A 71,564-nucleotide genomic window follows, 5' to 3' on the forward strand; every position below is an offset into this window, starting at 1 on the left:
AATGGACGTCCCCATTAATTTAATTTTTTTCTCCATCTACTATCGAGCATACCTACATATATTTTCACTATGGATGATGCTGAAGTAACATTAAAATGTACATCGTGGGAGACATTTCTGATGTGGTTGTGTGTTAAAACCATAAATGCTTTCATCGAGATCTCACTTGTATCTCGATGAAAAGCATCTATGTTTTTGACACGCATCCACATCACAAATGTCCCCCACGATGTACATTTCAATGCTACTCTAACACGACTTTTTCACTATAGAGCAAAGGGAAAAATAAGAATAATGATCCCATGATACGATATATCTTCAAACCAAAAATCAACTTGCACATGTGAATTCTATTTGATGGATTCAAGATTTTTAGTCATGGATTTTAAACTATTAACATCTATGTCAAGAAAACCCATTTTATTAAAGAGTTTGCAAATTTCACAAATTCAGTTAATCGATTTCTAATGAGAAATATTTTTCAAGGAAATGGATTTCTCGTTAGAAATCATTTTGGAGGGATAGGAAAACTTTATGATGGTCAATGTTCCATCTTCTTTTCCGTCTCTTTGACTACTTTGTTAAGGCAAATCAATGTTAATTATTCTTTAAATTATAAAAATGCCCTTGAATTACATTACCTTTAATATTACATTAAGCGTAAGGGTTGTTGATAAAAATCTATATTAGTCAATTTTACAATTATTAAATGAAATAATACATTATAAAACTAGATTAATTATTTAAAATTTCTAAAACAATCACTTAAACTAAACATAAAGACAATTCTAACATTACAAACAAGGTTGGGATCAGTAAACTATTAAAAAAGAGTTGTGTTGGAGTGACCTCAAGATTAGACCTCATATCCTAAATCTTGACGTGAAAGTGGATAAGAACCATAGATGCTTTTTTACTCGTATCTCGAGAAAACATCTATGGTTCCCATACACTTTCACATTAAGGTGTACGATGGGAGATCCAATCTTGAGGTCACTTCAACATTATTCATTAAAAAAACACTCATAAATAATACTTAAAGACGAACTCCAATGGTGGGGATAAAATATACATCTTGACTTGAGGATATGTCACATATTCTTAAAATAAATTGATTGTTGAATTTCTTGTTTTAAGGGTTGGGATTATTCACTTTGGATTTTTTTCACGAGTTTATGGACTTGAGCCCTTATGTAAATAGTAATTTTTGTACCTTAAGAGTGAAAAAAGACAGAGTAGATCAAAAGAAAAAAAAAAAAAATAGAACATTTTTTAACTTGATCATTCTAGATCAAATCAAAAGTAAAACAAAATTCACCTATCAAGATTAGCTGAGATGGTAAGAAGGTGACTGGGTTTATTCCTCAGGCCGTGACTTCAAATATTTATATACCCCTCCATAGTAAATGTGACTATTTACCCATCGTAAGCAGTGATGGGTGGGAAGGTACGTGCGGCCTCAAGAAGTATCCCCACCTCCCTGGGTTTTCAAAAAAGAATAAATGTAAAAATTCAAAAAAAAAAAAAGGGAAACTCCCAAATTTAAATGAATTAATTTTGTTACCTTATCCATGTGACACTCTCTCAATCTCGAAAAATGTTACATGGAAAAAACAATAGCTAGAGGATCCACTCCCCTGAAAAGCATATGCTAACCCACTAACCTACATATAAAATCATATCTTTTTTTTCTTAAATTAATGTTTATTATCCATGAATATCCCTTACTATAAAAAAAATATTTTAATCTATTGGAGTACAAAAATAAATTATAATCTATTGTTAAAAAATCACAGATCACAAATAGGTCCATTCCAACGTGCCCAGCAATATAGAAAGTGACTGAACCGGGTCGAACAATCTTAAAAACAGTGAACCGGGTTGTTGGAAAAGAAAGGTAGCGGGAACTGGTCACTTACGCGTTACGTCTCGGGTAACACCTTCAAACTCGGCTTCTTAGCTCCATAGATTTCTTCTCCACCTATAAATACTCGCCCCTTCTCTTTGCAGCCCATCTCTCTCTCTCTCTCTCTCTCGAAATTCTGAAAATTACTTTCTTCTCAAAGTCTCAAATCTGCGAATCCAAAGCTGAAAATTTCTTGTTTTAGATCACGAAAAGAATTTCTCATACGTATTCTTTTCGTACGTATCTCCTCTTTCATTGTTCAGATCGGATAGGTATGAGCTCTCTGTTTTTTTTTTTTTGTATAAATTTTTTAATGTATTTTTATACTCTTTTTTTTTTTTTTTTCATGAAATCTAAGATTCAAGCTCTGATTTTGTGTTTTTGTTATTACATTTAAAAAAATTATTGATTGATCCGTGTTACAGATCTGTTGTAAATAGTTGAATTTCTAGTATTCTGAGAGCTTTAATTGAGTCTTCGTTCTTTAGTTGATCTTTAGAAATTATAGACTGAACTTTGTTCTAGATCTGTATATGATTTGATTGTTACCTTTTCTCTTACGAATCATCTGTAGAATTATGATCTTTGAAAATAAATAAAAGCTTAGATCTTGGTTCTTGGCAAAATTTCAATTTCAGATGTTTGATCTGTAGTTCATTTTTTGAGATTCTAGGTTTCTATTTGAGATTGATACAAGAATTAGGGTTTATTCTTTTTTTTTTTTTTTTTTATATTTAAAAATCTTGGTGTTTCAGATCTGTTCATATGTGGATTAAGGGTTAAATTTTCACGTATAGATCTGACTTTAAAATGTGCTTCGATTGATAGGCTTGGATATTATCTCCAAAACTAGGACCCAAACGATTCCATAGATTGATCTTTATCTGTTTATTTAAATTTTATGAGTTTGTAGATATTTAATTGTTAATGCCAAAGTGCAGGGGCTTTATCTTTGTATTTCCAACCATGTGGAGATTCAAGCCTTTTATGCCGAAGGAACATGCTGGGCTCGAGGGCCGCACAATTGACATTGGAAATCTGAAGGTTCATGTTCGAAATGCAATTGCCGAAGGAGGTTTCTCTTGTGTGTACCTTGCACGTGACGCTCTTCATGCATCGAAGCAATATGCTTTGAAGCATATTATATGTAATGATGAGGAATCTCTTGAGCTGGTGATGAAAGAAATCTCGGTGATGAAATTGCTTAGAGGACACCCGAATGTTGTTCCTCTTCTTGCTCATACTATTTTGGATATGGGTCGGACAAAGGAAGCTCTCCTTGTGATGGAATTTTGCGAGAAGTCTCTTGTTAATGTGTTGGAGAGCAGAGGAGTTGGGTTTTTTGAGGAGAAACAAATTCTTTTAATTTTCAGGGATGTATGCAACGCGGTCTTTGCGATGCATTGTCAGTCCCCACCTATCGCTCACAGGTAAATTTTTTCATTTTTTATTTATTTTGTTTTTGGTTCCATATAAAAGTTTAAGAGAACAAAAACCTGATTATATACAATGCACAGTGACAAAGTCGGGGTTTGGGAATATATATTGGAAAACACTGGCAAAAGTTGATAATGTTGGATAAATTAAAAAAAAAACAAATATATATGTTGTTACTTATGGACAATATGAAAATGTATATTTCTTATATTAAACATTACATTAAATAAAATTACAAAATTTTATAGTATAAAAACATATTATTAAACAAAAAAATGTATTTTTCAAAATTTTGCTAGTAATTCATAATTAAATCTTTGATTGAAAGAATCGTGACATTTTAAAAAATAGGAGAATTTTATATGCAATGCAGTCTTTGTGATGCATTGTCAGTCCCCACCTATTGCTCACAGGTATTATTTTTAGGTTCTTCATCTGTATGTCGTTCTAGTTGCATATAAAAAGCTTAATAGAACAAAAATCTGATTATACACCATGCATAGTGACATGGTCGTGATTCGAGAAGGGAAAAATTCGGAAAAAACTGGGCAAAAGTTGTACTGTTGGGAAATAATTGTAAAAAAATAAAAATACATATTGTTACTTATGGACAATGTAGAAATACATTTCTCATATATTAAAGCATAATATTAAACAAAAGCACAAAATTTCATTTTATAAAAATGTATTATTTAACAAAATTTTATATTAAACATAATATAAAAAATGTATTTTTCAAAATTTTGCATATAAGTCGGGATTAAATCGTCCATTGAAAGAATCGCGAATTAATCCTGAATTTTAAAAAAATAGGAGAATTTGTTGCTATTCTACAGTGGGCTTCTATAGTTCATCATTTCTTGGTTTAACTTGCTTTCTTGTGACTGTTATTCTCTGTTCTGTTCTCCAGAGACTTGAAAGCTGAGAATCTTCTATTGGGGCCCGATGGAGTATGGAAGTTGTGTGATTTTGGGAGCACTTCAACCAATCATCAACGCTTTGAAAGGCCCGAAGAGATGGGGATTGAAGAAGACAATATCAGAAAGCACACAACACCTGCGTATAGAGCTCCCGAGGTTGAAATTGAATTACAAACTACTCTGCTTTCAGTTACTTAAATACTAATCTAAAGTGATAACACAATGACTCTTTAACTTTCTCTTCTTGCATCTCCTCAGATGTGGGATCTGTTTCGAAGAGAACTTATAAACGAGAAAGTAGACATCTGGGTAAGTTGATTGATCTACATTTTGGTCTACGGTGAATCCATTTCTCATTATCTCCTCCTCTCCTAAAAACAAAGGGAATTTAACCGTTGAAATTGAAGCTCTTTTTACACAATTAGGAGCTAACGTTGAATTCCTGTCTGCAGGCTCTTGGGTGCCTCCTCTTCCGGATATGCTACTTCAAATCTGCGTTTGATGGGGAATCAAAGCTGCAAATCTTAAACGGAAACTACCGCATCCCAGACTTACCAAAATACAGTACTGCCATAACAGATCTAATCAAAGACTTGCTTCAATCTTCCCCAGATTCCAGACCAGACATCACGCAGGCAAGGGCTTTGCTTGATTGGACATTCTTCTCCATGAATCTAGGTTAGTTCTAGATTGTCCGTGTCCATAATAGTCCTAGCTAGGTAGCAAGAGATATTTTTGCTTATTGATACCAATTTCTTTTTGTTCTTTGTGCAGGTATGGTTTCGTGTTAATGAGCAATTACCCGCAGAATCGCAGAAATCGTTACCTGACAGATCAGCTAGCATGCATTCGCCCACTGATGATGTACATAATGAAGGTGAGAACATTGTTCCATAAATCCTGGGGCTCTATAATCTAGATCATAGTCACCAAAGTCTCCGGACTTATTGAAAAAAATTGTGATTTAAATCGTGACTTTTTTCCTTCACTGATTTAATCATGACTTTTTTTTTTAGACGTGACATTTACAAACTTCACGACTAAATCATGAATAATACGTAAAGCTACGAGGATGCAAATGAGGATGACATTGATTTGAAGTTTTTGATCTGTTAACGAATCCTAATTTGAACTCATGATTGTGATTTTTTATATATTTTGAATAGTATAATCTTGAATATGTTGTGGATTTGTGGTTACTTGTTGTGGATGCATAAGTGATATCAACATGGGAATTGGTGATTTATCATTCTACTTTTAATATGGAACTTGATGATATAATATGATAACACCTGCTAGTAGGAACAATACATAGCCTTAACCTAGCTCAAAATTTTCCCGATGTTTCCCAATTTTACTGAATTTTCCCCTTGCTGACTTATTTCCGAACCCCAACTTGGTGACTATGCTCTAGAATCTAGATGATGGGATGTGAGCTGTAATTTGTTTTCAATTTGAGTAATTGTTGATACGTTAACTATTATCTTAACAGGTATTTCAAATCCTTCAAGAAAGTCCCCTCCTATGCCTCGTAGAAGTCCTCCTCCCCCACCATCATCCAAAGAACAAGTTCGGAATTTATCTCCACCACCCGTCACTTCGAAGGAGGGTGCCGGGGGAGGCTCATTGGGTTTGTTCTGGTCTACCCAACATGCGAAGAACTCACAATTGACAGAGGACAAAGGTGAACCCGCATTTGATGAAGAATCTATCAACCGTAGTGCATTGAAGCATGATCAAAGGAGCCAAGAGAACCGTCACCATCCTGAGAACGCCAGCCTTTCAAAGGAGCAAAATGTTCGAGCCCGACCTGCCAAGAGTGTACGTGTGAACTCTCAAAGGAGGGTTGACGATGCTCCTTCTGGTGACTTCGAAATAAGATTTTTTTCTGAAGACCCAGATCGTGGTTCTGCAAAAACAAAAGTTTCTCAATCAGAGGAATCAGTAATTTCCCAAAATGAGGTGTTCAACACTTTTGTTGCCGAATTTGATTCTAGTAGACTTAACTCTAGAAATGATAATAAGAAACCAACAAAGGAAGAAACTGTAGAGGCTGAAGTGGATAGGCTGAAGGAGCAACTGAAACAAGCCAACTTGGAGAAGGCCGAAATAACCTCCAAATACGAAAAACTTTCAGCCATTTGCCGTTCCCAGAGGCAGGAGATTCAGGAGCTAAAGCAAGCCCTTTCTGTTAGAACTCCATCACCAAATAAAGATGCTTCGAAGAGCCAAAAATTTGGAAGTCAACCATCTATCTCTCCACCGGTATTTCTTTCCGTTATTCTTGTTATATCTTTTCTACATTTTGGTCCTGAACGGTTAAATCATCTCGAATGGATGAGTCGAACCCTTCCATGGTTCAAATGGCTGGAAATAATATTGTTTTCGAGAGCTTCTATTAGCATCCCAACTTTTACTTATTGCACCCCAATTAAAAATGAAGAAAATAACTAAGTTGTTGACAATAAGTAAAAATTGCGGTCCCAATAGTAGCTCTCTTTCATTTTTCCCCTAGATTTCTAATTTTAGGGTTTAAGATTTTATATGAGCCTAATCACAGTTGTGAACAACTGTTGAAATTGTTTGAATGAGTGTTTTAATGTTTTGTAATGCTTAGATAATAATTTGAGGCAAACCTTTCTAACGTTTGAATGGTGTGTTTTTATCTTTAATTGGGGTGATAAATAATTTAAGAAATTAGGGTGTAATAAGCAAAAGTTGGGGTGCCAATAGCAGCCCATCTTCTTGTTGTTTTTTTTTTTTCTGTCGTTAACTAGATTAATGGATGCTACAATCAAAATCTCATAGGTCAGAAACATTTAAATTCTGAAATGTTGATTAAAAATTTATATGAAATTAACAACATTGAGAGAGAACTATAGGATCTTGGATGGGAATAAGAACTCTCTTCAAGAAGTCATCATTATTATTCTTACTTATTATTTTTATTTATTTATTTTAGTGGTGTAAAGTTTTGAAGGACTTTAAAGAGGGTATTCTTAAAGGATTTCTTGTTTAGGTGGGATTCAGTTTATAGTTAGGATAATTAAGTCTAGAATTTTTCCATTTTGTTATTGGTAGGCCTTCTCAACCTACTTTCTCTTTTTAATAAATCTTTCACTTCTAATTGTTAAATTCTTCTATAGTGGTATAGTTTATGTGGTAATACACTAATTCCACATACATGGGACCAAAACCTCTCCTTCACACTAAAACCAATTACAAAAAAAAAAAAAAAAAATCAATGAGGTGGCTAAAGTATTCAAAAATGGATTAGTTTTTCAAAATCGCAGACAAGATGACTCTGGTTTTGAATGTGGTACTTAGGTGGCTAATTCACCCTGTCCAAGTCATCTTGGTCTTGTCCAAGATTTAATTCAAAATTGTGTTCTAACAGTGTGGATATTTGTATTCCTTGTCACAGCCAAGGGCGAAGAATGAAGGGACCATAGGGGAACTCCAGCAGGGAATATTCGGAAACATTTCCCCAAACCCGGACTCCAAGCCATGGCAGGCATTCATGGTAGAACCCAAACCACAACCACCTTTATCGAAGAACAACTCCAAAGAGTCATCGGTTCAGACAATGAATGGGCAGCAGAACAAGTCCACAGTTGGCTTTAGTTCTGGAACTACTGACATATGGGGTTTCGAGTCAGATAGTTTCACAGCAGTCCCTTCTAGCTCTCAGATATCGAAAACTCCAGTTCAAGGGAATAACTCTCAGCGATTTGGCGACCCAAAAAGCGAAGGAAACAAACAAGCTTCTCAGCCTGCTGGATGGGCTGGTTTCTAATTTAAGCCATATTTACCACTTAAGTTTTTAATTTTGTTGCAAATACTATGATAGTGTTTCTGTTGCTTCTTGTTTAGAAGAGATGAAATATGCATGGTTTTGTGGACTTATTTTGTGCTTGGGCACTTTTGTTCTGGCTATAAGTAATACAATGGAACATTTACAGAGGTTCTTCGTGATGTCTTGGACAATCAGAGACACAGTACAGTAATTGCACGTGTCGGGGGGGGGGGGGGGGGGGGCAGTTTCTTCCCTTGTCATTAGTTTTACCTGAGTTCATAAAAACCAGGAAAAACTAGTTTGAATGCATACCATCGCTTTAAAATTCTTCTTATGAAAAGATTTGGTGGTTCTTAATTGTTTCCTAAACAAAAATGGTCGTCCTTGAGGTTTTGGTTCTGGTTCTTATTCTCTCACTTTCTGTTACATTTATTTATTTATGAGTTTATGCCATATTCTCTGTTTTTTTGTAGGTGGTGGGTTGTTTATGCTATATTCTTATTTGATTTTTATTTATTATGTGTTGAGGAATATTTAGATTTACAATGGTTTATAGATGGAGATGGTTGAAGTTCTCTTATGTAAGATTAAAATACTTGGCTCTTGGTCTGGTGATAGAAGAGGAATCATTTTTCTTTTCTCGTCTCTCTAATCTATAAGAACCTTGATCCCCTTTGACAATTGCCCATCACAGAACTGCAGATCAAATGCCTTTAAGGATATACAAGAAAAAGATTTATGGTTTTGCATATCCCAAGGTAAATGATCAACTGTTCTGTGATGGAGGGCGTTTGTAAGGGGGCGTTCATATTATCATGACTCAATGTAGAATGTGTTTGATTAAACTGGGATTTCCAAACAATCTGATCATACAAGAATTAGCTTCAACCATCCAAAATGTTTTGATGGCAATTGAATTGCCTGAAAGAAGGCGATACAGAAAATTTTATGCCATTAACATATTAGATTGGAATAAAATATTAAGTTTCTGGGATTGTCGTGGATTGCTTCTAGTTGATGTTGGTGGCCTCGTATTGAAAAAAGAAATTATCAACCACATGAATTGAGTTGTGATTTTGAGAAGAATCCTTAGGAATCATTGGAAGATGACGTCATCCATCTTTGAAGATAACTTCTTATACAAGAGTATGGTAATTCAATGGGGATGGTCATTTAGGAATGTAAAGTGGCTTTCTTTTTTCATGGCAATAGAGTGGAGAAATTCCTCAAACAAATACTAGAAAGAATAGGCTTCATGCGCCAATTCTTCCTTGATAGTCATGTGGCATATAATTATCATCATTGTCATCATGTATTTCTAATTTTATATTTGTATTCTTTCGGGGCTTTCTTCTTACTCTTCTCTTTTAGAATCTTCAGCTTCTATATTCCCTCTAATTGGGGTTGTAATGGGATTTTGTTGTTCATGCCCTAACCAACTCAATCGGCTTTCTCTTAATTTGTCTCTCTTTAGAGCTACTTCTATATTCTCGAATGCACTTGTTCTTTTGTCTTCCCTATGATCTCCATTCACCCATTTAAACATCCTCTTCTGTGTTGCATGCAATTTAATTAGTGACGTGATTCTTTTCAATTGTCCAAACATTCACTCTATAAAACATAATTAGCCTTACTCCCTATCTTATAAAATTTTCATTTTAATTTGATTGTTGAATCGTTGGTCACATAACACTTGATAAGTGCACATCTCTTAATAATCAAACTCTGATTTTATGAGTAACAACTTCGTTCATTCTCTCCATCAAATTTTTTTTTTTTTTTTGCATGATAGACTAAAGAGAAAGAAAATGATTGTTTTGGAGTATTTGTAGAACATCAATTTTTATTAGACATTTCTCTTATTGGATTTTGATTCTAAATTTACACTCTATGTACTCAATCTTTATTATACTTAATCTCCAATGACACATCTATAAAAAGAAAATAGTTTTATTTTGACTGCCTCACTAGTTTCATCTAGGGTTGTCAATGGATCAGGTTCAGATCGGATTAGGGTCCATTTGGTACCAATCTGATAAGGATTTGGCCAAAAATATCAGATCCGACTCTTAACAGGTTTTTATCGGATTTCAATATTAAGATCCAATCCCTATTTGATGTACGAAACAAAATCAATTCTATGTATTTAAGCAAAGGGTTTGGATTTGTTGACTCATGAGAAAACACATGATCCTAACCATTTAGATACAAAATCCAACAATTGAGATTTATGTGTATCTTGATAACAAAAGTCTAGGATATATGTATCCCGAGGATAAATCTATTTTCCTATTGTTTGAGTATATATTGGTTTGGCAGATAATCATTGTGCCATTAGTCATTATTGACCATATTATGAAGTAAAGGCTAATAGACTATTTGCATGTCACACTAAAACAACATGACTAGATCAAAATTAATAGGGAAATTATTTATTTGGCATCACATTTTGATAATAGGGTAAAAGATGTATGAAAAAACCCTATTCCATATTTTGAGTCTCTCTTGTCTTTAAGCATGCCGAGGTGTTCTCTAGGAGTTTTATTAGTACCCTTGCACTTCTATAATATATATCATTAAGAAATGAGCTAAATTTCATTATTTTCAACCTGTAATAAAAAACCCCTTGAATTTTTCTTCCCAAAATCAATCATGTTCAATCTCTTATATGTAAAATCTTTCATTGTATAACCTTTTTAAGGTTGAAGTGGATAGACTCTTAAGGTTAAAGAGTAGGATTAGCAATGATCTGAAATATACCCGACGTTTAAACTAGCTTGAACCCGATCCAAAAACATGAAAAATTAAAATTTTGGGTTGAATTGAAATCTTAGATCCGAAACAATTTCGGATCGGATTCGAATGTACCTCAATCCGTTTCGAACATGTTTTTAATAATTTTTTATTATTGTTAATTTCATATAAAAGCATATAGATGAAATGTTTTAGTCTTTTTGGTTTCCTTTTATATTTGTAGTTGGAAAGTAGATTTTTTTTAAAATTTTTATGAACATTGATAATTTTAAAATTAAAATAAGGCATGTATTCTGATCGGTTTCGAATTAAGGATGGAATGAAACAGATCGGATTCGGTTCACATATTCATTAATTTGATCGGATCGGATACATGTTTTAAAAATTGGATTAACATTGTAGTGGTCTTCTCTCAAACGTTAACATCTTTTCAAAATTCGATCTTAAATCTGGATTCTAGCAAATACAAATTCAAGAAAACGACAAATACAAAACTGCCTTTACTATATCGTTGGGATATTATGAATGAAATACAATGCCCTTTGGTCTAAAAAATGCCCCTAGCGAATTTCAAAATATGATGAATGGTATATTCAATTCTCACAAAAACTTCTCTTTAATCTATATAGATGATATTTTAATATTTTCAAATTCAATAGACCAACATTGGAACACTTACATATACTTAAAAATACAATCATAAAAAATGGCCTTCTTATTTTTTAAACAAAAATCAAAAATTTCCAAACTTAAATCCAATTTTTAGGCTTTAATATAGAAAACCAAACGAATACTCCCACTAATAGAGTCATAGAATTTGCTGATAAATTCCCAAATAAGATTACTGACAAAAAATAATTACAAAGATTTTTAGGATGTTTAAACTATATTCCAAATTTCATCAAAGACTTAATCCCAGAACGAAAATTATTGTTCTCAAGACTGAAAAAATCAAACACGATAAAAACGAAGAGTTTATGGAATATCCCAGTTTTCAGACTTCGGAAATGTTACCAAACATTTCTATCTTGTTTTTGTGATTTTTACCAACATTGAATAACTAATAAGATAGATAATTATTTTTAAGTAAAAAGATTATAATTCCTTACCTAATGGTTGATACCAAGAATTTCAAATATTTTTATTGTAATTTTCTATATATGTTTTTTTGCTAAAAAACACTTAATAATACTTAATAGGGAGGATTGCTAATTAGGGCAGCTAGCATTTTGAGCAGTGTATACTTGAATCAAACATAAGGAGTTGTAACATTGGTGTCTATATCAAATAAGGGCTCGCCACATCTCTCCAAATATCTCAAATCCAAATAATACGCGTTTTCAAACATGACCATTTCTATCATGTTTAGAAACACTTTTAAATCAGCCAATTTCTTCTCACTCATATTTTCTACACAATATATGTGTCGATATCCGATATGAGCATTAATTCCTTAAGGGCCACTCGCGAGGACACACCCTTACTTACCTGGTGCGTGTGATGTACGGGCGTTGCACGTGCCCTGGGACTAGTCCTTGGACAAGACCATAACCTATGAAATGGGCAAAGCCTAGATGCAAGCCTAGTCTTTTGTCTACAGCGATATCTAGTTTTCAAAAAAAGAACTTGTTAAAAAATTAAATAAATTTAATTGTAGATGTGCGTGATTCAAACGCTAAAAGCTAGGAAAAGTGAATTAATGAGTTCAAATTTCAAATGTTAAAAGTCTAGATAAGCCCGCTGGAGTCGTGATAATCTGATTACCTCATGTGGCGCACTCAATCAACTCTCCAACATGACAAGTTCGGGAATCGTAGATCTGTACGCCTCAGGATACACGTTTCCCTCGGGATACACATTTTTATGGTGAAGTGCAGTTTTATATCTCAAGACGTATAGAACTATGGTTCCCAAACTTTTCATGTCAGGAGAGTTGATTGAGTGTGCCATGTGGGGTAGTCAGACTATCACGATTCCTCTAAAAAGGACTTTGTTATGCAACTCACATGGGGGTCCAGTCAACTGGAGACTTAAAAGTCTTGACGTGTTAAGCAGGCCAAAGACTTTGAATGTGGCGCCCCGCCAAACGCTAACACAAATTCCAAGGCCAAATCCCAAGGTACTAGGTGGCTGTAGACACCTCATTTTTGCACTCGCCTGATTAATCAACTCGTCAATCCGATTGCAATGATTCCCAATGATGGATGTGTATTCCGTTACTTTATTTTGTTACCAGATGTGTTTCAGAAATTCGGATGAGGTATCTCGAATTGACAAAACCTTAGAAACCACGTTACGCTAGGAAAATACGACCCCAGAAACATAGAAATCATTATCTTGCAGATCAAAAAGAAACTTCACGATAAAAATCACTAAAAAATTATCAAATTACCAAATACACCCCTAACCTCAAAACAACCCTAGAGCCTACGTTACGCTTAGGAAAACTCTCTCGAACACATAAAATAACAAATCGGAACCAAATAAATCATTTCACCAATTTTAACAGAATTTGACAAAATTACGAAAATGCCCCTCATAAAGTTCACAATCATTTCACACAAAAAATTTCATAAATAACACAAAATAATATTTCCATTGAATTCCTTACGAAAAATGATTCTAAAACATCCTAGAACATTAAAAACCGACTTAAAACGTGAAAAGTCCTCTCCGGGGGTAAAACGGTAATTTCACAATTTTCATAATTAAAAAATTTGAAATTAATAAATAAAATATTAAATAATTAAAGTGAAACATTGATGAAATTAATTTAAAATTTTGAATTAAAAAATCGATCAATCGGACTTTCGGGTAAAATTGTTGAGGGTTCGTGGGATATTTCTTTAAGGACCCCTCCATTTGGGGGTCCAAAGAATTAAAGAAATAATGGAAGGGGGTTCTCCAAAATTTAAAGTCAATCAAGCAAGACTGTAGTCAAAGTATTAAAGTCAATCAAGTGAGACTAAAGTCAAAATTAAAGTCAATTAAGCAAGACTGAAGTCAAAATATTAAAAGTCAATCAATTAAGACTAAAGTCAAAACATTAAAAGTCAATCAAATAAGACCAAAAGTCATAATAGAATTCTAATTAAATAATAACTCTATCTAATAGAGTTCTAACTTAAAAACAATTCTACCTAAAATAATTCTAATTAAAACACAATTCTACCTAAAACAATTTTAACTAAAACACAACTTAATTAAAAGATCTCTAATTAAACACTAACTCTATCCAAATCAACCTTAAAAAAAGTCTATAAATAGAGATGCTCACACCCTATTTTCGTATCAAATCATAAACCCTAAGAGAAGTAGGTCTAGAAGCTCACCTAGCCCTCAATAAACCCTAGTTTTGGATCCCCAACTCCTTACCTAACATCCCGCCTTCAATTTTAGTCTAGAAAATACCTAAAATCCCTCCAAAAACACCCCCAAATCCGTAATAAACTTGAAGAGTTCAGATCCAAAAACAAGGAGATACCTTGATCTAGGAGATCCGGAGACAGAACGAAGCAAGGGAGTACAGTACAAGGAGCTCTTTTTGTCAGATCTGAGGGAACAAAATCCTTGCTATCGGAAAGGTATGTAATTTTTTTATTTTTATCTAGATTTTTAGCAATGTGATATATTTGGGAAGTTAGTAGAGACCGACTTTGGCCGGGCGGGGTTGGTGCCTAACACCTTCCAACCCCGTAACATGATCCCCGAATTCAGATTTTTTGTGGTAGATTAGTTCTTTTTATCCATGTTAGAGTCAGTTTGGTTCCTAGACCACAATAACTAGGTGGCGACTCCCAAACTCAAGGGTCAAAAGCGGATCCGCGCACCCCGCGGATCGAGGGCGCTTTCAGTGGCGACTCCACTGGGGACTATTGAGGATCAAACTTGAAAAACCCCAAGTATGGGAGCATTGCCAAGATGACCTAGATTTTTTTTATTATTTAGTTGGATTTATTTTATTTATTTTTTCTGTTTATTTATTTTTTGTCTTGATTGTAGATGATTTTGGGCATTGCATTTTTTTTTCCAATTAAGGATCACTTTTTGATGACCCCTAAATAATGAAAGATTCAAATTGACCTATGAAAATGATGGAATGATGAAGGTTGGACATAAATATTAAAATATTTTTAGAGAATATTCTAGTGAGAATTAAGTCTAGGAGCCTCTTAATAAAACATAGTTCTCGTCGAGTAGATTAATTTAGAATCTGAGTTCACTCAATTTCGTTATCGGAAGCCTTAGATATCATCGATGCAAGTTCAATCTGTAAATCTGGAATTATTTCTGAATGAAAGTTGGGACAGCAATGTTAAAACTTTTTTAGAGAATATTCTAGTGAGAATTAAGTCTGGGAGCCTATTAATAAAACATAAATCTCGTCGAGTAGATTAATTTAGAATCTGAGTTCACTCAATTTCGTTATCGGAAGCCTTAGATATCATCGATGCAAGTTCAATCTGTAAATCTGGAATTATTTCTGAATGAAAGTTGGGACAGCAACGTTAAAACGTTTTTACAGAACATTCTGTGAGAACTAAGTCTGGACACCTATTAATAAAATGTAGATCTCATCGAGTAGATTAATTTAGAACTTGAGTTCACTCGATTTCGTTATCAGGAGCCTTAGATATCATCGATGCAAGTTCAGATTGTATTTTCCTAATTCACAGAAAATCTGAATTTATCTAATGTTGGCACAATTAATGTTCTTGAGAGTGAGCTCATCTCAACCATTGTCATTCTATCATCAATGTAACACCTATTGGAATCTCGATTTATTTTGGATCACCCAAAAGTGATCATTGATTGGACCTTAAAAATTATAAAAATTATGCCTATTGCAATGTTTGTTTGATCATTATCATATGCCATATTTATTGATTAATTTACCATGATCTTGCTTGAAATACATGATTGATGTTGATCGTAATGTTAATGTGCTTATGTGATGGGAATAATGTGATCTTAATTGAATATTCATATGATTTGAATGATTTTGGTTTTGATTAAATGTATGATTGGTTTGATTGGATCCATGGCCCATTTGTTTGAAAAAGGTCCCGGGCACACCCCACCCTGTTTTGCACACACCACATGCACGTTTACTGTTTTACTCACTTACACGTCCCATTTAGCCAACGTGACACTAGTGCGTGGCCCAGTCTCTTCGGAGATGCGACGTCATTCATGAAACCCACAACTTCAGTCACGTACCTTAGGGTATATCAAACTGGGGGCATCAATACCATCTGATCAGGTGATTCTGAGAAGTATGTTGATGCACCCAGGCTGGAGCGACCTGAACCTTTGACCTATTGTAAGCCACACAGTCACATGTCCCGATTGCCAACGTAGTACTAGTACGTGGTCGGTCCCCTCGTGGGATGCTAAACCATTTATGAAAGCTACAACTCTTGACTCGTACCCGTAGGTATAAAAGATAGTCTAAGTATATCAATTGCACTTCTTGGTCAAAATCGGTGCCTAAGCAAGATCTTGCCCCGTTGTACCCTACTGTACGAGGGGGATAGACTACGTCTATTCTAGACGAGAGGTATTTAAGTGGGCCCTTGCTCAGCATTGTGCGCCACCTCTCAACTGGAGATCAAACTGGCTGTTTTTGGCTTCAGAGAAGTGAATTGAGATTTTAGATTATCACCTATACGGTATATCAAACCAAGTCACCACGTATCGAAAGGTATATAGGTGTGCTTGGGCAAGGGTGGCCAGATAAAAATGCATTGCACGTAGTAAGCTTAGAGTCTAGAAACCTTCCCAGTAGGTCACGACTCGAACTTATCGTGGGTGTTCCCGGGTTGTTTATTGAATGAATGCATGTGATTGATGAATGTATGTGAGTGATGTGAATGATGATATCAAGAATGTATGGTTGTCCTCAAGGATAAAAAATTTTCTTTTTGAAAATTAAAATGGGTGCACCGACCCAATAAAGAATCAATTTTTTGCAATAATTTATAATGACCCAGTCCATCTCGATCCAATAATCATGATGGGTCGGCCCATTTAGATCAAAATGGAAATCAAATTCTTTTATAAATTCGGGTTTCAACTCATTTTTAAAGAAGAGAAATGGTTTACAAAAGGAAAGTATTTTCTAGAAGAAATGTTCTCTAAAAAATATATATATATTTTCCAAAAAAAGTGTTGTTTTCTAAGAAAAAGTATTTTCCAGAAAATGTTTTCCATAAGAACAAGATTTTCCAAGAGAAAATGCTTTCCAAATAACAAACTATTTTTCAGAGAAAAAATATTTTTCAGAAGAAAATGTTTTCCGAAAGAAAAGAAAATGAAGGAAAAATGATTTACAAAAGATCTATTTTTACATGAAAAATTTTTGAAATATGTTTTTCACCAAAAACCTATTTTTTTTCATGGATCTTGTAAAATTATCAAAATATGTTTTTCTAAAAAGAAAATGACTTGCAAAAAAATAATCAGATTTGTGAAAGTTTTATTCAATGAAAACATTATTTCCAATAATTTTCAAGAGTGCAATAAAATTATTTCCTTCTAAATAATCATTGAGCGGATGAATTGTTTAATGGATTGGTGCACAAAATTCAATAAAATCTCAGGGTTCATTTAAAATGTTATCAAGGGGTTGACACTGAAATTGGTTAAATTCACCTTCAAAGAGGTTTAAGGGTTATCATTGTACCTAAGCTCAATCGTCCACCGTCTAGCTAGGGTTACTAGTCCAGTCAGTTGGAATGAACGTCAACGCCAAATCAATCCTTTAGAATTTCTTAACATCGCCCAGTTATTCCCTGAAGATCATAGTATTTTAGTCTTGTCGGTTATAAGCAATGTCTCAGTCCTTAGTCCTAATCAAGCCCGTTGTGGGTAGTTGTATTGAGTTTTCATGAGTTATTTGAGTTAGCTCGAGTCCAATTTTTCAATGTCATATTTTCTTTAGATCGAGTCTACTATTTTTCTGTCGAGTCGAGTTAGTTTGTCGAGTCATAGAGGTGTCTGTCGCCCCTTTTGAATTTGATTGGCTAAAGGAAATATTTGAATATCTCGAGCGCATTAACGAATTAACTACTAACCTGGCTTTAAGGATAGATTTCTTTCTTGAGCAAGAAGATAAGAGTCAGGCCCAACGTTTAATCAAGAAAACAAAGGTTATTGACCTCGGAACAGAAAATATTTCCTAAAGAGATTCAAATAGAAACCCTCCTATCCCTAAAGGAACACGAGGGGATAATGAATTTACTCAGAAATTTCAAAAGACTTGTTCCTGTGATCTGATGAGGATGTGTTAGGTGCAAGCTTGGGTGTTGTTTAACACAGAATAGATACTCGTCTATATCGATGGAATTAAAGAAGATGTTATTAAATGTATCAACACTATCCTTACTACATCTTGAGTTTCAAATCACATATTATCAGTCGATATGGGGGTACCTTTTGAACTGATCTCTGATAATGGGTCGTACTTCAAAGCATAAATCATTACTCTATGTTTAAAGTTGAAGATCCGGAAGCACAAATCATCCCCCTACCGTCCTCAGATCAATGGAACGGTTGAAGCAGTTAGTAAGAGTGTCAAGACTATCATCAGGAAAATGTGTCAATCACATCGAGATTGGTTCAGAAAAATTATCATTCACGCTATGGACATATCGAACTTCAATTCAATCCTCTACTGGAGCTACTCCCTACTCCTTAGTGTATGGCATGGAAGCAGTCTTGCCAATTGAAATGGAAATTTCGTCTCTTAGGGTCTTGTTGGAAAATCATTTGCTAGAAACAGATTGGGTTCGTCAGCAGTATGAAGAATTAAACTTGATCGAAGAAAACGAGTTAAAGCCCTGTACCATGTGCAAGTTTATCTAAGAAGAGTCACCCGTGCATTTGACAAAAAGGTCAAAGCTCATCATTTACAGGTCAAGGATTTAACTATCAGACTTCAAATAAAATTGAACACTCCTCCTCGATTATAGGAGAAAGTCTGAATCCAATTGGAGAAATTCATTCATTAAGGAAATACTGTCTGGAAAAGTCGTCAGACTTCAAGATCATGATGAAAGTGAACTACCAGAGTCAACCAACCTTGACCGGATCAAATGGTACTACATTTAAGGAGGCCATCTTTGGCCGAATCAATTTTCCTGCTACCCAGTTCATTATCTCCTTTCTCAGCCCTTTGCAGCCTTTAAAAAAAAATAAAAATTGTGCCTTTTATTTCTTAGCCTGATCACCTAACCTAGGGGAGGGAATATTCGAACTACGTTTTGGTCTGATCCCAAAATTCTGGGGTACGTAGGCAACCTGAGAAGTTACTTCAGGCCCGACTACATCAAAAAAATAAAAATAGATTCCCCGACAAAGAAAAAATCTAAAAAAAAAAATTCAAAAGAAAAAAATTATCAAAGTGGGGAAGAAAATTCAAGGAAAAAGAAAATAATTTAAAAGGAAATGTCACATAAGGGGCATTTGGGTTTTTGAGCCTCAAAATCCCTTTCTTTTTATACCTAGTCCTAAGTTTACCCATGAAAGTCCTCCTAAGTACCGTGCGAGAAGTCAAGGAAGATAGCAAAGCATGATCAGACAGCAACTCCAGAAGTTCAGAAGGGAAGAAGAAGAAAAAAATCTGCTAAGTTGAAAACCCAAAAAGGGCGGCTTAGGCAAAAATTAAGGTAAGCTCGCAAGGTTGAAGATCTGAAAGGATGACCTTGGCAACAATCAAAGCAAGGAAAAAAGAAAAAATTGTAAGCTCGCTAGATCGAAAACCTGAAAAGGCGATCTAGGCAAAAGTTAGAGCAAGCTCGCTAGATTGAAAACCTGAAAAGGCGATCTAGGCAAAACTTAGAGCTATCAAAAAATAAAAGAAAATCTTCGTTGAGTTGAGAAGTTGAAAAGGTAGCCCAAGCCGAAATATCAGAAGTCCGAATGATCAAGTTTCAATACCCAGTTTGAACCAAATATAGACTCAGTGGATACAAGTATCTCGTCTATGATTGATCTGAAGAGTTTCATGTCCCTAAGTGAACCGACGGGGAGAAAGAACAAATTCTATGATGAATTTCAGAAAGGAATATTTTGTTCCAATTTCTTTGAGCTTGACTCAAAATCTTCAATATAAAAAGTCAAAATTAAAAGTTAAACCTTTATTGCGCTTGCGGTAATCAAGGATTTCAAACTTTCATAACAAGGGCACTTCCTTTTTCTAAAGAGTACAGTTTCCCCCCTTACACTAAGGGCATTTATTTTCAAATTATATTCGATTATCCCCAGTGCAATGTTCCTTGTCAAACTAGGGGCATTTTTGTTCTGATGCCTGGTCAATTTCAACCCCAAAGGATAAGGTTAACTTTGAATTAAAGGTTACCCTCTTGATAGCAATTTTGAAAACTCCTCAGATTCAAAGAGAGTTAAAATGTTTACCGGACCTTCATAAAATCCAACTTTTTATTAAAAAAAATTTCAAATGCGAGGTTAATCTCCTGTTCGTTCCTAAAAAGCTTAGTTCATTACTCTTTCACTCCGAGTAGGTAGAGTAGAACTTCCCAAAATAATTAATTCATTACTCTTTCACCCTGGGCAGGTAGAGTAGGATTCCCAAAACAATTAGTTCATTACTCTTTCACTCCGAGTAGGTAGAGTAGAACTTCCCAAAATAATTAGTTCATTACTCTTTCACCCTGGGCAGGTAGAGTAGGACTCTCAAAAATCTTGGTTCATTACTCTTTCACTCCGAGTAGGTAGAGTAGAACTTTCCAAAAAAAAAATTAGTTCATTACTCTTTCACCCTGGGCAGGTAGAGTAGGACTCCTAAAAAATTAGTTCATTACTCTTTCACTCCGAGTAGGTAGAGTAGAACTTCCCAAAAAAATTAGTTCATTACTCTTTCACCCTGGGCAGGTAGAGTAGGACTTCTAAAAAGCTTAGTTCATTACTCTTTCACTCCGGGTAGGTAGAGTAGAACTTCCCAAAAAAAATTTAGTTCATTACTCTTTCACTCCGAGTAGGTAGAGTAGAGTAGAACTTTCCAAAAAAAAAATTAGTTCATTACTCTTTCACCCTGGGCAGGTAGAGTAGGACTCCTAAAAAATTAGTTCATTACTCTTTCACCCTGGGCAGGTAGAGTAGGACTTCTAAAAAACTTAGTTCATTACTCTTTCACTCCGAGTAGGTAGAGTAGAACTTCCAAAAAAAAAAAACAAAAATAGTTCATTACTCTTTCACTCCAGGTAGGTAGAGTAGAACTTCCCAAAAAAATTTTAGTGCATTACTCTTTCACTCTGAGTAGGTAGAATAAAACTCTCAAAAAAATATAAATTTATTACTCTTCCACCTAGAGTAGGTAGAGTAGGACATTTAACTTTCTCCCAACTTTTGCTCAGATTTGTCTCAAATATCATTCAAATTTTCTCGAGTTTTGTGTTACTAAGATTTTACTCAATTTCACACAGTGCACACACTTGCACTTTTTAGTCAGGGAGAATTCTCTAAAATTCAAGGATCTGACACTGTTAGTGAGAGCTCTCGCTCAAGGACCTGACAATCTTTTAATTCGGGGAGAGCTTTACCCTCAAGAATCCGAACACCCCGACGAATTGCTAAATCAGGCTGCAAAATGAACTGTCACTAGCTTTGGCATTCAGATATCGCACTATCTACCAAAATAGATTTGCTATCTAGTTTGCTTCAACCCTCTGCCAAAGAGGGGCATCTGTAGACACCTCATTTTTGCACTCGCCTGATTAATCAACTCGTCAATCCGATTGCAATGATTCCCAATGAAGGATGTGTATTCCGTTGCTTTATTTTGTTACCAGATGTGTTTCAGAAATCCGGATGAGGTATCTCGAATTGACAAAACCTTAGAAACCACGCTACGCTAGGAAAATACGACCCCAGAAACATAGAAATCATCATCTTGCAGATCAAAAAGAAACTTCACGATAAAAATCACTAAAAAATTACCAAAATACCCCTAACCTCAAAACAACCCTAGAGCCTACGTTACGCTTAGGAAAACTCTCTCGAACACATAAAATAACAAATCGGAACCAAATAAAATGATTTCACCAATTTTAACAGAATTTGACAAAATTACGAAAATGCCCCTCATAAAGTTCACAATCATTTCACACAAAAAATTTCATAAATAACACAAAATAATATTTCCATTGAATTCCTTACGAAAAATCAATTCTAAAACATCCTAGAACATTAAAAACCGACTTAAAACGTGAAAAGTCCTCTCCGGGGGTAAAACGGTAATTTCACAATTTTCGTAATTAAAAAATTTTGAAATTAATAAATAAAATATTAAATAATTAAAGTGAAACATTGATGAAATTAATTTAAAATTTTGAATTAAAAAATCGATCAATCGGACTTTCGGGTAAAATTGTTGAGGGTTCGTAGGATATTTCTTTAAGGACCCCTCCATTTGGGGGTCCAAAGAATTAAAGAAATAATGGAAGGGGGTTCTCCAAAATTTAAAGTCAATCAAGCAAGACTGTAGTCAAAGTATTAAAGTCAATCAAGTGAGACTAAAGTCAAAATTAAAGTCAATTAAGCAAGACTGAAGTCAAAATATTAAAAGTCAATCAATTAAGACTAAAGTCAAAACATTAAAAGTCAATCAGATAAGACCAAAAGTCATAATAGAATTCTAATTAAATAATAACTCTATCTAATAGAGTTCTAACTTAAAAACAATTCTACCTAAAACAATTCTAATTAAAACACAATTCTACCTAAAACAATTTTAACTAAAACACAACTCTAATTAAAAGATCTCTAATTAAACACTAACTCTATCCAAATCAACCTTAAAAAAAGTCTATAAATAGAGATGCTCACACCCTATTTTCGTATCAAATCATAAACCCTAAGAGAAGTAGGTCTAGAAGCTCCCCTAGCCCTAGTTTTGGAGCCCCAACTCCTTAACTAACATCCCGCCTTCAATTTTAGTCTAGAAAACACCTAAAATCCCTCCAAAAACACCCCCAAATCCGTAATAAACTTGAAGAGTTCAGATCCAAAAACAAGGAGATACCTTGATCTAGGAGATCTGAAGTCAAATCCGGAGACAGAACGAAGCAATGGAGTACAGTACAAGGAGCTCTTTTTGTCAGATCTGAGGGAACAAAATCCTTGCTATCGGAAAGGTATGTAATTTTTTTATTTTTATCTAGGTTTTTAGCAATGTGATATATTTGGGAAGTTAGTAGAGACCGGCTTTGGCCGGGCGGGGTTGGTGCCTAACACTTTCCAACCCCGTAACATGATCCCCGAATTCAGATTTTTTGTGGTAGATTAGTTCTTTTTATCCATGTTAGAGTCAGTTTGGTTCCTAGACCAGAATAACTAGGTGGTGACTCCCAAACCTCAAGGGTCAAAAGCGGATCCGCGCACCCCGCGGATCGAGGGCGCTTTCAGTGGCACCTCGAAATTTCGGCATGGTCTCCTCTGTTTATGTTAGCGTTTCGCAGAACTCAAACCTGATAAACCAATTTATAACAAAACCTGTATATAAAAATGTAGATGCAGGAAAATAACAGCGGAAGACTAATTACATCAAACATGTAAGTAGATCAGAGTGTAGAAGATTTATCAATATATAGGCTTCCCAAAACACTCTCACTCTGAAATCGCCTCGACCCCCGCGGCCGGTCCGCTAAATAGCGGATTAGGGGTCCGATCTACATATCTCGGGGATTTTTAAAAGAATAGGGAGTCGCCACCTAGTTTAGGTCTAGGAACCAAAATTAACTCCAAATGGATATGGGTCAGTCCGTGGATCAGAGAGATAGGTAAGGGGTCAGGTTACGGATTTCGGAAGGTGTTAGGCACCGAACCCGCCTGATCAAGATGATCAGTCTCTACTGCGATCCAAAAAAAAATCCTACGGTCAACATTCAAAGACTAAAAGTCAAATTAAGGTCCAATCATCATCAAATTGCATCGGATTTATTAAACAAATCCTACGGTTAAAATAATTACATGATTTAATGAGGCATACATGACACCAAAAATTAATGGATCAATTCGATCATACTTTGAATAATACGAAATCGATTTTCAATGTCGCGTATATAAGATTAGTGAATTGGCTCATTGACGATATTTTATCGAAGAAATTCGATCATTACGTGCATTAAATTCAGTGGGTTAACTCACAAATTTTGAGTTGCCACGTGCATTAAATCGGTGAGTTAACCACGTGCCTAATTTTAAAATAAAATCGATTCAAATTTTCAATGTTTTAAAAATCAGCGAGTCGACTCGCAATTTGTTAACCAAAAGAATCCTAATTTTTTGGAATCGCCACGTGTATTAAATTGGTGATTTAATCCACGTGCCTAATTTTTAAAAATTCCATTTTTGAAATGTCACGTGTATTAAAATCGACGAGTTGACTCACAATTTTTGAAGTGCCACATATATTAAATCGGTAAGTTAACCCACATGCTAAAAAAAAATCAATTCAAACTTCCAATGTCCCTAAAATCAGTGAGTTGACTCACAATTTGTTAATCCAAAGAATCTTGATTTTTTTTTGAAATTCGCCACGTGTATTAAATCGGTGATTTAACCCACGTGCTTAATTTGAAAATAAAATCAATTCAAATTTTCGATGTCCCCCAAAATCAGCGAGTTGACTCACAATTTTTATTGTGGAAATCGATTTTTTATTTTTGTGTTTAGTGTATACCATTAATTTTCATTGAGTCGAATAAAATCAACATTAATGAGCCGGTCCATCAACTTGGTATACGTGAATTGATTCAGTCGATCTCTTAATCAAAAAAATATGGGTGAATTGATACACTAATATTTCGGAAACTCGAACATTGTCATTAATGCCATGTATACCCCAAAAATCAATGAATTAGTTCGGAGGCATTTAAAAAATAAAATCAAGAATAAATGAATAGAAAATAAAAATAAATAAACAAAACAGAGGCATAAAAAATACTCCTAACCTATTAATATGCAAAAGGATAAAATACAAATGAATCAACAATATATATATATATATATATATATTGTCCTACCCTATTGATATGTAAAAATAAATAAGAAAAGAAAGAGAAAAAAATTTTTTCAAACAAAAGAGATGTCTGAACATGTTCCCTAATATTACCGATATGCAAAAAGAATAAATAAAGCATAGAAAAAGATACATAAAAAAAATCCTAATCTTATTAACATAAAAAACACAAAAAAAACTACATAAAATAAAAGAAAACTCTCTTAGTCCTACCGTTATAAAAATATAAAAAAAAAATTATCTAATCCTATTCAATGTGTAAGGATGAACAAAAATCACATAAACAACGTTTCTCTTAATCCTACATAAAAAAAATGTCGTAAAGACGAAAACAACAAAATTTAAAAAAAAAATGATAAAAGAAAAATTCAACAGTGAACTCACCTATAAGGAGAATTATCGGGAGTCGGTTCCTTCAGGTACGACTTGGAGGCTTGCAAGTATTTGCTGTTGAGAAATAGGACAGAGGAGTGGCTGCACTGCGAAGAGGATGATGGCTGAGAGTGAGGTGACTGTGTTGGGTAGTGAAGAATACGATGACTATGATGGCTGGTCGGTGATGTGAATGCGGCAAGGCTGTTGAAGGTATTGTAATGGAATCAATGAAATATGAGATAGGCCATTGAAGGAAATGATTTAATAGCAGAAAGGTTGGCTGTTGGAGGTGTTTAATGACAGCAACATTAGCTATTAGAGAGGAAGGAGAATGGCTAAAAAAAAAACATTGGGGCAGCAACTAACAAGGAAGATAAGGGGCTGAGAAGATGGGTATTGTTGCAAATGAGTTGGAAAGGAGACTGAGTAATAAGATTGCAGCTTTAATGGAAGAAGGAAAAGATTTTTTTTTTTTATGGCAGCCCAAAAAAAACGTCTCTATTTTTTTTAATGGTTGCTGATTTTTTTTGTTTGATGATGGTTGTATCATCAAATATCAGAGAGAGAAATGAGAGAGATCAAAGGGATGAAGGAGGAGAGTTGCTGGTTTTTTGTGCAGCAAAGGGGCTGCAATCGGTCCTCTAAAATGTGAGGGAAAGTTGGCTATCTTATGAAGATGTGGGCTGTAGTTGCAGGTTTAAGGTTGCTGTTTTTTTTTGTTTTAATGGCTGCCTCTCCCAAAATCGTCCTCCCTTTTGTTCTCCTTCCCCGCTTTTATAATGGTTTATCTATGAAACGTGGGTGTGGGTGTGTGTGTGTGAGAGAGAGAGAGAGAGAGAGAGAGAGAGAGAGAGAGAGAGAGAGAGAGAGAGAGTGAGAGAAGATGGAGCATGGTTGCTGTCCAACGTGGGAGCATGGCAGCAGTTGGAGAAGGGAGGTTATGGACTGGAGAGTGATGGAGAGAGTTGGAGAAGGAGTGGGGAAGAAAGTGGGTGTTGTGTGGGTGGTCCAAAACGTGGTTGGAGAAGATGGAGAAGGAGGAGTTGAAGACGTGGGGGGGGGAGAAGGCGTTGGGGAAGAAGAGGAAAAATGTGTTTTTTTTCTTTTTTTAATTTTTAATTTTTATTATTTATTTATTTTTTAAAAGAATGAGAGAGGGGGTTCCTACGCTACTCGTACTACGGTAATTCTCCACCAATGAGTCGTGATTGGTTAATAAATTGATTTTGTTTCCAATTAGTTGATTTCGAATTTTTTTTATATTTTAGTCGATGTTTTGATTTGAAATTTAATTTGATGTTTTAAATTACATTTGAATTTGTATTTGATTTTAAATTTTGAATTTCGATTAGAATTTAATTTGAATAATTTAGTTGTTGGTTGATTTAATTTTGATTTTTGATTGGTTGATCGTTCGATTTTATTTTTACATTTTAATTGGTTAGGTGATTCGATTTTTAATTTTAATTTAAATTTTGAACGGATTGATTAATTTGCGTTTTAATTTGAAATTTAAATTGATTTCAATTTTTAATTGGTCGGTTGATTGGATTTCGATTTAAATGTGATCGAATGGATTTTGATTTGTTAATTACATTTTTGGTTGATTTGGTTGATTGATTTAAAATTTTAATTCAATTTTGCATTTTAATTGGTTGAGTGATTTTTAAATTGATTTTCAATTTGATTTTGATTTTGATTTTGTATTTTAATCGGTTTCTTGAAAATGTAATTTTTATTTTGGTATTGAATTTTAATTTGATTTTACGATTTTAAATTAATTTTAGATTTTGGATTTTATTTTAATTTTCAATTTTAATTTGATTTTAGTTTAATTTTTTTATTTGAATTTTATTTTCCTAGGGATCAAAGTCTCTATGTTAGAGTTAGATGTTAAGGGGCGTTTTGGTCATTTTTACGATTTTTGACGATTTTTCTTGAATTTCTCTGTTTTCTTCGATTTGAGTTCCGTTAGACTCGAAATCACGTTCTGAGTGCAATGGGGGTACTTTTGAGACTTTTCGGACATCAAAAATTTATGAAGGGTATTTTCGTCATTTTGATGATTTTTACAGATTTTTAAGAATTTCTGCGTGAGATTTCTTTCAGTCCCTGTGTGTTTGTTTCTAAATCTCAAATCCATATTTTCCTAGCGTAGCGAGGTCTCTAAATTATCGAAATGTGTAGCGAACCTATGCGTACGTGCTTGTTAAGTCGGGTGTAAGATGTAGCGATCCTAAGCGTGCGTAAATTTCTAGGTCAAGTCGTGACGAGTAGGGAGGATGAAAAGAAACTAAAAACAGAAGGAACCAAGCAGTACTCACAAGCCTTCGAGTTCTTTTATATTCATCATTAGGAATCCACCAAAATCGGGTGACGAATTGTCGAATTAGGCAGATGCAATAATTGGGTGTCTACACACTCTAACATAGGCCTAAACTCTCAATCCAAAAACTGCATACATCCTGGATGAAACTAACAACACTAAGGGATGTGGCCCTAGTGCTCACCAGGCAATGAACTCTGATCGTCGATCTGATCGATCAGATACTCCTTAATTACTGACTCTACGCCTGTCTCTATAGCTGCAAGTGCTGAAACTAAAAAAAATAGGAAGGAAAGGGTGAGTAACAATGGTTACCCAGTAAGTCCACAGCCAATTCCTACTAATAACCTTTCCTAAGCATGATCGAATAAAGCATACTGAACATTTTAATACATGCAAGGTTTTACAAGATAAAATACGATCAACTGGTACATATAGCTAGGGATGAGCAACTAAACAGTTTTAGAAATTACACATAACATCAATCATTAGTACTCATTATACATTTTTCATTTTGTGCAAATAATGTTGACAACATTGAAATAATAGACATGCTTCTCAGTTTATGATTCGAAATATAACAACAGATACATACTACAAATGGTGGAGTATTGGAATTAAAGAGTTGGGATTCACGACTGGATCGCTCCCAGTCAGGACATGATATTCCTCAATAACATCGTAGTTCCTGATTTTGTAGCTGGTCGTGTCTACCACCCTTGCGGGACCATTTATCCGGCTCAAGCTGGCCGTTTGACGTGACCGTAAGCATTGGGTCTCTTTTCGATGCGTCAGAACGTTCGACTACTACTAGATTGTTAGTGATCACTGACTAATCATCTTCGTCTATGCCTATCAGGCGTGCATGTGATTCCCAAATGACACTCCACTCGTATACGACCACCTTTACAATACTCGTTCACTGGTAAAGATAAGAAAGGAATGGACCCGGATTCCAGTTGTGACTCTACTCTCATACGCGTTCCATACCACGTATGAGTTTGGTGGTCTCTACCGTATATCCCAGGATAGTGTATCCCTCCGGATGATTTGACACACTATCCCTTCAGGCATTCATAAACCCTTTAACAGCTCACAAAATAGCTACGTACATATATGATTTTTCATTTAAAACAAAAGAGAGAAATTAACAGAACAGGGTTGAGAACGGATATCCAGTTCCTACCATGCAACCGTGGCCACCCGGCCTAAAATAAATAACAGTACTCAGCGCATGCGCTAACATAATCGGAAATAAACATGCAACCCTTTCATTAATAACCTGGAGATCCTTTCACCAACCTACACACAACATACAATGTAAAAGGCAGACATCACCCCTCGGGTGTGATTCTGACAATTTACCGTTTCATCCTTTTTCCATTCTTTCAACATTCTCATTTTTCGTCTTTTCAAATCAACCATCCATTTCCAATCTTTCAAGGTCATTATTTCGGTCTTTCCATTGAAAACCTTCAAAGTTTATTCACAAACAAGGTCCCGATGATGCACGGGGCAAAAGCTGTTAAAAATAATGAAAGCTGGTGAAAATTTGGCTAAGTGTCGGAAACTCAATTTTTCAAAGTTCTCGAAATTGAAAATGGGTTTTTCGAAATGAAAGTCTCGCTTACGAGATTCGACACCATATAGTTTTTGTAATCTAATTCAAAGTAATGTGAAAATTATTATATTTTGAAAACTTGTCGAAAACGTCAAAATTTACGTTTTGTTCTTAAAACCAAAATTTGGATTTTGATCCTTTGAGATTTGGATCTTAAAACCATTCCCATTGTTCCGAAATGGGGGGGTAAAACCTTAATTTCATTAAAGAACTTAAAGTAAATGGAAAGTAAAAATTAAAGAGGACATTTACTTAAATGTTCTTAATGAAATAAAGGATGAGAAATAGTGTCGGTGGCAGAATCAATATGCTGTCGGTGGAACCGACAGAATACACATCGGCAGGTGTCGGTGGGACCGACGGTCCTGCCGACAGAACAAAGTTTTCGGCGGCTTCTTGATTTCGTCGGTGGCAGAAGCAACATTCTGTCGGTGGGACCGACAGAATGCCTTCGGTAGGTGCCGGTGGCACCGACCCTTCCCACCTACAGCCTGAACCTTACTTGCGATTTTTGGGTTTTTCGATCCCTTTTTTGATTTCTTCTTCCATTCTTCGAACCATTCGACCCACCCACGATTTTGTTATCAAAATTCGATAAAGCATAAACAAAACACCTACTTCTACCATGAATTTGAAATCAAACACCAATTTCTACGATTTAAATGCAAACAATAAGTTTTGTTTCAAAACCCCAAATGCACATTTCGGAAATCTAAAGCTACCAATAAGAATTGGAAGTCCCTTACTTGTTTGTGGACGCCAATGGTGATGAATCAACACTAAGGATCAATGTTAGGCGGCTCGAACTTCTGAAAGTGGTTGAACTCGGGTGCCAACGGAGTGGTTGGTTGTGAAACCCTCTTTGAAGGTGTTCTCCCCGCTTCCTAATGACCAACAACGACTCTCCTATGATTTGGATGAGGTTCCAAGTGATTATACAAAAGTCCACTTGCTGATTCTTGTGGGAGACCAAGAGAAAAGAAGAGGAAATGGAGGTTGGATGGGGTGAGGACGTAGAGCTCGACAACGCCGACGACTTTGCCTTCTTCGTCGAGGTTCAACTCGGACTCGTTCGCTCTAGAACATGGTGAGAATGGGTTGAAACCCTAGGTCTAGAAAATGGCTGAGTTGAGTTCTTTGGAGAAGAATGAAGAAGTGAAATGAAATAAAAGAAAGTGAGTTTTCTTTTATAAAAGGGCTGAGGGTATACTTGTAATTTCCCCATCATTTCTAGTTTCGATCATAACTTAACTATTCGGGCTCGGAAAGTGACAAACGAATATACCATTTCAAATAATTTTTCGTTGTGGTTCTAATGGTGTAGTCGAATTTTCTTGATTCTCCGTCTAACGAAAATTTTCTATTTTGGGTCCCACTTAACACGAAATTCGAGGATTTTATAACTTTTTCCTCCGAACTCAAATTCAAACTTGCTTACAGGCTAATGTATATATTTCGATCCTTTTGAATCTAATGACGAAGTTGATTTTTCTCAAAATTAATCATAGTAATATTCGAGTATTTTACTCTAAGTCTTTCATTTGATATTTCCCTCCAAATCTCACCATTTACTTTCCTCGAGATATGAGTTGAAAATCTGGGGTGTTACATTGAATGTTGTAGAGTCTTTCTCCCTTTGTTTCTCTAAAAAAAAGGACTTTGTTATGCAACTCACATGGGGGTCTAGTCAACTGGAGACTTAAAAGTCTTGACGTTGTTAAGTCTGTTGTAGATGCTGAAATTAGCTCTACACTTTTCCTCTCTCTTTGCTCGGTCGGACCTACAAATCAGCCCACTCCGACGATCAAGTTAGATTCTAAGAGAATTGATCAATCTTAATTTAGTTTTAGAGAGAAGAATAATTCCAACCTCTCTTACCCATGGTCCTCTTCCTTTTATAAGCATCCTATTTGATTGTTTTCTGTGCCATTCTTTGAAATGACCCGGAGCAGTTAGCTTCCTCTCAGGGTGATTAGCTCACTCTCTAACACGTCAGCTGCAATGGTAGTTGTAACTGCTCTGTCAATCCTGGCATAATCAGAGCTGATCTGATGTGGTATGGGTTGTCAGTGCTGTCAATCAATGGCACATCTGTCAGACTCGTCTTGCCGACCTATACTGTCATGGTCCATGCTAATTAATTGATTGATGGTGCAGGTCTGAGCTGGACATTCGTGTATCCGAAGAGTTTAGTCAACTGGGCCCATATAACAGTCCTTCCGAGCTTCGAGTCCATATTTCCGAGCTTTATTCAAGCCACGTGTCCATGCTTGAGAATTTCCCCCACAATACCCCCTCTCGAGGGCTCGGGCAAATTGCTCGGGTGCTCAAGAAATTAATCTAAAAAATTGGAAAATTGACACATGGCAGCCTCTCAGTGGCCCGCAGCTATGATTAATGATTTTTCTGTGACGAATCGTTACCTGGCCCGTTCGTTTTTCGAGGGCGACGGTCGGTGGGGCTGTTCTCGTAAGGTGCAATTTGCATGTTGGTTTATACGGTGCAATTATGTTTAGTGTACACGTGGCGCCCTGCAGTTAGCTTGATTCGCCTGCGAAGGTCGAACGGTAATATCGGATCTCCCAGCAATTAATGCCCCATCATTATTAGCTGATGAGATCCCAGCCGTTGATTACAAGCACGCATCCCAAGGCCTCTCATGCCTATATATACCCCATTCATTTCTTATTTTTACTTTCACTTTCACTCACCTTGTCGTTACTCTGCCCATTTGCTCTCTCGTGACTCCTCTGCTTTTGTTTGTGCCACCTCTGTGCCTCTCAGTGCCTTCGCGCCACCAGCTACTCAGGCGTCCAAGGTTCCCGGATTCAGTGAGGAAGAGAACAAGGTAACCAGATCAAGGTCCTTCTCCTCTCCTCTGTCCCTTTTTTCTCTTTAGAATGGCCAGGGGGAAATCTTCTTCTCCCGTTCTCCCTCCATTGGACACCGTTCGGGATGCCTTTGGTGTCCCTAGCAGTGTGGGTTTGTCCTATGTGGACGAGACCCTTGTCCAGTGCGAATGCTCCCCAGGTGCCACGGTGGTATACTGGGGACAAATGAAGGCGGGCCTCCGAGTTCCCCTTAGCAGGCTGACTCGAGAGGTCCTGAACTTCTACAGGAGGGCTCCCGGCCAACTGAGCGGGAACTTCTTCCGTCTAATTCATGCTCTCGAGCTAATGAATGACAGACTGAAAGAAGGTCTGCAACTTGGCCTGCCGGACATTAGGGCTCAATTTTCCCTTAAGAAATGTCCTAACAGGCCAGGTTTTTTCTATTTTTCTAAGAAGAGAGGGAAGCCGTCCTTGATCGAGCTTCCTGACTTGGACAAGGAATGGTTTTTATTTCCTATCCAATTGTCCGGTCAGTGGGAAAATGATCTCGGGGACGAGTTTCCCCCCTTGACGCATCATTCCTTCAACCCTCACGGTGAATCCTATTTTTACTTCTCGTCTATTTTCCTGTAGTCTATATTTCTTTGTCTTCTGGAGTTCGTTACTTACTGTTTTAACGTGCTTGCAGGTTCGAGCAAGGATAAGTTCCCAGGAGAATCGGTGGTAATCACCCATCTCCTTGCGAACCCCGGCCTCTACGACCAGGTCACCGCCCTTCTACCACCAACCATCCGCCCTTCCGACATGGCGATCCAGTCCAAACATCCTCCGTCGATCCTGGGCTCCGACTCTGAAGAGGATGTCGCAGAAGTCCCCCCCACCCTGCCCACTGTACCCTCGGGGTGGGGCGTGCTGTCGTGGAGGAGGAGGAAGAGGAGGAAGACCATCAACCTCTTCTTAAGAGGTTAAGGAGAGGGCCACACTCCCCGGTCCCTGCGCCGCCAGTGCTGCAGCTGCCTCCCCCTCATACTGCCGAGGGGACAAGCCAACCAGCCGAGTTATCTCAGGCGTCCTCGGTTGGTTCGGTGCAGAGGGGAAATCTGCCCCCTCTTTCCCCCTGGGTGGTATAACCCATGGTCGGGGGAAGGCCGGTGTCGGATAGGGACTCAGCCTTATCTAATCCGACGGTAGCTAGGGCGATCTTTGATGAGTCTACTCTTCTGAGGGACGTGGAGAAGGTTCGTCAAAGTTTTGCCACTGATTCGACAAAATTTTCGACTGATGCATTCCGAGCTTTGGTCGTGGTAAGTTTCTTTCTTCTTTTTATTTTTATTTTTTATTTACACTTGCCACTTTCTAACTCCTTTTTTTTTTTATACCAGGCACAACATGCCGTGGCCAAGCTCATCGAAGCTCGCGACGCTTCCACGGATAACCTTCAAGCCGCGGAAGGTCGCATTCTTCAGCTTCAGGCTGAAAGGGACGCGGCTGCGGCCAACTCCTAGAAACTCCAATCAAGCTTGGATAGCGCACTATCCGAGCTGGAGCTGAATAAAGATCGACTGGCCCTCGCAGAGGGGAAGATTTCTTCCTTGGAGGAGCTAGTGAAAGCTAAAGAAGTGGAGCAAGAAAGAGCCTTGCAAGATCAGTTCAACTCCCTTCAGGCCCAGTTAGACTCTTTGGAAAAGGCCTAGGAGAAAGCCTACAACAGGCTTAAAGCAAAGTTAAAGAAGGCGGAGGCTGCGGCGAAGAAATCGGAAACCACTTCTGACGTTATTCCCGAGCCTATCCCTGTCATTACTCCCGAGCTGATTCCTCAAGTTCTGGTAGCACCGGCCAAAGTTCAATCTCCCAATGATGCATATGCCGAAGTCGATGCGAATGCCTGAGTCTTCTTTTTGTTTACCTTGTTTTGTAATTTCTGTGATTTTTCTAAGGTTACTCTTGAATGTAACTTCTTTAGATATTAATGAAAGTGTTTTATTTCTGTAATCCTTGTACATTTCATTTTTTTCTTCTGTTTTTGCTTGTATGTTGGGATTTGCTATTTAACTATCCCGAAATAATTTACTTTGCTCTTTTCTAACTAACTCTTTATGCTCGGCACTCGTTGTTTGTCGTGGCCTTAATTTGGAACAAACCTCTCAGTTGGGCTCGACTCTTGTTGAGGGGCCGAGGCTTTGCCTTAGTCCAACTCCTCAGTTGGGCTTGGCTCCTGTGAGGGGCCAAGGCTTTATCTTCGAACCAACTCCTCAGTTGGGCTCGGCTCCTGTCGAGGGGCCTAGGCTTTACCTTAGACCAACTCCCCAGTTGGGTTTGGCTCCTGTGAGGGGCCAATGCTTTATCTTCGAACCAACTCCTCAGTTGGGCTTGGCTCCTATGAGAGGCTAAGGCTTTATCTTCGAACCAACTCCTCAGTTGGGCTCGGCTCCTGTCGAGGGGTCGAGGCTTTACCTTAGACCAACTCCTCAGTTGGGCTTGGCTCCCGTGGAGGGGCGAAGGCTTTAACTTCGAACAAACTCCTCAGTTGGGCTCGGCTCCTGTCGAGGGGCCGAGGCTTTACCTTAGACCAACTCCCCAGTTGGGCTTGGCTTCCATGGAGGGGCCAAGACTTTATCTTCGAACCAACTCCTCAATTGGGCTCGGCTCCTGCCGATGGGCCAAGGCTTTACCTTAGACCAACTCCTCAGTTGGGCTTGGTTCCCGTGGAGGGGACCAAGGCTTTAACTTCGAACCAACTCCTCAGTTGGTCTCAGCTCCTGTCGAGGGGTCGAGGCTTTACCTTAGACCAACTCCTCAGTTGGGCTTGGCTCATGTGGAGGGGCCAAGTCTTTAACTTCGAACCAACTCCTCAGTTGGGCTCGACTCCTGTCGAGGGGCCGAGGCTTTACCTTAGACCAACTCCCAGTTGGGCTTGGCTCCCGTGGAGGGTCCAAGGCTTTAACTTTGAACCAACTCCACAGTTGGGCTCGGCTCCCGCCGAGGGGCCGAGGCTTTACTTGAGTAGTAGGCTTAAATGCAAAGATAACTGTTTATTGATAGTATTTCTTCAGGTTGAATACATTCTATGGTGATTGAACTACATCCCCCGTTGATGTTTCTAAGTAGTAAGTGTCAGATTCCCCAACTTTGCTAACGATGTAGGGTCCTTCCCAGTTAGAGCCGAGCTTTCCACTGTTGACTTCCTTTGTGTTGGAGAATACCTTTCGAAGCACCAGATCACCGACTTGGAATTCCCTATGACAGACCTTTCGATCATAAGACCTCTTTAACACTTGTTGTTATCGTGCCAATCTTTTTATGACCTTCTCTCGCGTCTCATCCAACCAATCCAAATTCTGAGCCACCATTGCATCATTCAGTTCTGTTTCGGCCACTTGTGTTCTAGTAGTGGGGACCTGAATTTCTATCGGGATGACGGCTTCGGTCCCATAGGCCAGCGCGAATGGAGTGAAACCTGTAGCCCTTCTTGCTGTAGTCCGGTAAGCCCATAGGACACTGTGTAACTCGTCCACCCATCTCCCTTTATGCTCCGTTAATTTCTTTTTTAGGTTTCCGAGGATTGTCTTGTTGAATGCTTCCGCCTACCCGTTGCCTTGTGGATACCTCGGTGACGACTGGAGTGATCCGATCCCGTACTCCTTGAAGTACGATTGCACACGGTTACCCTTGAATTGTGTTCCATTATCGGAGATCAATGCATAAGGGATTCTGAAACGTGTTATGATGTGCTCCCAAGTGAATTTGATAACTTCTTCTTCCCTAATCCGAGTGAGAAGAACATCTTTGACCCATTTAGTAAAGTAATCTGTAGCTACTAGGATGAAGAACTTACCCCTTTTTCCCCGAGGTAGAGGTCCAACGATGTCCATCCCCCATATAGAGAACGGTCACGGTGACTTCATAGGGTGGAGCTCACTGGCTGGCTGTAGATGCATGGGGGCATGTTTTTGGCATTTATCGCATGTCTTTACGTACTTCTTGCATTCTTCCTACATCCTTAGCCAAAAATAGTCCTGGTTGATTACTTTATTGGCGAGTGATCGTCCTCTCGAATGGTTGCCGCAGATCCCCTCATGGATTTCCGCCATTATGAGCTTGGATTCCACCTTATTAAGGCATTTCAGAAGTAGTCCCCCGAAAGACATCCTGTAGAGTTGCCCTTCAATGAGTGTGTGTTTACCGGCCTGCCGTAGCAATTTTCTTGCTTCCTTCTTGTCCTGTGGCAGCATTCCAGAATGCAGAAACTCCGTGTATATTTCCATCCATCCCGAGGCTCGGTTTACCTGTGCGCACTCTCCTTCGCCGTAATCAATGCTTGCTTTAGGTAAGTATTCCACCGATAAAGTCCGACTTTCTGTTTCCTCTAGCATCGAAGCGATGTATGCCAATGAATCCGCATGCCTGTTTTCATCCCTTGGTATCTGACATATTTTTACTTGGTCGAATTTTTCAATTTTCCGACTTACCGCGACTAGATATTTCGCTATACGCTCGTCCTTTGCTTCGAATTTACCATTGCACTGATTCGCTATGAGTTGCGAATCAGTACATAACCTTATTCAGTCAACTTTAAGCTCGCTTGCCATTCTTAGCCCATTGATAACTGCCTCGTACTCAGCCTCATTGTTTGACGCCCCATATCCAAGCTTGATTATCTTCTCAAGTCTGTCATTGCTCGGTGTTACAAGCACTATTCCAACCCCCGAGCCAAAATAATTTGATGACTCGTCGACGAACATCCTCCAACCTGCGTGCTTGTCCCACAATTCTGCTTCTTCTACCACTTCGTCCTCGTCCTCCAACTCTTCCCAGTTTGGATCTTCGACTGGAAAATCAGCGAGGAAGGCTGCTAGCACTTGCCCTTTTAGTACCGTTCGTGACTCGAACTGTAAGTCGTATTCTCCGAGAATCACCGCCCATCTTGCCATCCTCCGGGATTTTTCCGTCCTGTGCATCATTTCTTTTAAAGGGCTATCCGTTACTACTCAGATACGGTGTAAGAGGAAGTAAGGCTTGAGCTTGTGTGCTGAGTAGACGAATGATAATCCCACTTTCTCTATCTTCATGTACCTCGCCTCTGATGGACCCAGTGTCTTGTTGACGTAGTAAATAGGGTACTCCAGTCCCAAGTCGACTTTGAAAAGAACCGAGCTTACCGATGACGAGCTGACTGCCAGATAAATCCTTCGCTCCAAGAGAAATTCTTTTCTTTTGTAATAACTTGAACAACGGACGGAATCTGTCGGATACTCGGGAAATAAACCTATTCAGTGCTGCTATCCTTCCTACAAGTTTCTGAACTTGCTTTTGGTTACGTGGACTCGGCATTTCCATCAAGGCATGGATTTGGTCTGGGTTGGCCTCAATGCCTCTCCTGGTGATGATGTGTCCGAGGAATTTTCCAGAAGAAACTGCGAACACGCATTTCTTCGGATTCAGCTTCATTTGGAAACTCCTCAGTCAGTCGAAAGTCTGCTTGAGGTCCGCCAAGTGGTCTTCCACTTTCCTGCTTTTCACCAGCAAGTCATCGATGTACACCTCCACGGTTTTCCCAATTAATCCCTCGAACACCTTGGTCACTAGCATCTGGTAAGTGGCCCCAGCATTCCTTAAGCTGAACGGCATAACCTTGAAGCAGAACAGCCCCTGCTCGGTGATGAATGACGTTCTTTCCTGATCCTCCGCTGCTAGGGGGATTTGGTTATACCCCGAGTATCCGTCCATGAACGACATTCTTTCATGCCCGACCGTAGCATCTACCAGTCTGTCGTTCCTCGACAGAGAAAAACTGTCCTTTGGGCACGCTTATTGAGATTTGTAAAGTCGATGCACACTCTCACCCTTCCGTCCTTCTTTGGCACTGCCACTATATTGGTTATCCATTCTGGGTAATCTACTTCCCTGATGAATCCAGCCTTTAATAGTTTCTCGATTTCCTCATTTACCTCCTGCCTTAGACGGGGTGACAGCCTCCTCGGCTTCTGTCGAACAGGTCGGAAGTCTTCATCAATGTTTAGTCTATGGCACACTACCAAGAGGTCAATTTCGGGCATATCCTCCAACGACCATGCGAACACGTCCTTGTTTGCCTTTAGAAGTTGGACCAATGCTGTTTTCTCCTCCTGCAACATTGTGGTGCCAATACTAACCATCTGTCCTCCACCATCGCCGAGGTCTACTATCTCAACTGTTGCCAGCTGCTCCTGTTGTGGCTCCTCCTGTAACTGTTATAATGTTTCTCCTTCCACAGGTGACTCCTTCCTCTTCTTCTGAGGAACGACCTCGGCGCCCCATCCTTGCTTTAAGGTCAGGTGGAAACACCGCTGCGCCATCTCCTGGTCACCTCTGATTCTCTACTACTCCTTCCTAGCTTGGGAATCGAATTACCTGGTGATACGTTGAGGGGACTGCCTTCATTTCGTGTATCCATCTTCGCCCGAGGATTGCGTTATAGGCTGAGTCCGCTTCTATCACCACAAATCTTGTCATCACCACTTTTGATCCCGCTGTGCCCGGGAGTGTGATTTCTCCCCGAGCTACTGGAAGCCCCATTGAACCCGTAAACTAGGGTCTGGGTTGGTTCCAAACTATCTGAAATCCCCATCCTTTTTGCCGCACTCAAGAAAAGAATATCCACTGCACTTCCCGAGTCCACTAGTATTCTACGGAGCTCGATGTTCCCAACTGGGAGTGCGATCACGAGTGTGTCCTAATGGGGCATCACCGTCCCCCTCAGGTCATCCTCCGTAAAAGCTATCACCCCTTAATCCCTTCCCCTGCCAGTTGTCTCCATAACCCGTGCCCCCGATGTTACTTGGCTGATACCAACCATATGTCGGATCTTTTTACTTTTTCCTCAAATGACCTGCCTAGATGGCTTTCCAACCCCTATCACACCCGTGATGGTATGTACTATCCTGTGTTCCTCTGGCTCGCGACGTCCCCCTTATTTCGGCCACCTAGGCCTGGGCTTTCGTTCACCTCCCTCTAGGCTCTCTCTCTTCTTCCTTTTTCCTGAAGAGACATACCTCTTGAGTTTCCCTACTTCGACCATATCCTGGATGATATGGCGCAACCTGTAACAGTCTTCGGTTGGGTGATCCTCTGCCTCATGATACTCACAATACGGTTTCCCGGGTTTCCCCCTATACCCCCGTGGTGGCTGAACGAAACTGGGGTCGCTTTTAATATGTCTCAGTATCACAGACAGTTTTTCATTGAGTGGTGTATACACCCGACCTCTCTTCCACCCCGACTGCTCGTTCGGTTCTCTCTGCCTTTTCTTGCTTCCTTCCCCTCCGAGCTGGGTTGGTGCTTTTGGTACTTCATTTTCTCCCTCGCTATTGGCCACTATTTGAGCGCTCCGCCTCCTGCCCTTCACAGATTCCTCCACGAGGATGTACTTCTCCACCTTTGAATACAAGTCTTCCAAACGGGTTGGGTCGGATTTGATCAACGACTCGTGCAACCGAGTCCTCCGGAATGACTGCCGCGATGTACGCCGCGCAAGCAGTCACCTCGTCCATGCCGTCTATATCTAACACCTTCGTTCGGAAGCGGGTTATGAAAGATCGGATACTTTCCCCGACCTCTTGTTGGAGATTGAACAAAGTATTGACACCAACCTTCTTCTTTCGTAGATGCACGAACTGGCCGACGAATGCCTCCTCTAGTTCAAAAAAATTAATGATCGATTCCGCTGGCAACGCCTGGAACCACGTCATGGCCCCGTGCCTTAACATTGAGGGGAATAGCTTGCAGAGCAACGAGTCATCGTTCTGGTACAGCACCATCTGGCTCCTGTAGTGAAGGATGTGGTCCATGGGGTCCCTTGTCCCGTCATAGGTTTCGAACTTAGGTGCATTGAACGCTCTTGGGGGTTCCGAATTCATTATCATTGGTGAAAACAGTGTCCCCTTGAGTTCCCGGATTGCATTCCTCACCTTCTGAGCGGGGTTCCTCCCACGTGCAAGTTCCTCGTCCCTCCGCCATAACATTTCCTCCACTTCCCCTTGTCATCAAGTCCTTAACTTCTGAATTTTCCTGTTGCGTTTTTACTGCTGCTGAATCTTCGGTCTAATCTACCTCTGTCCGCGCTATTCGGACAATATGATCCCTGCTTTGCTCTATACTTGAGCCTTCTTTGATTTTCGCGCGCTCGCCTAGTCTTTGCCTGAGTTCCTCATTCTCCCTCCTTATATTTATTATCTCATCATTCTGTTTCTCCAAACCCCTGCGCATTTCCTCCCTCATCTTTGTGAGTAAGTTGTACATTGCAAACATAGGGTCCTGCTCGTTTGGAGGTGAACCCGCTGGTAAGGGATTTGATGGTTCTCCGCGTGTTTCGCCCCTAGCTCTTCCCATTTTGGTCGTTTTTCTCCTTGTAAGTTTCTTACGGACGACGCCAAATCGTAGATGCTGAAATTAGCTCTACACTTTTCCTCTCTCTTTGCTCGGGCGGACCTACAAATCAGCCCACTCCGATGATCAAGTTAGATTCTAAGAGAATTGATCAATCTTAATTTAGTTTTAGAGAGAAGAAGAATTCCAACCTCTATTACCCATGGTCCTCTTCCTTTTATAAGCATCCTACTTGATTGTTTTCTGTGCCATTCTTTGAAGTGACCCGGAGCAGTTAGCTTCCTCTCAGGGTGCTTAGCTCACTCTCTGACACGTTAACTGCAAGGGTAGTTGTAACTGCTCTTTCAATCCTGGCATAATCAGAGCTGATCTGATGTGGTATGGGTTGTCAGTGCTGTCAATCAATGGCACATCTGTCAGACTCGTCTTGCCGACCTATACTGTCATGATCCGTGCTACTTAATTGATTGATGGTGCAGGTCCGAGCTGGACATCCGTGTATCCGAAGAGTTTAGTCAACTGGGCCCATATAACAGTCCATCCGAGCTTCGAGTCCATATTTCCGAGCTTTATTCGAGCCACGTGTCCATGCTTGAGAATTTCCCCCACACCTGCCAAAGACTTTGAATGTTGCAGAGTCTTTCTCCCTTTGTTTTTCTCTAAAAAAGGACTTTGTTATGCAACTCACATGGGGGTCCAGTCAACTGGAGACTTAAAAGTCTTGATCTGTCAAGCCTGCCAAAGACTTTGAATGTTGTAGAGTCTTTCTCCCATTGTTTCTCTCTAAAAAAGACTTTGTTACGCCCCTAACATGGGGTGGGGGGGGGGGGGTGGTCAAGTGATGTGTAATTTCCGTTAACTTTAGTGGGTTATGAAAGGAGTATGGGGAGTCGGTAGGGGTGAAGATGTATGTATGGGGTTCTTTCTAATTAAAAATATCCTATTTTCTTTTTTTCTTATTATTTTCTTTTTAGGGTAAATTACACTTTTACCCCTTGTTGCTTGGCATAATTTTATGTTTACTCCTAACGACCTCACTTATACTTAGGGAAAGGGTTCATTTACCCCCACTTGTACCTACTTGCCGTCAACCAAATAGTTCAAAATGATTGGTATTTTTAATCATCGTTTTTTTCTAATAAAAATTAAATGAAAGGGTTAGATAGTAAAATAACATCTGAATTTTAGTGAAAGAGGAGGTAAGTGCAATTATCAAAATAAATATTAAGGGATCTGACATGAAATCTTCTTTATGTTTGCCTCTCATCTACTAGTGAGATTCAAATCCAAGTTTCATGCCTATAAAAGAAAGTTTTGTTTCTCCTACTCTTGATAGTTCAAACATATAGTTTACTCAAAATGGTTTCCGCAATTCATCGTATACTCCACTTGTTGTTTCTCTTTCTTCTTCACCTACCACTATTTACCGTATCTCAGACTTACCAAAACATTAGCTTGGGCTCATCTCTATCTGCTTTAAATGAGAACTCTTATTGGACATCACCTTCAAGTGATTTTGCTTTTGGGTTCCAACCCATAGGGATCAAAGGTTTCTTGCTTGCAATCTGGTTCAACAAAGTACCTGACAAGACCATAGTTTGGTCTGCAAATGGAGCAAATTTGGTACAGAGAGGATCAAAAGTTGAGCTAACTACTGATGGTCAACTCGTTTTGAACGACCCTCAAGGCAGAGAGATTTGGAAAGCAGAATTCAAAGGAAGCAAAGCCGCTTATGCAGCTATGCTTGACACGGGGAATTTAGTAATCGTGAGCGAAAACAATAATAATATATGGGAAAGCTTTGATGTTCCCACTGACACCATATTGCCTACACAGATATTGAATCGAGGAAGCAGACTTGTTTCTCGTCAGACAGAAAGCGATGATTACTCGAGTGGAAGGTTTCATCTTCGGTTTCAAACCGATGGTAATCTCGTGCTTTACACAACTGCTTTCCCAACTGATGATGTTTACTATGCTTACTGGTCAAGCGCGATTCAACAAGTGGGCGCTCAAATGGTCTTCAATGAGTCCGGCTATATTTACCTTACGACAACAAATGGAACGCTATTTAACCTCACAACATCTGGCGCAACTCCAACAAACGATTTCTACCAAAGAGGAACATTTGATTATGATGGAGTTTTTAGGCAATATGTCTACCCAAAAGCACGTCGCGCAAGTAATGGAGGATGGCCACTGTCGTGGTCCACCGTGTTGTACATACCTTCAAATATTTGTACGAGCCTTTTGTGGGCTGTTAGGAAGCGGGGCTTGTGGGTATAACAGCTATTGCAGATTAGACGAGAAACAGAGACATAGTTGTGAATGTCCACCCGGGTATACCTACTTGGATCATAATAACAAGTTAAAAGGATGCAAACAAAATTTCATTTCGCAAAGCTGTGAGGAGGGATGGCAAGAATCATCTCTATTTGACATGAAGGAAATGATGAACACCGATTGGCCACCTTCCCACTTTGAAGCGTATTTATCAGTAAAGGAGAATTGGTGCAGAGAAGCTTGTTTGAGTGATTGTTTCTGCGCGGTAGCCACTTTTAGAGATGGAAACTGTTGGAAGTTGAAGCTCCCACTCTCAAACGGGAGGATTGATTCTGTTCTTGGAGGAAAAGCTCTAATCAAAGTAAGGGAAGATAATTCTTCGGTATCTCTAGTTATAAATTTAATGAAGAAAGATCATTCGACTTTGATCCTTATTGGGTCACTTCTTTTAGGAGGCTCCATGTTCCTGAACTTCGTGATGCTGTCATTGATTTTCTCTCTTCGTTTTCTTCACCTACCATAAGAAATCAAAGAAAATTCACCCGGGCCAAATCACTTCAGGGATGAATCTGCCAAGTTTTACATACGAAGAGCTTGAAAAAGCTACGGATGGCTTTAAAGAAGAATTAGGTAGTGGTGCTTTCGCAACAGTTTATAAAGGGGTGATGGCATCAGATGGTGGAAACTTGGTGGCGGTTAAGAAGTTAGACGAGGTTAAAGAAGGTGAGCAAGAATTTAAAGCTGAAGTAACTGCGATCGGCAGGACCAATCACAAGAATCTAGTCCAATTATTAGGATTCTGCAATGACGGACCACACCGGCTTCTGGTATACGAATTCATGAGCAACGACTCTTTGGCGAGCTTCCTCTTTGGAAGTTCAAGGCCTAAGTGGTACCAAAGAATGCAGATTGCGTTTGGAATCGCAAAAGGGCTCACGTACTTACATGAAGAGTGTAGCACCCAAATCATTCATTGTGACATTAAGCCTCAAAACATACTTCTTGACGACTGTTTTACTGCAAGGATTTCTGATTTTGGATTAGCAAAGCTTTTGAAATCTGATCAGTCTCGTACTAATACGGGTATTAGGGGGACTAAAGGGTATGTTGCCCCTGAATGGTTCAAAAAAATGGCTATCACGGTGAAAGTGGATGTTTACAGCTTCGGAATCTTGTTATTGGAAATCATTTGTTGTCGGAAGAACATTGCAATAGATCTCGAAGATGAAGACAAGGTGACATTGATGGATTGGGCTTATGATTGCTTTAAAGAAGGAAGATTGGATATGTTAGTGGAGAGTGAAGATGAGGCAATGGACAACATGAAGAGGTTGGAAAAGCTTGTGATGATAGCAATTTGGTGCATTCAGGAAGAGCCATCCACTACGTGAAAACCACAAAATTTGACAAAAAAAATTGTTAGCCATGGCCCGACGAATTTTAGAACCCAAATTCTACAGTCACTGGACCACAAATTTCATGGTTTTTCCCCCGTTAAACCCATTATGCTGCGATTGCAACTCTCACTTACTTATGCGATTGCGAGTTTGCGACTCTTTCTCTCTCATACTTTGTGTGTTGCTCTCAATCGATCTTTCTCGATCTCATCTCTCTGTCTCCATTGATCTCATCTCACCTTCAATTTCTCTCTATCTGATCACTCTATCTCTCTCTATCTTTCATCCGTCGAAGTGATCTCTCGATTTCTCAACATTGGAACGATGGAGTGAAGAAGAAGCCATTAACCTCTTGAAATTTCTCTATTGATTTTTAAGGTGAGTCTATCTCTCTTCTCTCTCTCTCTCTGGTTGGTAGATCCATAACACTGTTCAAATTATTGAAGATGAAATCTAGGGTTTCTGATTCCACAAAATATACTAATTTTGATTTTTTATTTTCCAAATGTGTTAATTTTGCTTCATGAAGAAAAATCTAAGAACAGATGAACATTTAATTATAGATCCCAATGACTTTATAGATTTGAGTGTTTTTATATTGTTAGGAGCTTTATTCTTCCATTAATCCACTTAAGATTGAAGTAGTTTGTTTCCAGTCTTTCTTGATGAGATTGAAGAGAACTATCTTATTTAGAATTAGATTAAAATATCTCAACTTGATTACGATGATTTGTTTCTTTGAAAAGTAAGTATTAGGTTCTGGTTACAATTTTTTTGATTTTTAAGCTTTGTGGTTTGTTTTGGTAACTATATTTCTTTGAAGAGTAAGGCAATTCAATGTTTCTGGTCGGTTTGAAAAAGCTCACTATGAAATTAGAAAGTCTAAGGCCTAGGGCACATGGATTAGATGTATGAAATTTTTATTTCTATGCAATAATTTCTGATAATTGTTTGAAGTGTTGCAGATCACATGATACCATTTGATTAAGGAGTGGTGAAGTTTTTGTCCATTGGTTTGCTATTACTTCTTGTTTTGTTTAGTTATTTTCTTTGTCTGAAAATAGGTTTGATGTGATTTAGCAATGCTAATTTTTTTGATCAAAAGCTTAAAGTAACATAATTATATTCAACATGAAAATCGTAGAGACCCAATAAACAAGACCACAAATAACTAAACTAAGTTCTGTCTGTGGTTTATTTTGCTACATTTTTGTTCTACATCATCATTGCTACTCATCATGTATACAATTGAAAACCTCCCAAGACCCATTGAACTGTTCTTATTAGTCATGTTCTTAGTCAGTTCGTTCTCAATCCCACTATAATTTGGTAGAACCATCAAAATATGTCCCATTCTTTGGTAAATCTATATTTCTTTATGTTGGATTTTATTGAATTTAAATCAAAAGAAAGTATAAAACCCTAGCGTTCTTTTTTTCCTGTTTTCGTAGTTGTCTTAGCTCTATTTGGAATTTTTTTTTTGCTAGGTGATTTGGAATTAATTGATACATTAATTTAAGAATAGATTATTGTCAAATGAGGTTTTGAATAATTAATTTTATTTTGCTAGTTTGACTCCATCCTTGACATAGGTATATTTTCTTTTATTATATCTAGTTTCGCCAATTTAATCTTGATTTTCTAATAGTGTGTTGGACATTTGAGTTGCTAATATCACTGCACTATGTGTGTATGTGCGTGCGCGTGTAGACCCTATTGAAGCAATTTTCACTTTTTCTAGTTTAAACGTGTCACAATCCCCTTCCATACCCCTCTCACATAGGTGGAGAACAAAAATGTCAAATACAATCCATGGCCACTAAAATTAAATTTGCAATTAAGCATTCTCTTCTATAGGCTTTCTTTTTTCTCTTCACTATATTTTTTCAGCCATTTTCCAAGAAGTGCACTATTAATTTTCTTAAAAAGTGCCTCAAGTTGAGTGCACCACCCTATTTTGGGTAATAGATCTTGTCCCCTAAACCAAATGAAGTTATTGTTTTCGTCATTTCCCCATAAATAGATGTGTAGGCTCGAGAAAATACTTTTTATGAGTACAATTTTGCCACTTTTAGATAAATACTTCTGTTTTATTTTATTTTATTTTAAAGAAGCCATTCTTATCAAAAACTCAATAAGAAGCCATTCCAAGATCACTCTTGCAGCAGATCCCATCCTATCCTTACTTTCATATCTTCGAATGGTCGACCAACACCATTTGTCTCTTTATCGCATATTTCCTTTTTATTTTTAATCTAAATATGAAATTACCAATAAAAAAATGACTTCCATGATGTTAAGTTCAAATATGTTTGTTATTAGGTCTTGTAACCTTATTTGAAAATGAGGAGTTTGTGACTATTATGTCATTGTTTGGTTCTTGTGCTAATGAAATGACTATATTAATCATTCAGATGGATTATATGAACACTTCACATCCAAATTTTATTGGTGGAAGCAAAGCTGTGGAGGTTGCGATAGAGCAATTGAGATCTTCAGAGGTATTTGCAACTATTTCATTGAAGCCAAAGGTGTAATGGTAATTGTAACTCTTAAAATGGTTTAGTGTAGTCACATTTGAATAACATTATATTTTAGAACAGGGATTTTGTAACCTCAGCCATTGAAAGCATGGTGTGGATGTTGAAAAGCTGACCACATCTGAAAGAGTCAAAAATCTCAAGCAAATCTTGCCAAGTCTGTTGAAAATGGAGTGATGTCTGACAAAGGTATATTTGTTCATGCTATTATTGTCTATCTTCTCCAATTCTGTATTTTGTTTAATATATGGGTTTCTACTTATGGAGAGAGTGGAGAAAAATCTCTAGCTTGGTTGCATATGTTTAACAATTAGTTGGCTGCTTTTTTGTTATATTGACAATTTAATTTTCTAAATACAATGAGTTTTGGTTGAACATATATCTTAAAAGTCCCAAGTACACTTTATATAATTTTTTGTTCCTCATGTGATAGGGAATCCAACCTCCTTCAACTAATGACAAATCAGTATCATCCTGTAAACCCCTGTTCCTTATTCTCTACATTCATGCTACCTCCTTCAACAAATTCATAAAAATAGTTTCTTAATATTGCTAAAAAAATTTGTTGGATACTGGACTTACATGTATGTGCATTAAGGGTTTTGCATGGCACTTATACTATTGTCCTTTTCATTTGATGGTTTATGTTGAACTATTGAACATTCTCTTTATAGCATCATTATTTCCCCCAGTTGGCAAGCTGTCACTAAAGTAGTATGATATTAATTTACATGGGGTTTATGTGATCAATGCACAAAACTATGTTCCTGGTAGGGTGTTGGTTGGACAATGAGTATTCATTCTTTACTTAACCGTTGCAAATATATGAGCATAACCCCTAAGTTGGAAACTAGATTCCCTATGATTTCTTTTGAAGAGTTGGAGTTAAAATTAGTTTACTTGAGTTGTTTGAAGAAATGAACCTTGCCAAAGCACATTTTTAGGTGTTCTTGCTGTTTTTCGTGAGAAAAATTCAAAATTCAAAAAGAGCTTGTTGGTTTGCATTTCTCTTCAGGCTTTTCAATCATAGTTGTTCTAAATGTATTCATTTAAATAGTATATGTCAATCATTGTCCAGCATTGTTAAACTCATTTTTATTTAAAATCTTTGATTTGAGTTTCAACCATTTAAATTAAAATTTCCTTCAGTAAAATCTGTGATCGCAACCTTATGATTAGAATGGTTTGCTGCTAGCTACTAATATAATAAAGTAAAAGGTGAAAAAACCACTTGAATGTTTGGTCTCATTGAGAATGAGGGCCGAAAGTCTATAAAATATAAATAGGCATGTTTAAGCATGTTATAGGTACTTAATTATTTGTTCAATTTCAAAATTAGAAATCATAATTCCACTTCTTGACTTGAGCATTAGTACTGAAGTTTCTTTGGCAGCTACTCTGCCCTTTATTGTCATTCATGAATTAAATGAATTGTCTCAAATCTGATTCATGGTTTGAGTTATTTCTAAAGGAGTACAACTACTTTATTTTTAAAATGCTTGTACTACTTATCAACATAAAGAAATAAAAGGAAAAAACTCTGACTAATATTGAGCAATTTTGGAAGGAAAATGTTGAAGTACATTAAAATTGACATCGATTCTCACATTGCTGACATAGATGTATGTATGGAACCATAGATGCTTTTCATTGAGATATATGAGTGAAAAGCTTCTATGGCTATGTGTGCACCTACACATCAGCAATGTGAGAATCGATGTCAATTTTAGTGTTATTGCAGCAAGACTCATTTTAAAATTATAGGTGATTGCCCTCCCTGTGCAATGGGTTTGTCACTGATAAGGAGAATTAATCTTAGGTGGTCCAATCCCCCTGTAAATATGCGGAAAAAATCCATGTAAACATGTCTGCCACTAAATTTAAAATTATAGTTATGTTATTTCTTCACTCTATGAACATGGATTAAAATGTTATCGCATCTTCTATACCCTGTACAAAGTGTCATACTTGATAAAGTGTAGTACTATAATACTAACATTTTCATGTTTGTGTGTGAGGCTACATTGGAATTGGAGTTGGACGATAATAGTGGTGTACTTCTTCTTCCTCGTACTCTGGGATGCATTCAAGAATAGCATCACTACTGAAATCTAGGGTAATTCCTTCAATCTCTAATGATGGAATAACCACTCCTACGAAAAGATAACTGTTTTCTTAAGTTAAAGAAAACTTGAATAATAGTTAAACTTATTTTATCTTTCCTTGATGACCGTTACAGATTCTCATTGCATGTTGTGCTAATTCCAAAGAGTATATTTAAATGGTTTGGTGTCTTATACTTGTAATGTTGATTTAGTTTTGTTTATTATATATTGAGGGTAAACTTTTGTGGCATAGCTTTGTTATAATAGTACTTGCAATGGCAATCTTATGTGGCATAGCTTTGTTATGGTAAGAGTTTCAAAGTCATTGGTACACTCACATGCACTCATGTCCAAAGGAGACAAGATTTATGGTGTCAATTGAGTAGTTAATCAAAATAACGCATAAGGAGTACACGTAGTGTACAAGCTAAGTTAGGGAGTTAAATCTACCACTCGACGGGTGCCAAAAATATATCCTAGGCTGAAAATGACCCTTCCAAGTATGCCACACTCTATATAACAGAAGTATGAGTATGAAGTTTGTGAATGTTGACATAATAAACTTGTGTTTAAAACCCACCTCACCTTCAAGTTACCGATTCCATTAAAAACAGCCATGCCCAGAAGCACATAATACATTTTATAATTGTTACATTAACATAGATGTCCAATAAAATGAACTATTTGCCAAAGAAATTTGACCATATTCGGAAGACACCAAGCTGCTTGTTGAACTTTGGATCTACTGTTTTTAGTTATCAATTTGTATTGAATTTGTTTTAAACTTGAGATCTACAACATTAGTTTCAATGTAGAGGAAATTTAATTAATCTTGTCTTGACATCTGGATTTTAGTTTCTAGTTTTTAATTCAAGTCTATATTTGTTTGTGTTGGCAAAAGATATTTATTTTTTGATGATCTCTCCAAGCTAGATCTGGAGAGAATCAAGCCTCTGAAATAATTTTTCTGAAAGTCTTGTATTGCGGCAAAGATGGCGGCGACATTGCCTTGGAGTTATACTACCAGCAATGGTGGTAGCCATTGAGCTAATGATCTGGTATTACTTTGACTCTGTCACTTGCATTGTTTTATTTTGATCCATTGTAGCACTTTAGGCCACTCCCAACATAGAACTGACCATGTTCTCTTATCAATCATTAAAATATAACTAAAATGGAGGCCTTGAAGAACACCATCTCTCTCATTGTTTGAAAGATATTGTTTCTTTGGAATTTCGTTTCATTTCCTTATTCCCTTCTTAATAACAACTTTCAAGAGCCATCAGTTCCTTTTGTTTTTATTGACATCGAGATGCAGAGAGAGGCTTATAACTCTCCATATGTAGGAGTTGGAGTTGCGGCTGGAGCTGCAGTTCAAGAAGAGGAGCCACAGTATAATGTGAAGAAATAAGGAGAGATTATAATGGTATGTTCTTATCAAGCTTCCATTTCTCTTCTCGGTATCTACTTCCAAAATGGACTACATCATGGTGACATTCCTCTGTCTTTCTATTTTCTCTCTTTAACCCTTTCACTTGCCTTTTTTTGCTTCTTTGATAGAGATGTTTTTAGAACACAAATTAAGATTTCTTTCCAAATTCCTCCAACAAATAGGCAGAGTGTTTGGAGGACTTACTTTCTTAATTTCAGTATTAATGACCCTTTCTCCAATTATCATCAAATGGGTATGTGTTTTTGGGATCATTACATGTGCCATCTCTTTGCTTTGGTTTCTCATTTACTAGAGAAGACTACCGCCACCAACACCACAAGTGATCAACTGGTTGGTTGCTACTGATGATATTAATGCAAGAATTATTGATCAACCCATGATTAGGATGGGGATGGGAATGGAGCTGCAGCCAGTCCATATTGATGAATCGCTTATCGTTCACATGTGTATTGCTAATTTTCATTACTTTGGGTTGATGCATAACTTTCTTTTTTTCATTTTCAATGGTAAATTTATTCTTATCTTTTATAAGGGAAATCTAAACCTTGAGGAAAATAAGCGGACACAACAGAGCGGAGAGAGCCAGAAGAGATCAAAGGCATCATGACCATTTGCTTCTGATTGTATTTTATTTCTAAGAAATTATGTGACTCAATTTCATTTATAAGTGCCCAATTACTTTAATTAGAGCTTGTTTAATAATGGAATTTCAATATATAATATGAATTTTGAGCTGTTTAGTTTAATTTGGAGCTTGTTTTATGATTTTTGTTTTGTTTTTTATTTTTCTGATTTTTTTATTACTATTTTGTCTATTGTGATTGGTGAATTAGAGGACCGTCCTATTGTTTGTTAAACCTCCATATTTGACGACCATACTCTATGGATTTTTTTTAAGCTCATTCTCCAAGAATTTGATAGTTCAGGGCCATCAAAAAAAAATTCTACAATAAAATATTTGACGGGCATATTTGATGGGATGGTCCGTCAAATTTCTCAAAATTTGACGGGTTGAGACCGTCAAATATGGGCTTTTTTCACATAGTGATCGCTTAGACCTACAATGAAAAAAGTTACACAAATGATTGAAGGATCCGTCGAAGTTTCTGTGCCCCCTGACCCTTCATCCTTCATTAGTTCAATTGGTTGAAAGTTGAAACAACAGTTTTATATGTATGTGTGTGGACCTAGATATGGGGAATTAAAGGTCCTAACAATCTATGTTGAAGCTTACTTATATATGTCGGAACACTATGTTTGTGGGTCTGTTGTTTAATCATTTATAGTCGAGTTAGCATGGTCTTGAATGAACTACTTTGGAAAACACAATTGAGTCAGTGATTTTATTCAAAATTAATTCTGCTCATACAATTATGTTACCTTCAATTTCATGATTTGATTCACAAACCAACAATCACATGTTGGGTTCTATGTAGTTGTGACCTTCCATGTACTGCCTTGATAATAATTAGAAGAAAAAAAAAAAAAACAAAACCTTTTTCATAATTGATGACGAGCCATTACACAATTTATAAGCAAAAGGGATGAACAAGTCTCGATAAATATGATATTAGAAGAGCATCACATGTGAAATTTGCTAAGAAGAGACGGAATTTTGTACACAACAACAATTGTATTGAAGTATTAACTATATAACATTAAATATGCTGTCCATAGTATTCCTTTTTATTTTTTTTGTTAAGCAGAAAACAAGTAAATTCGATTCCTAAATTCTTATATCTATCTATATAAAAGTACTCACTCACTTTGGTCATTCTCTTCTGCTATGATTCTGTTTATGAGAATGATTGAATCATCTTGTCAAACATGGAACAAGCAATTGCTCAAATATTATTCAAGTATTCTTAAGAAATTTCAATATTTGTTAGCCATGGCTGGTGTTTGATTCGCGCGGACAAACTGTAATTGTTATGTATGCCATGTGTTATTAGAAAAAAAGTAGAATGCCTTTGATGCTCAAATATCGGCCACTTCTGAAGTTGTTCTTAAGAGGAGGTTTTATCAACATTAGCTATTATGTTTCTGCCTTTAATTATGTTGGTAGTATATTGACGCAGGGCGATGATGTCTAAATCATATATATATATTCATTTTTTTTTTTTTGCACTAGAGGAAATTTTTTTCTTTTTCATGGATTATAAATTGATAGCCAACTTGTTTATGAGATTTTCTTTCTTTCTTTTTCAGAGTAAGTGAGACTGAAAGAATGTAATCCTTTTTTTCGTGGAAATAGTGAATAGATTTCATTGCTCATGGATGTTGGTAATCTTGCTGAAAAACGTAAATTTCGTGTCAATCTCTTTAATTTTTTATTTGGGTAATTTAGATTGTTTTCATGGCTTCTCATGCCCAATTGTTCAACTATAGTGATGAAAAATTACTCGAGGATAAGTGGGCATTATCACAAAAAAGTTAAGTAGCCAGTTTTAATAATTTTATTACGGTTTTTCCTATCATTTCATTCTCAAGTATCAGATTATTTAGGAAATTCTATTTTCAATTTTTAAAAATAATTATTTTATAGTTAAAAACACTTAATTATATATGTTAATGCAAAGATCTTGGCAAGAGTTTTTTCAATAGTTCTATTTTATTTATTTTATAAAATAGAAGGCAAAAAGTTTTGAAAATTAAATATAGTCTAAGACCTTATGGGTAATTAGCATTCTCCAACACTTATTTCTCTAATAATGCTTATATTCATTTTGTCTTTTAATGAAAACAAATAAGGGTATGATGATCTTTTACACAATAAATTCTTGTTTGCATTGATTGCTAAATCCTTTATTGCAACAAGACATTTAATTTTAAAGATTAAATGCCCTTAGTATTTATTATAAAAGAGATTATTTTAATTAAATAAATAAGCATTTATTATGTAATAAAAGGTTAATATATCCTTGTCTTTTTTGCTAAGAATCGTGCTGGGGTGACACAGGATTTACTATGATTCTCTCAATTCTGACGTAGACATGTATACATAACCATAGATGATTTTTACTCGTATCGCAAGGAAACACATCTATGGTTATGTGCACATCCCATGTCAGACTTGGGAGAATCGTAGTAAATACCTTGTGTTATTCCAGCATTTTCCTTTTAGTAAATGACAAAATTGGTAGGGATATTATTGAAAATAAAAAAGTATTGGAAAATACTAATATCCCAATGAAATACCAACTTGGGGCCAGGGAATCTGCTCTTTCTATGGTCTCAAGTTTGAATCCCACTACCCATAAAAACCCTTGGTGGCCACGCACTGCTCCACGTAATGGGGTATAGCCTGAGTGCGGGGCATAGGGACTAGTCTGGTGCGTGCAAGCTATCCTGGATACACTTCGAAGTTTACATCTTCTCCAAATACGTAAGCACTAAAAAAAGAATGGGTACTATTACTACTACTAAGAGCCTTATTAGACTGACTACTACTACTAAGTTGAAAAACAGAAGTGGGTACTAGGGGAACCGAGTACGTCCAAGAGATACAATCCATTCACTTCACGTCCACTTCCAATCGTCCTCTTCGACCCTAGATCCTGAAAGACACAATGAGAGGGATAAAAGGTTACACTGCAGTTCAAATTTTTAGTAAGACTACTAATAGATATAAGGTCAGTAGTAAGTTGAGGAACATGAAGTGTGTTATGTAGGGATAACGAAGATGTAATAAGAAAATGACATTGACCAGCTATAGAAGACAAAGAAGCATCAGTCAGGCGAACCTTGCGATGACCAGAACAAACACTATAAGTTTGAAAAAAAGAAGACGTACCGGTCATGTTATCTGAGGCACCAGAATCAATGATTCATGGTAAGGAAATTGTGGAAACATTGTGTGCAGATGCAAAGGTACCTGAGTGAGCGAAGGTAGATACCGACTGAGATGAGGTCTCCATCTGATTGAAGAATTTCCTAAACTTGTCAAGCTCGACTTGGGATAGAGATACTAACTCCAATGAGGAAGTAGGAGCTAAAGAATGTGCTAAATCAGTTGTCTGCTGAGAGACTACATGAGCTAAAGATCGTTAAGACTGTTGACGGTTCTAATTAGGATGACCATGAAGTACATAACAATGAGCCTTCACATGACCCAACTTTCCACAATGATCACACTTATATCGTTGACGAGTAAGCAGAGATCCACCGGAGGACTGTGGAAAGGTAGGCGAGCAAGTATAACGGAATGATCTCCTGAAGAAAGAGGTAGGACAGCGGCATGACGACTCTCATCAGCTAAGACATAAGAATACGCAGTTTGGAGGGATGGAAAAGGATCCATACCCAATAAATGAACTCTCACATACTCAAACTCATCCCGGAGACTTGCTAGAAACTGAAAAACCCGATTCTTGTCTAGAATTGATGCATACAATGTCTCATCAAGAGGGTCCTTCCAAGCGTAGTACGATGAATAAAATGTCAACTCTTCCCACCGAGCACGTAGTTGTGATATATACCTAGTAACAGAAGAGTCACCTTGCGAGAGACGAGAAATCTCACGCTCTAGGTTAAAAATCTGGACATTGTTTTGTCGTTGCAAGTAAATACTCTTTGCGGAATCCCATATCTGTTTTGCTGTCGAGGAGAACATAAAACTAGTTGCAATGTGTGGTTGCATAGATGAAACCAGCCAAGAACGAACCATAGAATCATTAGCAAACCACTGGGAGTAAGAACTGTCGGTCTGTGTAGGTTGTTTGTCCGCCCTGTGAGGCAACCGATCTTCTTTTTTCCACCAATGAACATTTCAATCGATCGTGCCCAAAGAAGATAGTTAGGACCATCTAATTTCACGGTAGTGATTTGAATGCTGGGAAAGTCGGTTGAATGAGACGGAAAATCACTCGATCCATTATTAGTACCAGTGATCGAGGAATAGGATAACTCAGAGGCCATCAAATAATCCGAGTACTTTAGATTGAAGAGAGTTCAAGAAGATGAGGGCACAACTCCCTATGATAAAGTGATAAAGGTGACAATGTACAATCAAAAGAGTTGTAAGGGCTGATTAAGCACTATTGTGGGTGACCCCAAGTAATCATTACCGCAAGTATAAGTAATCAATGTGCAAGATAAGTGGGAGAACAGCCTCAAACAACACCCTGATGTGATCGAAAAACTTCGTAGGTGTTCAAAAAAACTACCGGCACCTTCATATAACCACTACGGGAATCAAAAAATTAAAAAACACAGCCACCTGCTGTGTCGTACAGGTCAGAATAGCACCTTCCCAGTGTCGTTTGCTGAAGATTAAACTACCTGCTATGGTTGTAAGGCTCAGACAGCCACCAGTTGTGTCGCACGAAGCAGAACAGCCACCTGCTGTGATTGCAGATGTCCAGACTGCCACCAGGAGTGTCGCACGACCTCACTACAACCATCAGGGGTGTCGCACGACCTCACTACAGCCACCGGGGGTGTCGTATGACCTCACTATAGCCACCAGGGGTGTCGTACGACTTCACTACAACCACTAGGGGTGTCGCACGACTGAGATGCAACCACCTTAGGTGTCGCATGCCCTAAACAGCATCGTTGCTGTGAGTATAGCCTGATCGCAGGCTCTAAACCACCTTAACTTCCTATCGCATGGGTTTTGCAGCAACAAAGAACCCCCGTAGGGGTGATATGGGTGGAAGACGAGTGCTGTAGAGTTTTTTTTTTAAAGGAAGAATGAGTCGATTGAGTTTGTAGTGGAATAAGAAGAAGTTCGACAGTGATTCAGATCGTAGGCTCTGATACCAAGTTAAAGTTGAGAGAAAAAGATTATTTGATAATTAGCCCTAATTAGGCTTTAAAGTGTTTACATAATCTAAGTAGGTAAAAAGACCAAAAAGGACATCTAGCCTTATTTCAATAGTTATACCCACTGAATTAAACGAGTTAATTTCACAAGTTAAAAGTTGTTACCATGCATGCATTTGATAAATAAATCCAACTCTGAGAAGTAGAGTTCTCGTTCTCATAACATGTCAGTTGGTTCTGACCAGCAAGTAAACATCCTCACCCTTCATCAGCATAACCAAAACACATGAATCCATGAGAGCTTCTGTGTTTTCACACAGGCCTTAATAAAAATGACAATGATAACACTAACAAACACTTCAATCTAATGGATGAAGAATATAATACTTGAGACCAAAAACATTTACTCAAAATGGACTAATATACCTGCATAACCTCGACTGGTCATGAGAGTAGTATCTCTAAATTTTGAGGAACTTTTTTATAAGTTCATCAACAAGTTTAGAATAGTGGGAAATTTTGAAGTTGGCAAAATCCAAAGTAGACCATAACACTACTTATGTGACATAGGACTTTATGTATCATAAAGATCTCAAGTTGGTAGTATTTTGTAATGTTTGTCAAGATGCTAATCATCTGACACTTGAATATCATGACTTAATACAAATAAGCCAAATAATCCATACATGCAATGCACATGAACAAAATGTTTATTAGGAAATCAACAAGATTGAAGGGAAGCTTGAATGGAAACTTATATAAATAAGAATTAAGACAACTATTAAGGTCACTCAATAGCTTTACTAGGCCATGGTTGCTTAATCTTTGCTTGTATCCTTAAGAATCTACACTTGCAATGCACGTTTTTATTTATTCTTTTAATTATTTGACTTTTAGCATAAGATTTACATGTCAGGCCCTAACACCAAGATGTGATAAGAGAGGCATTCTTGTAGTAGCACCACCCTCACAATGTTACTCCTAGCAGTTGTTACCTGCAAAATGTTGTAATTACACTCTTGAGAGTTTTATATAATAAACATACAGGCCTTTTAAAAGTTAGAGTATAAGGACAAATAACAAAATCAATAACAATTACAATTTCCTCATCCCCTTCAGCTTTATTGACCAAAAGAATAATAGGTCCTATACCAGATGATGGGGGAGATCCAGGAATAATGCTCTCAACCTGAATGCCACATTAAATCCAAGATTTGTACCGTTCCAAAACTAATAAATAAATTGAAATATTTATGGAAAATCAATTCGAAACTAATAATTCATCTAAAACTTACTAAAAATCAATTATTCTATAATCCTACAACTCGAGATTTGTTCTTTGCAACTCTTTCCTCAAATAGAGAAAAAAAACCCTTAAAAATTTTAGGCTTTTTATTTCTATAGCAAAAATCCAGATACACATGAAATTCATTTATCTATGCAACAGAAAACACCAACAAATCTGAAAACAAATCATGCACACATGATTTGTAAATTCAAATAAAATGGGACTATCTAGATGACATATGGAACAAATGAATCATATATAAAACTAAATTCTTGATCATACAAAACCATGCATGTATGTTTTTAAAAAAGTTCATGGCTACTTAGTTTTCTAAAAGACATCAAGAAACAAACAGTAGGTCAGCTGAGGGGTAGCCCCAATGAAAAAACAGCCAACAAATAAATATTACTTTTCCATCTTTCCCACAAACCTATGCAACAAATATTAACCTTATTAGAATAAGATCATACATGCAAATAAAAAAGTAAATGAAATAACATGAATATACCTTTGCACCGGCATTGTGTTAGCTTTAGAAATAAGTTTGGGACTAGGACCTATAAATGCAAATGATTTTCCTCTTTTAGATGGTGACGAATTAAATTATCTAGTTTTAAGCTTAAAGGCATGAATATCAATCTATTGGATCTCACTCAAATAAAATCATTTAGTGTCATTCCTCTTTTAGATCATGTGGGATTTATTTAGACTTATATAGAATTAAGCAATAAGTTCCTTACTGCTATTGCAGTCATGCTTAGAGACCCCAATAGCAAGCTATTGCAAATGACCTTTTCCCAAAACACTGAGAAATGTATATGTATGCTTAGGGTTATAAAGGCAATTTTCCCATAATCAGAATCATAAATTGACTACAACAAACACCATTTTTCGACAATTTTGAATTTTCAAAATTCATGGACCAATGTAACTAAGGATCAATAGGCTAATGTAATAAAGCAAAAGTGTTGCATTCTTAAAAGGAAAGTGAATTCTTTATGGTGTAAAATATTGCACTAATTAGGGTGCACAAAATTAAGACCCTAACAATGCTTCGATGAACCATCCACATTGATTTTGAACCATCTAAAATCACTTTTTTCTTGCATGCTCCTGATTAAAGAATGAATTTCATCACAAAATGGTCAAAAGTTTTCCAATGAGTGAATTTCTAACTACAAGCCTAGTTGTATAGTTTGTGTAGTGTTTTCCTTTACACATATAGCTTTCTAATTTGGGTTAAAGAATTGCTAAGAACCAATATGGTATATTTAAGTGGTTTCTACCTAAACTTAAGTTCTCTCTCTCAATACAATTGAGAGGTGTTACATACATAATTTGATTAGATCATAAAATATAATGAAAGACAAAGATTATAGACCAATTCAAGATAGTCAATCTCCAAAATCCAATAAAAGATTCAATAAGTATTTTATCTGCATAATTTCATTTATTTAAGCTCAAAAGCAATATAAATTTTAAATACAAGACGTAAATTACACCCTAAAACATTATTCTAAACTACCTACTATCTTACGCATTCAAGGAACTACACATGACTCAACTTCTCTTGCAACAAGACTATGATCCTATGCACTCTACCTATTCTAACTATTCTTCCCCTACAAGGACTTGATTCGATACACCTCATACACCCTAAACTACACCATATCAAGAGCTATAAAATATTTATTTTGACTTACCAATAATCCATTTTAGTGTTTTTGATTGAAAATAAAGCTCTAAATCCTACACTCATGAAATATTTGGGATTCAAAATCACATCATGAATATCTGAACTAACACATATTTAAGTGTCGAAATAAGTAGGTTTTTTGATACAATGTGAAATCCACAATTTTTTGGGATAAAATCTTAAAATTCAAGTTAAACACTAAGTAAAAGGTGGCTTGTGATTTGATCTAATTCATACAAACAGATAATAAAAGAGATAAGAGATTTAAAATTGTAATGGTTTCTCTTAATTTAGATTTAGGTTTTATTGGTAAAAATCCATTTGTTTCTCAATCAAATTAGCGTGCAAGATGAAGGATTGGTTTAATTTCAGGGTTAAAAACAGAACATCTCCAGAGAAAAAAATTGGGAGATTAAGAAAACCTAGATTCATACCTGAACGCGGTCTTCGTGTCCTTCATTTGTTTTGTAACCTTAATCCAACTGTTCAAACTCGAATAAGATATTGATTGAAGGATTGAGAGTGATGTGAGTGAGAGAGAAGGAAAATACGAGAGTGATGGAGAGGAATTACTAGAGAAAACGAGAGATCGAGAGAGAAACCTCTATTCAGTAGGTTAGGGTTTTTAATCTCAAAACGATTGAGAAAGATAGAGAGAAAGAGAACCTTCCCCTCCTCAGCTCTCCCATACTGACAAGTTGGGTTTTATTTATTTATTTCTTTTCTATTTAAAAAAAAAAAAAAAAAAAAGCCTCTGCCTAAACCCCACGAATTCAACTACAAAAAATTTGACGATTTGAAAACATAAATCTTGTCGTCATATTTGGACTTTTTTCACGTAGTGTTCGTTATCCAAAAAAAAAAATCTTAGACGTTACCATTCTCATATATATATATGACACATACTTTTGAAGAGTGAATATATTAAGGGAATATTTTGTATAGCTTAAAAGAGAAAATTTGACTATTAACTTTAACCATACATGCTTGTCACTCATATCTTGATCACACACCTCTTGTTCAACAAAGTGTGAATCGAAGTCAAGCTTGAGTTCACTCCAATATTATTCTTATTTTAGAAAGAGCTTAAGTGGGCGAGACCCAAAGCTCTATCTATTTAGGCCCACTGAGGGCTGGAGCCTGGTACTTCAGTCAAAGCTCGATGCTATTAAGAACCTCCAAAGCCCAGCTGAACTTTACCCTTCTATAATAATCAATCCTACTTATTTAGCTCAACTTGCAATGAATAAGAGGTAGAGGTCTAAGTTAAGTCTGTCGGCCTTCTGACTGAGCCCGATTTGCTCGAAAAAAGAAGGGTTAGGGACGTGATCTTGGGCACATAGAAATATGGTCGGCAAAATTTTCAACCCCAATAAATATAGGTCGACCCAAGTAAGCCCATAATAATGCCCAAAAAAAGTAAGCCGATCTGTTAGTGTAATTTAGATGTTTATATTATGTATGGATAGATGTATGATTTTATAATACTAAATAACTAAACATATTATAAAGGAGAGCATTGAGAGGCCAAACATTGTGCCAAACAATTTTTATTTTTCAAAATATGGTTTAGAAGTCTTGAAATGGGCTGAGTTTTTGTGAGTATGATCCTATGGCGAAAAGATCACCCTCACAAAAAAAATCAGCCCATTCTAAAACTTCTATTCCCATCAAAACTGATTTACAAATAATTGACAGTCCACATTTCTTCAATTTGTAAACTAAGGTTAGAAGTTTCAAAATGAATTGTTTTTTTTTTAAGGATGATAGAGATAATCCTCACAAACAAAAGAAAAAAAAAATCAGCCCATTCCGAAACTTGTAACCGATATTTTGCAAAATGCTTGGTTCTCTTTGAGGCCTCCGAATGCTTCCCTATTATAAATACTAAGTTTTCAATTAGAATAAGACATTGGATCCCTACTTTCATGAAATAAATATAAAATGATTTGGAAAAACACATGAATTTCAATATATTTTTATTTATTATAGAACCTTAAAATCAATTAGCCGGGTGAGTCCATTACGGCCTGGCTCGAGCATAGTGAACTTAGGCACGATAGAGGATAGTGAAGCCCAACTTGAATCTGCCCATGGAAACAACTACTATTTCCTCCCTCAAATATATAGATAGAACATGAGGAAAATCTAACGAAAGGTAGGCTCTATTGGCAAAGTGTTTCAGTGAATATTTGAGATATCTTTGTGTTTCCAAGAATATGATACACCCTCATTGATCTTGATCTACTCTAATATTTTACCTTCAATGAACTTAAATAAATATTATTTATTTATTTATTTTAAAATATTAAAACTTATTCTTAAATATTTATAAAATTAGTATCTCTTTATAATTTGATTCATTTAAGTCAACTCACAAGTTTTTGAGTTTACTCTTCTCAATGGTCATTTAACTATTTAAGCCAAATTTAGTTTTTAAAACTATATATGGTTGAGATGGAAAGACTTTTAGGGATTCCCTAGAAAATTGATTCGTGAAAACACCTATAATGTTCCATTGTATATATATATATATATACTTTTTTTTAAGGTTTAATTGAAGTTAGGTGACTTTGTGCCTAGTCCTCTTCCAATAGACTTCAAGAGCAATGTCGTTTTTTTTTTTTTTTCCATATTTTGAGACAACTCTGACAAATTCATACGACTTTTTCAATTGACGCGGTTTCACTAATTACTTCACATCTTCTCATCCATTATTACAATGGTTGTGATGTTGAGGCGGCTTTCTCTTTTTCTATTTTTTTTTAAATAGCATTTCATTCAAAAAAAAAAAAAACACCAGGCCAGTTGAGGTGACCAACCTAGCAAAACCTTACAAATAAGGCTACTCATGCAAAATACACCGAATCCCATCCCAATTATAAAGAAAATCCTTCTAAACTCTTTATAGACTTTGGACCAATAAAAAATAAGACCCAAAATCGATATCATCGTATATGTACAATCTTTCTGTTTCCCTTAAAAAATGCGCCTATTTCTCTCGAGCCACACCCCCCAACAAATTGCGAATGGTGTAATACTCCACAATAACCTTATCAAGCCACCAAATGAGAAACCAATTGTCGACGAATAAGTGAATAGATCCTTTACTGTTTTAGGTAGGCAAATTAGTACTCCATAAAAGAAGTGAGCCCAAATACCATGTGCAAACTTAGAATGAAGGAAAAGATGATTCGATGATTCTCCATTATCAATACAAAGCACACAACAACTCACCCCGTACAGACCACGCCGCATCAAAAAGTCTACTGTTTGAATCCTTCCTAAAGACACTGTCCATGTGAAGAAAGCAATTTTACTTGGCACTTTCGGAGTTGGAAATACTCTGCCCGAACTCAATTCGATGCATGAAGCGTCATCAACTAATCTACCAACTTCTTCAATTTCCAATTCATCGATGCCTCTTCGAAAGCCAAAGTCCCATGCCCATTCTCCCTCTATCAAACATCGACAGTATGTGATTGGGAGCTCTTTTTTTGAGGATATGGAGTACGGAGTTGGAAATACCTCCATAAGGGGACAGTTGCCACACCAGATATCTTCCTAGAATCTTATCCGGTTGCCTTGACTCACTTTGAACTTGATTCTCATCCTGAATAATAAAATGATCTTCATGATGCCTTTCCACATCCAGCATCCATGTGAATGTCTAACTGGCTTACTTTCCCACCCTATTTGATTCAAGCCATACTTGCTCTCTACAACTTGTCTCCACAAACTATTCACGTCAGTCCCAAACTTCCAAAGTCACTTCCCCTTCAAAGTCGTGTTCATTATCCCGAGTCTCCAAATACTGAGACCGCCGTGTTTCTTATCTGAGCACACTTGTTTCCAATTGACTAAGTGATGTTTTCTACTCCCCTTTCTATCATTCCATAGAAAATTACGAAGAATCTTATCTAGTCTTATTTCCACACTTCAGGGCATCGAGAGTACAGAGAGAAAATATATTGGGATACTAGATAGCACACTTTTAATCAAAGTCAATTTACCCCTTTTGGAGAGATAGTTAGCTTGCCACGCTGCTAGTTTTCTTTCGATTATTTCTATTATCGGATCCCAAACTACCACCTCCTATATGGGGCCTCCAACGGAATCCCCAAATAAGAAAAAGGTAGTCTACTAACCTTCCATCCCAACGAAGCTGCAAGAAAAGTGACGCATCTAACCATACCTACCGGAAATATCTTACTTTTCCTTATGTTTACCGGGATGCCTGACACCGCTTCAAAACAACATAATAAACCACCTAATCTCCTTGTTTGATATATAGAATCGTCTAAGAAGACTAATGTATCATCTGCGAATTGAAGGTATACAATAGAAATAATGCCTTCTCCTACTTCGAACCCTGAGAAATAACCATTTGCTACCCCTCTCTCTATCATCTTCCCAAGTGTTTTTGTCACAGTGATAAACAAAAAGGGATAAAGGGGATCCCCTTGCATGAGACCTCTTGTGTTCCTAAAAAAATCATGGGGTGTCCCATTCACCAAAATAGAGAAGGACGGGGAAGAAACACATGCCATAACCTAGGAGATCCATCTTTGACCAAATCCCATTATACTCAGCATGTATTCTAAGAATTGCCAATTGACGTGATCATAGGCCTTTTCAAAATCCACCTTACAAACCATCCCCACTTTACCAGATCTCACTCTAGAATCAATACACTCATTTGCTATTAAAACCCCATCCAGAATCTGCCTCCCTTTGATGAACGCACTCTGATTACACCCTATGAGCCCTTGTATAACACCTTCCAGTCTTCTAGCAAAGAAGCTCGTGATAATTTTGTAATTAGTATTCACCAAGCTAATAAGTCTCAAATTTTTAACATCTTCGGTTTCCACCACCTTTGGAATTAAAGCAATGAATGTACAATTGAAGCCGATGTCAAGCACTCCATCTCTGAAAAATTCCACTATTACAGCGATAAAATCATCCTTGATAATTTTCCAACATGTTTTATAAAACTCCACAGGAAAATCATTCGACCCAGGAGCTTTATCATTCTTCATGCTTGAAATAATATCCCAAATCTCATATTCTTCAACGGGTATTTCCAGCCAATCACGTTGAAGATCAGAAACTCTATTAAACTACAACAATTCCGATTTTGGTTTGATAAGGATATCATCGGTATACAACTTCGTGTATAAATATACAACCCCTTTAACAACTGCCTCTTCCCCCTCCAACCACTCCCCGTTCACATTTATTCTTGTGATGCGATTGTTCCTATTCCGGGCATTAGCCATGCAATGAAATTTTTTTATGTTGTCGTCCCCTTCTTTAAGCCACCTAATTCTAGATTTCTGTTTCCAACTAATCTCCTCCATAAGTGCCAACCGTTGGTATTTCTCGTGTTGACTAATTCTTGTTGACCTGTCGCTCGTCGAGATCGGGTTTAACTCTTTAATTCGATCCAACTCCTCAATTCTCATAAGAGCGTCCTTTTTTTTGCATATCCACCCTTTCGAAAGAATCCTTGTTCCATTTTTTTATAACCTCCTTTAGGGCCTTCAACTTCTTTCTAAACACTTCTCCTGATGTACCTATAAAGGTAAAACTCTCCCACCAATCTGTTACCAACTCCTTGAAATTTTGATGCTTCAACCACATGACTTCAAAATGGAACAGAATAAGACCCCTACGAAATGACCTTGCTTCTAGCTGAATAGGGAAATGACTAGATACCGGATTTGGGATGGTTAACTAAGAAATCTGACCGAACAACAGTCACTACGTGAAAATACACAAAATTCGACGGCCCAAAACCGTCGAATTATGTAACTATTCGTCGGCCTTAACCGTCGAATTTGGCCTTGTCGAAAAAAAATTCGACGGTTGAGAACCATAGAATTTTATAAAATTCGAAGGTCTAAAACCGTCGAATTTTAGAAATTAGACGGCCCATTACCGTCAAATTTGATAAATTAGACGGCCCAAAACCGTCGAATTTTAGAAATTAGACGGCCCATAACCGTCGAATTTGATAAATTAGACGGCCCAAAACCGTCGAATTTAGTAATTCGACGAGCCAAAACTGTCGAATTTGGAATTTTTTAATAGAATACTATATTTTCGACTAAGCCTAATGAAATATCTTTTTTATGTATTTGTCTTCAACCCATACCTACGAAAAAAATCACATATTCATATTCATATCGACATTCACATCCCATCCACACCAATTTGCATTTAAGCATTCAATTCATAGTATCAAAGAATAATAAGATTAAAAAAAAATGACTTATATAAGTCAAAATTTTAATCACATATTGTAAGAATTCCTGAGATCATGTTCACATACATCAATGTAATGAAGTCTAAAACCTAAAACAAGGTTTTACCATCCACTACTCTGATTGAAGCGGTCCCAGATTAGTTATTCCAATCCACCAAATTAGTACCAAGTGACGTAAACCATGAACGAATTGGTCATTAATTACAGAAGCAACCATCCCACTTGGATCATATAGTTCATTGTACAAAGTTGTCGGTGCATTTCCTGAGATAATACAACCATCAACACTGTCTAGCTGCTGAAATAAACTCTTAATATGATCCACGAAGTCCAACTTCTCCAAAATCTGTAGTAGCAATACAAACAATGTTAGCTCTAACCAAGACTTAAGAGAAACCTTTTAACTTAGTAGTTTTGAAGCACTAGATAATAACTGCAACACTATATGTGGTAGTCAAAAAGAAGAAAAAAAAACATTTCCTGTTATTATTAGTGATCAATATTGAAACCCTATTACATGTACAACTGACCTTATGAGTGGATCCAAACTGCACTACCCCTTGGGATCCAACTGAAATTACTGCGATTGTCTGCAAAATGACGCAAAATGATTAATAGACATGCCTTATCACTTGAACGTAGAAAAATACCAAATGAATAAGGTTAGAAGATTCGTTATCATAAGATAAGATTCGCTAACCTTAAGTAAGATTCGATATGTTTTAAATGATCCACAAATATCAAAGAAAAAAACACTGACCTTTATTCCAGATGAAAACTGTCGATGAAATTCAGAATTGTCCTGTAAGAAGATAGGAGATGCTCAAATAAGTATGCAAAAATAATATGTATAACAAAAGGATAAAGGCATTTGTCTGTAAAACTTGCAAAATATAGTGTCATAATGGACAATCTCCCAAAGTTGCATAAACAGGGAACTCATACAATAAATAAGCTTTGAATAAAACACTGAACAATACCTCGAAAACACATTGATTATCAACAACACCGGTGGGACTCCACTCTGCAAGGTAGGAATCTGAGAACATCCATTGATGCTTCCCAGTAAAAGCAGCTTGTCCAATGATTCTAACGACAAAAAGTGAAGCAAAATTAGCCTAATCAAGTGCTGCTTTGGTATTATCTAAAACAATCATGATTACAAAGAAATGATTCAGTTTACCTATGTAAATATGAAATTTATGGTTTCAAAATAGAGAAAAATTAGCTAGAAACCAATAAATTCCAAAATAACAGACAAAACAACCATTCAGTTATCCATTCAGTGTAGTGACAATCATAAATAATATGATTCCTCTTATGCTTGCGACTCTGGGGGGATTTCGACAGTTGATGTTGACATTAAACTGGACACTGGGGGACACTCAAAAGTGCAAAAGCATGTGGGGCATGACAATCGCAAAGGCTCACAGCCAAACATGCTGGGCTTGTACCCTGAATGGAAGCATGTGGGAAGATTATAGATAATTTAGACCTACCTCTCCTAGGCATTGGTGAATATTTGAGATGTCTCTTACACCCTAAGACCCATTTGGCCAATGAATGCATGAGGCCCATCTCTTGGTTGATCTCTACACACCAAAAGTCAACTTGATTGGTCAGATTTGAGCTCTCAAGAATAATTAAAATACATGACTTGAAATCATCAACCATATGAAAAATACTCAAAATTCTAGCCAATCAAGCTGATTTTATTCATGTCTAGACTGTCCACTATGGTCCACCAAGCACTCAAATACAAAAAATCAAGAAAATATTTACAAATAGGGGGAGAATAACTTAAATCCAACGCCATATAAAAACATAATGATGAGTTAAAATGGAACACACATTATGAGCTTAGTTCTAGTCAAGTATATGGAACATTAATTACACACCTTTTAAATGAACCACACTAGTGTTGTTGAAGTAGGGTATCATTGCAGTACTTCTTAACGTTCAAACATTCCTCCACAAGAAACTCACTGCCAAAATGATTTGCACAAATAAAACAACCATAATGCATATAACAATCCAAAAAGTGGCAAGTTTTTGGAGAAACTCACAATATTTGCTCGGCCATTTGTGATGCATCCCATCTCGGACTTCATGGATAATCCGCCAAAGGAGGTGACATGATTGGCATTCCTTGAAAGTTGAAATGCTACAAAATTACAAGAAAATGACCTGATTTGTAAGGACTGCGCTAGCAAGCCACAACCATAAAACTTGGACAGCCCAACGAGGCCTTGGATGGGTTTGGGCTGAACTTTTCTACTCAGGGTTATCTCGGTCAGGGATCTCAGAACCCAGCAAAAAGTAGAGATGGGTTCCCTCAGCTTCAACAACTGCAGTTTAGAGGCCTAACTGATCTAGAGGAATGGAAAGTGGAGAAAGGTGCACTGCCCTGTCTTAGATTGTTGTCAATTTTTCATTGTGAAAGGTTGAAGTCTCTAAAATAGAGGATCTCCTTGTCTTGAGTCAGCGATTGCCATCGCCAAAAAATTAAAAAAAAATTGTAGAACTTATTCAGTTCCCTCCTATCTGACTTCAACCAATTGCTATTGCTAGCCACTAACTAAACATAAAAAAGGGTAGAAGTTATTCTGGTCCCTCCAACCTGACTTCAACCAATTGCTAGCCACTAACGAGAGTTTATAATGCATTTCAGTACAAATTTTTTATAATGCCATTACTTCCAATCTATAAGTTGGTTTGCCATAAAACTTAGTACCTTTAGAGCTCTTGCTGAGTTCTTTCCAACAATTATTAATTTAAATACAAAATTTTTAATTACATCAATAAGAAAAACTCCTATATTATCCTTAAAAATCTTCATGCTTTATAACAAAAATGATTTACACAGAAGTAAAATAGTTAATTTACTACCCAAATATCTTTTCAATTACATTTCTGTTACTACCATTATTTTAAAATAACCCATTCAAGAAACAAGGTTTTAATAACAAACAGAGGAAACAAGGTTTTGAAGTTTTTCGTCAAAAGACCAGCTACTTGTGCGCTTAAGAGGAGCTGTAAAAAATCCAAAACCATGAGATGCAGTTAGAGCAAGAACTTTGTTTAGTAAGAATTGCTCATGTATAACTCATACACAATCCATTTAGAAGTTATTCACTGAAAAATTAATGATGTTCAAATGGGTAACACCAAAAAGCTTCCTAAGGACATGGAAACTTCAAAAGAGTTTATCTTCTAGTCCCAGAATGGAATTAGAAACTTTAAGGGAATATTACCAGCAGTTTGGGCTTGGACAAGTTTTAGCAAAACATCAAGAAGAACCAATGTTACTGATCTTGAATATCAATGTAAGGGCCAAAAGGTGATGCATCAAAAGAAATGATATTAAAATATAAAATAAAAATACTACTTTAACACAAAGATCTAGTATTTACCAAGCTTCTATCTTTGTTAATAGTACTTGGGCATCTACTTATAGTAATTCACTCTTAACTATTTCAACAAGGAATTTAGGAAGTAAATAATTTTCAATCCCTACTTGATAGCAGCTTTGACCTCGTCATAAGTGGCCGCCTTCTCCAGCCTCACAGTAAGATCCACCACAGAGACATCCACCGTGGGTACTCGGAAAGACATCCCGGTCAGTTTCCCATTCAGTGCAGGGAGTACTTTCCCGACAGCCTACACATGCACAAAGTTCATAAGAACATGAGCCAAGTTCTCACAAAGTAGAGAGTCATTAATACCACAATCATGTACATCATGTATTTCAAGAAATGTGTCATTGTGTCCTGTAAAAATGTATCTATGCTACCAGTGCAATTAGGAAAATGCTGCATCAACACATTCATAGCAATATTGTCAACCATACATCTCCCTTGAGAGATTGTTCATCTTAAAGCTCCAAAGCTAACTACTTGGTTCGTAGATGCATTAACAAAATCCTTTATCCTACTTAAGTTGCTACAATTAAACTTGTAGAAAATTCTAACTAATAGAAGCTAATATAATCTAATCATATTTCTTATCCCAAGCTTCATGAGAAAAAGATATGGCATATCAATATATAACTCATTGTAATTCAGTTTCAACTTAGGAAAATCTAAAACAGAATTGAGATTTATGGAAATTACCTCATGCCTATCAAAATACACAACAGTGGCTCGTAGGCCATCTAATCCAGGAAAATCCGATAGATTCAGTGGAATTTAAGAAATTCTATAGTCGATTCTCATTCAATAATTAAAAAACTCTCCCCCTCCATTACTTCAATAACAACTGTTTACATGAAAAGAGAGTCTGGAACCTAACTTCATAAATAAGTAATTACTAACTCAGCCTCATTTAAATTTTAAAGTAACTAAAACTTATAGTTTATGATGACGAGGTCAAATCTAACCCATGACACCAGAACAATATTAGTAAGAGTGCAACTAGCCTTACTAAGTTATAAAGGATTTCATCCTCATTAAGAGGCCTTACACTCCCCTTTTGGCATCCCAAAAACATGATCCGATGCTTCAAAGTTGTAGAGGACAGAATCTTATAATAGAATGTAATGGTCTTTGTTCCTTTTGTATAGGTCTGCCTAACCCTCAGTTAATCCTAGTATCACGAATTTTGGAAAATTTTCTTTTACTTTTTGAAATAGCTACCATTTTTCATTGAAAACTAGAAGGCAATGTATCAACAAATTAACAACAAAGAAACAAAATCAGAAGAAATTAACAGAATAACAACAAAGAAATAAAATCAGAAAGCAATGTACAACAGATTAACAACAAAGAAACAAAATCAGAAGAAATTAAGCAATACCTCAGACGAAGAAGAGAGATCTAGAGTGATTTTTTTAGGGTTTGTTCGGTGGCACTGATGAGTGAGCTTCAGTTCTTAGTGTTTCGACTTGAACTTTGATTTACTTTTCGATTTGAGCTCTGAGAGATAAAAAATTCATCGATCGTGCTTCAATATTGATGGATTTGTGAGTTTTCGATCCAAACGGGAGATTGAAAAGAAATTCTCATTTTCCTTGAGAAAGAAAATCGAATGGGAGATTGAGGGATTTGTCAGTTTTCGATCGAAACAGGGATTTTTGAGTTTTAAATTGAAACAGGAGATCGAATGTCAGTTTTTGATGAAACAGGAGATCGAATGTCAGTTTTCAATCGAAACAGGAGATCTAATGTGAGTTTTCGTTCGGTGTTCTCCAATGGCTCTGTGAGTTTCGTTCGGTGTTCTTCCAAGTCAAGAGATCGAATGAGTTTTCGTCCGGTACTGTTCTTCGATGAAAATTCACGAATTTTTATTTTGTTAAAAATAAATAAATAAATAAAATCTGGTGGTTCGTTGGGCTTAGCCCGTCGAATAATTTTCTTGGGCTTAAGCACTGCGGGTATTGGGTCGGCCCAATAAACGTGAGACTTGGGCCGCCGAGTTTAATGCCATAAAAGTAGCGAATTTTACCTTTTTTGAGGTAGTGAGTGCCCAATCATCTAAAATAAGAAACCTGTCTAATCCGTTAAGGGTCGACACATCATGATGATTGGACCAAGTGAAACTTCTACCCTGAAGAAGAATATCCACCAAATTGTTCCTATTTACAAATTCCCCAAATCTTCTCATCTTTGTTGTTATCCTCGAACCCCCTTGTTTCTCACAGGTGAATCTAATAATGTTAAAGTTTCCCCCCAAACACCACGAACGATTCCAATAAGCACCCACATCATCCAACTCGTCCCAGAATTATTTACACTCCCACTCTGTGGTCGGCCCATACACACCTGAAAACATCCAGCTCTCTTCCTTCCCTACACACTTGCATAAAATTGACACAGAGAAAGCTCCCACTAAGGAATCTTCAACCATGATTAGCTTCTTGTCCCAAAGCACCCAAACTCCCCCAGCTGTCCCATTAGTTGTTAAATATTTCCACCTCAAATTTCGACACCCCAGATGTCTCGCACCACTATATTATTCACCTGACTCATTTTTGTTTCTTGTAGAGTCACAATGTGAGGTTTGTACATTTGAAGAATTGACTTTACCGAAGCCCTTTTGTTTCTATCATTAAGGTCACGTACATTCCAAGATAAGAATCTAATCGTCATTTGTAACATTGAGTTTCCTACCACTTCTCAAGACCAAAGAAGCCCCAGGCTTGACTGTATCTCCTGATTTTTGCAGCTCCTGAACCTCTTTGGTTAGCCTTACTCTTAGTTTCTTAACTTTATTCTCATCCACCATCTCTAGTTCTTTCCCTTTACTCAGAGAATCTTGTTGTCTAGTCTCCATTTGATCCCCTCTACCTTTATGATGAGCTCTACCTTGTCTCGGACAATGGCTTGTTCTTCATCTAACGGATTATCCTTTCCAATTGCTGTATTATAGCAAAGTTCAATCCCATCCCATATCTTTA

The 71,564-nt window shown here is 37.0% G+C and overlaps 6 protein-coding genes and 1 pseudogene across 6 annotated transcripts in view; 2 read left to right on the forward strand and 5 right to left on the reverse strand.

The window, feature by feature from the left end:
• The first annotated feature begins 2,016 nt into the window (after positions 1-2,016).
• LOC147400535 (Protein kinase superfamily protein) lies at positions 2,017-8,238 on the forward strand. The gene is made up of 8 exons (XM_086446226.1): positions 2,017-2,178; positions 2,848-3,336; positions 4,254-4,419; positions 4,522-4,572; positions 4,716-4,898; positions 5,038-5,140; positions 5,756-6,528; positions 7,688-8,238. Exons 2-8 carry the CDS (start codon positions 2,873-2,875, stop codon positions 8,057-8,059), a joined length of 2,112 nt encoding a protein of 703 aa, XP_086302352.1. The 5' UTR covers positions 2,017-2,178; positions 2,848-2,872; the 3' UTR covers positions 8,060-8,238.
• Positions 8,239-35,072: 26,834 nt separating this feature from the next.
• Positions 35,073-35,879, reverse strand: LOC147400536 (uncharacterized). Its single transcript, XM_086444602.1, has 3 exons — positions 35,614-35,879; positions 35,313-35,505; positions 35,073-35,210 (listed from the first exon to the last, which is right to left on the reverse strand). Exons 1-3 carry the CDS (start codon positions 35,877-35,879, stop codon positions 35,073-35,075), a joined length of 597 nt encoding a protein of 198 aa, XP_086300728.1.
• Positions 35,880-35,999: 120 nt separating this feature from the next.
• On the reverse strand, positions 36,000-36,938 carry LOC147400537 (uncharacterized). Its single transcript, XM_086444603.1, has 2 exons — positions 36,594-36,938; positions 36,000-36,530 (listed from the first exon to the last, which is right to left on the reverse strand). Exons 1-2 carry the CDS (start codon positions 36,936-36,938, stop codon positions 36,000-36,002), a joined length of 876 nt encoding a protein of 291 aa, XP_086300729.1.
• An 828-nt stretch (positions 36,939-37,766) lies between these two features.
• Positions 37,767-38,562, reverse strand: LOC147400538 (uncharacterized). Its single transcript, XM_086444604.1, has 2 exons — positions 38,398-38,562; positions 37,767-38,234 (listed from the first exon to the last, which is right to left on the reverse strand). Exons 1-2 carry the CDS (start codon positions 38,560-38,562, stop codon positions 37,767-37,769), a joined length of 633 nt encoding a protein of 210 aa, XP_086300730.1.
• A 3,168-nt stretch (positions 38,563-41,730) lies between these two features.
• On the forward strand, positions 41,731-51,442 carry LOC147400539 (G-type lectin S-receptor-like serine/threonine-protein kinase LECRK3; annotated as a pseudogene).
• A 13,779-nt stretch (positions 51,443-65,221) lies between these two features.
• Positions 65,222-66,370, reverse strand: LOC147400540 (Serine/threonine-protein kinase WNK (With No Lysine)-like protein). Its single transcript, XM_086446228.1, has 5 exons — positions 66,354-66,370; positions 66,151-66,259; positions 65,931-65,972; positions 65,701-65,760; positions 65,222-65,516 (listed from the first exon to the last, which is right to left on the reverse strand). Exons 2-5 carry the CDS (start codon positions 66,217-66,219, stop codon positions 65,283-65,285), a joined length of 405 nt encoding a protein of 134 aa, XP_086302354.1. The 5' UTR covers positions 66,220-66,259; positions 66,354-66,370; the 3' UTR covers positions 65,222-65,282.
• Positions 66,371-68,689: 2,319 nt separating this feature from the next.
• The window catches only part of LOC147400541 (uncharacterized), a 3,472-nt gene continuing 597 nt past the window's right edge, over positions 68,690-71,564 (reverse strand). The window contains exons 1-2 of the mRNA XM_086446227.1: positions 69,965-71,564; positions 68,690-68,830 (exon numbers count right to left, since the gene is read on the reverse strand). The exon at positions 69,965-71,564 is cut by the window's right edge and continues 597 nt beyond it. Of these exons, the coding sequence (XP_086302353.1) occupies positions 71,413-71,564 (152 nt within the window). The 3' untranslated portion in view covers positions 68,690-68,830; positions 69,965-71,412. The remainder of the gene's footprint in view (positions 68,831-69,964) is intronic.

The sequence above is a fragment of the Akebia trifoliata genome, chromosome 6 (assembly GCF_017979445.1).
Source record: "Akebia trifoliata isolate Shusen 1 chromosome 6, ASM1797944v1, whole genome shotgun sequence".
In the NCBI taxonomy this organism is placed as follows: Eukaryota; Viridiplantae; Streptophyta; class Magnoliopsida; order Ranunculales; family Lardizabalaceae; genus Akebia; species Akebia trifoliata.

Bases quoted from the DNA above. Each gene is read 5' to 3' on its own strand.
- LOC147400537 (XM_086444603.1), bottom strand. From the start codon at position 36,938: ATGGCAAGATGGGCGGTGATTCTCGGAGAATACGACTTACAGTTCGAG. The intron at 36,531-36,593 runs GCAAGCGAGCTT...ATAGCGAATCAG, and splicing joins TTATCAATGGGCTAAGAATG to TGCAATGGTAAATTCGAAGC.
- LOC147400535 (XM_086446226.1), top strand. From the start codon at position 2,873: ATGTGGAGATTCAAGCCTTTTATGCCGAAGGAACATGCTGGGCTCGAG. The intron at 4,420-4,521 runs GTTGAAATTGAA...GCATCTCCTCAG, and splicing joins CTGCGTATAGAGCTCCCGAG to ATGTGGGATCTGTTTCGAAG. The intron at 4,899-5,037 runs GCAAGGGCTTTG...TTCTTTGTGCAG, and splicing joins CCAGACCAGACATCACGCAG to GTATGGTTTCGTGTTAATGA.
- LOC147400536 (XM_086444602.1), bottom strand. From the start codon at position 35,879: ATGGACATCGTTGGACCTCTACCTCGGGGAAAAAGGGGTAAGTTCTTC. The intron at 35,506-35,613 runs GTATCCACAAGG...CGAGTTACACAG, and splicing joins TCACTCCAGTCGTCACCGAG to TGTCCTATGGGCTTACCGGA. The intron at 35,211-35,312 runs GTCATAAAAAGA...GTGCTTCGAAAG, and splicing joins TGGATGAGACGCGAGAGAAG to GTATTCTCCAACACAAAGGA.
- LOC147400540 (XM_086446228.1), bottom strand. From the start codon at position 66,219: ATGTTCTCAGATTCCTACCTTGCAGAGTGGAGTCCCACCGGTGTTGTT. The intron at 65,973-66,150 runs GTATTGTTCAGT...ATCTTCTTACAG, and splicing joins ATAATCAATGTGTTTTCGAG to GACAATTCTGAATTTCATCG. The intron at 65,761-65,930 runs GTCAGTGTTTTT...GTCATTTTGCAG, and splicing joins AGTTTTCATCTGGAATAAAG to ACAATCGCAGTAATTTCAGT.
- LOC147400538 (XM_086444604.1), bottom strand. From the start codon at position 38,562: ATGGGGCTTCCAGTAGCTCGGGGAGAAATCACACTCCCGGGCACAGCG. The intron at 38,235-38,397 runs GTAATTCGATTC...ACATTATAACAG, and splicing joins TCCCCTCAACGTATCACCAG to TTACAGGAGGAGCCACAACA.